General features: G+C 38.7%; 1 long non-coding RNA gene across 1 annotated transcript; it reads left to right on the plus strand.

The window, feature by feature from the left end:
* Window positions 1-3,926: 3,926 nt before the first annotated feature.
* LOC137242163 (uncharacterized) lies at window positions 3,927-33,414 on the plus strand. The gene is made up of 3 exons (XR_010950104.1): window positions 3,927-4,041; window positions 6,958-7,131; window positions 33,300-33,414. It is a non-coding gene; the product is annotated as an uncharacterized lncRNA (long non-coding RNA).
* Window positions 33,415-57,996: the final 24,582 nt, after the last annotated feature.

The raw sequence follows: 57,996 nt of genomic DNA on the forward strand, positions 1-57,996 counted from the left end.
GTTACATTCTGACCAAGGCAGGAATTTCAAATCAGCTGTGTTCCAGGAAATGTGTAAGTCATTGGGCATTCGAAAAACACGGACAACTGCATTGCATTCTCAATCCGATGGTATGGTAGAACGATTCAATAGGACATTGGAGGAGCACTTAAGGAAAGTAGTAGACAAGTACCATAAAGAATGGGATACCCGCATACCATTATTCTTGATGGCTTACCGATCAGCAGTGCATGAGACAACGGGCCAAACCCCTGCAAAAGTAATTTTTGGCAATGACCTTAGACTGCCAGCTGATTTGAAGTTTGGGATAGATGCCAATGCGGAGAGAAATGTCAGGAAATCCACTAGTGATTTGGAAGAAGAGCTAAGAGAAATACATGATCTGATAAGACAACGATCAAAGATTATGAGTGACAAGATGAAAGCCAGATATGATAAAGCAATTAATTCAGAAGGTTTTCAGGAAGGAGATTTGGTGCTGTTATACAACCCACAACGTAAAAAAGGTTTGTCCCCGAAATTGGAGTGTAATTGGGAAGGCCCATACAAAGTTGTAAAACGGATCAACGATGTAGTGTACCGCATACAAACCATCGGTAAACCACAAACCAAAATGAAAGTGGTCCATTTGGAAAGGCTGGCAACGTTTAGACCGAGAGATTTGTCTGATCGGAGGGCAGTGTCACGGATATTAGCATCACTAAGTTATCCCATCACTAAGGCGATGCTAAGGCCATGCCAAGCAGTATTTACGTTAATAATCAAATCAAGTATACACATATATAAGGCAGCCCAGAGAGATGTCACACACAGATGCATTTACTTATACGCCTATGTGCGCGCGAGAGACTGTAAACTACAAACATTCACATCAATAGTTCAATCTTTATGTATCTACATAAACGAATAAATAAGTGCGCCTACACATATGTACCATGTACGAATACGAGCAGCGGAGAGTCAATGCGCAAACACATGCATATATCTGAGAAGTTTGAGAGCTACTGGACTAGTAGATTCTGGAAGCGCCTAAAAGATGTATAAAATTGTGCAATTTTAGTTACAGCTGAGAAGTTTGAGAGCTCATGGACAATGCTAGTACATTCTGGAAAAATGCGAACGAGGAAACCAAAGGGTATAAAAGGCAACAGATGAAGAGGCGCTGTAATTCAGTTTGAGTTGAGCAATCAATAAGTTATTGATTAAGCACGCGATCTGGCGGCCAATAGTGGAGTTTCATTTGAGCTATCAGTTTGGTTATTAAGCTATTCGTTGCACAGTTTGAGTGTTATTGTGAAGTATTTTAATAAAGGCCATTTTGCCATTATTCAATATTGGAGTTATTTATTCAACAGTTTAGCGATACGAACCTAGCAAAATGGCAAATAAGAGGAATTTCCAGCAAATTCGTTACACTATATATGTATACAACCGATCTCTATAATTTTTTCAGACAACAATATATGCTATATACGTAAGCATTCGGTGAAATTTGAGGCTTCCAGCTGTTAAAATGGGCCTAAAATTGCGAAAATATATATATATATACTATATATACCACCGATCTTTATGATTTTTTCAGACAACAATATATGCTATATACGTAAGCATTCGTTGAAATTTGAAGCCTCTAGATCTTAAAATAGGGCAGTAATTACGAAAAGTTTCTTATCTGAATAATCGGTTGTGGGGGATATATACTATATACACGACCCATCTCATAAATTTTTTCAGACAACAATATGTGCAATATACGAAAGTATATGGTGAAGTTTGGAGCTTCAATCTGTTAAATTGAGGAAGATATGACAAAAATCCTCTTTTTCTGAAAAATCGGTTGTATGGAGGATATATGCTATAGTGGTCCGATCCGGCCGGTTCCGACAAATGTCTAATCGGACACCCAAATACACCCGCTCACCTAATTTGATCAAGATATCTCAAAAATTGAGGGACTAGTTTGCATACAAACAGACACACGGACATGGCTAAATCAACTCAGCCCTTCATCCTGGTTATTTCGGTATACTTAATGGTGGGTCTATCTATTTTCCTTTAAGGACTTACAATTTTGGGTTTCGTGACGAAATTAATATACCATTTCATTTTCATGAAAGGTATAACAAGTGAGGAAAAGTTGGGTGAAATCGCAGTTACTCAGTAGCAAATCATTATCTTCAACAGATGCCAAACCGTCCAAGCGATTTTTGTAGCCTTTTATCGAAACTCACCAGTAATCCCGTCTTAGCAATAACTTTGAGAAATGGGAAACCTCAAGAGAGGCTAAATTAGAGCTGCATAACTATGGATAGTGCCGCCATTGGATAGTTTAAAAAATAACCTTATATAATCGTATTGTAAATTCAACTCCGAAAAAAGGGTGTTTTATATACACAATAGGGTGGTTCACGAACTTCTCTAGTTACCGCTTGAATGGTAAGAACAGGGCCAAATGTATCGCATATATATTTGAGTTCCGGTTGGAGACAGTTTAGCGATGCCTATGGAGATAAACAAATTAATATTATTTTTTTATGTCTAAAACCCAAAATCGACACTTCTATAGTGCGTGATGTTATACATAAATTTTAGTTCCGTACCTTCATATTACCGTTTGAAAGGGTGAAACTAGAAAAAATAGTTTATTGTAGTTTTACGGACCACCCTAATATAAATACATAGTCCATATCTACGCCTCAAAATTATATCAGATAAGCGAAGTGAGGTGAGGTTAAACAAATCAATCCCGTGGATACCGAGCTCGTACCCGAATCATATCCAACACCTTCGCGGAATGTTTTTGCGGTTACAGCAGGAACAAAAATCCGAGATAATACGATTTTAAATTGGAAAGTATAGCTAATGCTGTCAAAATTTTGGTCTAAGCAAATAAAAATTAGATGAAAAAAGACGCTTCGAGAAATTCAAGAATGATGAATGAACTATTGAAAGTGCTCTCTATAGTTTTGCAGCTCTGGGTCAAACAATTCTCCGACTCCACACCACTATAGGGAATACGTTTTCCTGAACCTCCGCTTGGCTTCAAGTGCCACACGGAAGAGCTAGCTGGCAAGTAGAGCTAAGGCTGAAGAATACCCTTTTTGCACAATTTTGCATTTAGGACGACAAAGAGATCATGCGGATCATATCATGAGCTATTTCCAGAACTGTATCCTGAAGATCTAGTAAATGTTTAGGGCCCATCACTCACGCAATATAAACAAGATTAATTTCGCGAATTTTAGCATAGTTTACAGGATTGGTTCTGGTCCCACCATAATTTTCATAAGAGTTGATTATGGGATGTTTGGTATTCACATACTCTTGTTCATCTTTGAAGTTGTTGCGCTGTTTTTGCTGCACAGAGATAAATGCCTATATTGGCTACCACGACGTGCCTGGGGGTGATCAAACTGGTTTCGAATTCTGGTTTCTAGCCAGGTGGATATTTTTTGTGCAAATTCCAGTACAACGAGATATTGAAGACCATCGATTTAATGCGAATCGTAGCGAGTCGTTGTTCACTGGTGTGCCCGATATTCTTTGACGGTGCAATGTCTTTCCCACCACAAATGCAACACCACAACATCGATTTTCCGGTTTCTCTATACATGGGCATTGTAGTTGACCCAACCAATTAAACATGGCGACTAATATTGAGCTACATTGAACCATACGCGCACCTGGGTATAAAAACTAAAATGTGCATATCAAAATTTAAAATAAATAAATTCTCATCTTGCTTCGTTATCTCCATAGAATCATACAGATATACCACATTTGATTACGTACGGCTGTCTTTGGCAGCGGCGTGCTGGCGTTGATGTGATTGCTGTGGTGTCACTGCACACAATTCTTCGGTCGGTCAGTACAAGTGAAGCGGTCAACCTTCGAACATGAAATGATAAGCGCTAACCAATAGCAATTCCTAAAGTTTTTCCAAGGCTTGAAACCGGACCAAAACACCTTTGCGGTTCTGTTTTGTATTCGTTCTTTAAATTAAATTGCATTCTCCAGTTGCAGAAGATGAGCTTTGAGAACGTAAGTGAATGTGTGTCTCATTTAATTAAAATGAAACTTGTGAGAATAGTTTATAGCAAGTTTTTCTTTATCCTGGATCTCGATGAAGGTGGCGGAATCGATATTCTTCTATAAAATATTGGTATTAAATCACCACGTAAAACATTCAGTGGAGTGATTTTCGAACCACATTTGCCATGGCTTGTATGCTACTTGGAGATTTGAGTCTACTTAGCGCTTAAAAGTTTAAACGGTTTTGACCGTCCAAGAAGTCGTTCCAGTCGCACCTCCCTGGACTAACTGGCGCCAATTGGTAATACCTAGAGAATTTTAAACGTTTTGCACCTGGTCCTTCCAGGGGAGTGTGACCGCCCTCTTCCTCTGCAAGCGGGATCCGATTAGAATATTGAAGCCAAGAGCTGTTTTATTATGGGTTATGGCAAGACTCCAAGCTCTGGCATACAAACCTTTTAGTATTTACTCATTCATCTAATGGGAGTGGAAGGAGATTCTTTTTAGAAGGTGGAAGGATTTGGTGATCTATTCTATCAAAAATTCTAAATAGGTGATATGATCAGGTAAAGTACTCATACCTGACACTAACAAAATTCTGTTTTTGAACAGTTGGAGCGCGGTAAGGAGCAAGGTCTCATGAATGTGCAGATTTTTCCGACTAAAAAGCCGTCAACCGTTCACTCGAACTTCTTATATATTGCGATGTTTATGTTTCAAAGGGATATAGGACTATATATATAAAAATACGTGCATTTGCGCTTCAATATACTAGGCAACATTACTTCCCATCATGGTGAAATGCTTGCATCGAAATTCTGGCTATTAAAATGTTTTCAATCTTCTGCCACTCAAAAATTAATAGCAAGCGCTCTTTTTTTGCAGTTCTTTGCCTTGGCAAGTAGGCCACATCGAAGATCCTGGGTTCAATTAGCGGAAATAGCAACATCGAAATACTGAAGAAAATGTTTGGCAAATACTGGGAGTATATTTCTGCCATCTTGGATCTGCCCGATGTTGGAACCGTTCGTTCCCTGTCGAATTTTCGGTAGACTTTCCACATGCTATATCTATTAGTCCGCAGAAGAAGCACCTCGCAATGATAATAATGCTGCCATTTACCACGCGTTGTTGCGTCAGTACGACCCGATGACCCGATAGGCAAAGTTTTTGTTTACAATATACTGCGACTGTTCTTATCGTACTAAAAGTTTCGAAAACTCGTTCTCGACCGCAAACTTTCTTCGCTGCCTGGTCTTGGTGCGTGTCTATGCTGAAACCAGATATTGGACCGAGTCGATATTTGGACCTCTTAGCGTGAGCACATCCATGACACTGGTTCTATGTCTGTGATTTTGATGTATTAACAATAAAGACACTTCCCGAAGGTTCTGGGGAGTGTTATCGACGTTGATAGCCCTTTCCCGGATATAGATCCAACAAGTTACAACTCGTTTGGCGCAATGTTTATGCTGAGGTTAATGAACCACCACCCTTTTGGAGATGTTGTATTGTGAAGTCTTAATTTTCCCAGACAAGCAGCAATTATGCAACAACCTTGCATAGCATAGCACCTAAAAGTTTGTTGGAGTCTAAGCAATCCCTGGAAAGAGTCGGGATAGGGAGAAGCATACATCTATATTAGGTACCAGAGCATATGGGAATAGATGGGAGTAAAAAAGCGGATAAAGTAGCTAAAAAGGGCGCATCCCTCGAGCTTGCTCCGTAGACATCTCAATTAGATAGGGCGAGATTGAAGTAAGGCGAGAGTTTCACATGAGCGACCAAGCAAGAAGGCGTGGACAAAAGCGCGGGGCTGCAAAGTGTCGAATATCAGGTTTAGGTCTTACAACCTTGGACTAGCAAAGTTACTTCTATCATTAAAAAGAGAGGACTGTAGACTCATCACAGGGATTGCGGATGTAGGAAGTAGGAAGTGCGTGCTGAAGGAGGAAACGATCGATCACGTTTTGTATGAATGCTAGGCTAAGACTATAGCTATTAGGAATGATATTGCTAATCGATTAATCCAAAGTGAATTAATGCCAATTGACGCTTGTTCCATTGACACTAGTAAGCACGTTTTCGGTTAAAAACCGAATAATCGACCAACGAATTAACCGGATACTCGAGTATTTTTCCGACACCTACTATGTTTCGATCTATGTGAGATTTTCATTGACCGGACAGTTCCATGTAACGGTTACGTATACCGTTTTGAAAAAGAAACGGTAATGGTTTCGGTTTTAAGCAATAACACACTTTTACGAAGTTAGACGGTCGATTTATACGGTTTTCCGGTGTTGAAAAGAGAAACGGGTTTGAACGGAAACGGTTTGGCTTTTAGAGAATAGAACCGTTTCACAAGAGTAACGGTTACGAAATCGGTTTCATTTTTTGATTTGTTGCTGTTATTGCCAATTTTATCGCTGGCCAATATATGTATAAATATGGTAGCAGGAATGTTTTTGAATGCATATGCACACATATGTATGTATGTAACTACTGGTTATGTGTAATTGAAATTGCTGCTGTCATTGTGTATCCAATTTTTTTCACCTTTCTGTTTGTTGTCACATTGTTTATATTTGATTCACATTGACTTTGGCTCTAATGTAACTATGCCTTGTTGTTGTTGCTATTATTATTCTACTGTAAACACGCCAACAACTACACATATTGGAATGTTTACAATTAAACATTTCATGTTTACATGTGTCCAAATAACAGACACGCCATGCATTTACGCTGCCATACACAGTTGGACACCCCCTCCGGTGACATATTCTATAAGCCTTTCAATTATGTTTGGGTTTAAGGCTGAGTATTTGTGGGTTTCTACCACTTGAATTCCTGTATATATAAAGTAATGTAAATATAACCGACATTTTTTTTACATTCGTTAAATTCTTGTTCTAATTCCAGCAATTCTAAAGGAAATTTGGCAATTCGTGCATGCCATTCTAATGTTAACAGTTATCTAACTATTTCATGCAAACTATGTATATGAGCGGCAAGTCTTAAGTTCGCGTGGAATAATTTGGATATGAAGACATATGAAACCGTCTGAAGCTTAATACGAGTATGCAGGATTAAAAGGTAATGATTGCTACACATCAGCAGTTGAACAGGAGTGGCACTCAGTCATTTCAGAGTTGAGAAGGCACCTATTTCTAAATGAATACATGCGACTTTGTTGATGGTGTCTGACAGAGATGCACACCGCCGCGGATAGCTGTACCTAGTTTTGATATTGAAGGGGAACTCTAACCAACCAGCGGACTTCGTCCCGCTAACTGTTGAATAGGAGGACAGGCGGCGGAAAACGAGTGAACGATGTGTCGGTTCACGAACACTACGGTTGCTGGTGTAATCGGTGAACAGTGCATTGTATAGGTTTAACAGTAAGATATGTATCAGCTGTTCATTCACAGCCGTGTTCAGCTGGATCAAAATGCTTGTTCTTGTTAGGCTTTTGTGGAGAATATTCGGCAGATTTATACTACTTTGGTACAAAATAGTGTGGTAGTGTGTGTAGTAGCTGTAGTATTGTTTTTCGCGGATAGCTTTTGAATGAATGGAAAAACTTTACTTCCGTGTTTGCATTATTAATGTGGATATACCTAACCACGCTTTTTTTGATACCCCATTCTATGACTTTTGTAAAATTTTCGAAAGGTCCCATATTATGCACCATATATTTCATACTAAATTTGTCCAAAAGTGAAGAGGGTAACAATGGTGAGAAAACAAAGTGTTTATGGTATAGATTCCCCTTATCGTACTTACTTAATTTGCGCTTAAGCGCTTTTGGATGTCCAGTAAGTCACGCCAGTCGCTTATTTTTGGGGCTACAATGCGCAAATCGGTAACATCAAGGGAATTTAAATCGTTCTGTCGCTTTCGTCCTTCCAGCGAGTGGGGGCGTCTCTCTCTCTCTGTTTCCGTAGGCATGCTCCGAGAAGAATATCGTCTTGGCCGGAGCATCATCTGCATAAAGCTCTTCTAGCTCATTATTTAATATCTTTCGGTAGTTGACGTCGCTAACGCGTAGAGGCCTGTAAATCTTTCGAAGAACTTTTCTTTTGAACACTTCCAGAGTCGCCTCATTAGAGTCAGTGTCCATGCTTCTGCACCATAAGGCATAATGGGTACGATGACTGACTTGTGGAGTAGGCTTGTCGAGGCAGTACTTAGATATGTATACAAAGGAGGAAAAGTGTTTGACTCTTTAGGGGTTTTTCATCGGGACAGCCTAAGTGTACCCCTCTGTTATACTGTGGGCAGCCACTATAACCTAATCTTATCAACCTAAGTGGTTTATGCTACATGATGTTGCATGCTCCCGCTGACTACATCCTCTCTTCGTCTAGAATTCAGCAAAGTTGCATATACTTAATCATCAATGTTCACATCTGAAAGAAACGCTCGTGCATAGCGAATTCTTGGTTTTTTTTGTTTGTACAACAAAACCAACTCAACGAAAATGATAACTAGCAATGGCAGTACATTAGCGAATAAAATGAGTTAACTTAGGTGGCACTGGTTTTAGTTTTCACACGAATTCTTTCATTTGGTTATGATGCGGTTTAATTAAAAAAGTATATTTCTAAGCATTGAAAATCTTTTATGCAAGGTTAATCAACGTGAAAAAGCCGCATGATGTATCTTTATGAATATAGTAATTACATATATACTTACATACATATAGAAACAGTCATACATGTATATACATATGTACTATGTAGCTTTATGCACATGTTCCGCCTAACCTGCAAGTCGCACATGTACGCCATGAACCATTGGTGTGAGTTCCAGCTGAGACCACACTAACCTTAGATAATTTCCATGACCCCCAATGCACTAAAATTTAGTACAATTGTGCATACATACATACCCATAAATATTCTCGTAATACATAAAAACAACGCTGAACGATTTAGTTAAGCGGGTACCCGCAGCGTTTGCTTTGGCTATGCCAGTGGCGGATCCAGGCTGCTTTTTGAGGGGGGGGAGGGGCGATTTCAGACAGTAATTGTTTCACCCAATAGCTTATGTGTTTTGAACAAAGTTCACATCAAGATACTTTATACGTGAAAATGTAAGACAAAACAACAAGGGAAACGTATAGCAGACCGTTATTTTTTAGGGGTAAATTTATTATGTTGATATTATCGGCCTAAACACCCGCGCTGTTAGTTCTGCTTACTCCAAACTGGGAAAAGAAGCGGTAAAGATGGGTTTGATGGTGAATGAGGACAAAACGAAGTACCTGCTGTCATCGAGCAAAGAGTCAGCGCATACGCACCTTTGCAACCACGCTACTGTTGGCAGCCATAATTTCGAAATAGTAAAAGACTTCGTTTATTTGGGAACCAGCATCAACACTAGCAACAACATCAGCACTGAAATCCAGCGAAGAATCAATCTTGCCAATAAATGCTACTTTGGACTAGGTAGGCAATTGAAAAGTAAAGTCCTCTCTCGGCGAACGAAAATCATACTCTACAAGTCACTTATCGTACCCGTCCTGTTATATGGGGCAGAAGCATGGATCATGACAACAGCAGATGAAGCGGCTTTGGGAGTGTTCGAGAGAAAGGTTCTTCGAAAGATTTATGGAGCTCTACGCGTTGGCGAATGCCAGTACCGAAGAAGATTTAATGATGAGCTATACGAGCTATACGCAGACATCAACATAGCCCAGCGAATTAAAACGCAGCGGCTGCGCTGGCTGGGCCATGTTATGCGAATGAATGATGATGCTCCGGCCAAGAAAGTGTTTCTATCGGAACCCGCCTATGGAAGCAGAGGTAGAGGGCGGCCCCCACTCCGTTGGAAGGACCAGGTGGAAAACGATTTAAACTCCCTTGGTGTGACCAATTGGCGCCGGTTGGCGGAGCGAGTGGCGCGCCTTGTTGGACGGTCATAACCGTTTAGACGGTTAAGCGCCAATAAAGTAAGTAAAGAGTTAAGTAAATTTATTAGTATTTTTTTACATTGTTTAATAATTTCATACACATATTTGGTTTCATTTAGTTATTCAAATTAACAATAGTACATCCAATTTTTTGACATCATTTTCATCTTCTGCATAGTTCATATTCACACAGTAAATTTAACTCTATGCTTCCCTTTTTATACTTAGTTGAGCAGAGCTCACAGAGTATAATAACTTTGATTGGATAACGGTTGGTTGTACATATATAAAGGAATCGAGATCAAAATAATCAGGATCGAAAAAAAATTGATTGAGCCATGTCCGTCCGTCCGTTAACACGATAACTTGAGTAAATTTTGAGGTATCTTGATGAAATTTGGTATGTGGGTTCCTGAGCACTCATCTCAGATCGCTATTTAAAATGAACGATATCGGACTATAACCACGCCCACTTTTTCGATATCGAAAATTTCGAAAAACCGAAAAAGTGCGATAATTCATTACAAAAGACAGATAAAGCGACGAAACTTGGTAAATGAGTTGAACTTATGACGCAGAATAGAAAATTAGTAAAATTTTGGACAATGGGCGTGGCACCGCCCACTTTTAAAAGAAGGTAATTTAAAAATTTTGCAAGCTGTAATTTGGCAGTCGTTGATGATATCATGATGAAGTTTTGCAGGAACGTTACTCCTATTACTATATGTACGCTTAATAAAAATTAGCAAAATCGGAGAAGGACCACGCCCACTTTTATAAAAAAAAAGTTTTTTAAAGTTAAATTTTAACAAAAAATTTAATATCTTTACAGTATATAAGTAAATTATGTCAACATTCAACTCCAGTAATGATATGGTGCAACAAAATACAAAAATAAAAGAAAATTTCAAAATGGGCTTGGCTCCACCCTTTTTCATTTAATTTGTCTAGGATACTTTTAACGCCATAAGTCGAACAAAAATTAACCAATCCTTTTGAAATTTGGTAGGGGCATAGATTTTATGACGTTAACTGTTTGCTGTGAAAATGGGCGAAATCGGTTGATGCCACGCCCATTTTTTATACAAAGTTATCCGTCTGTCCTTCCGCATGGCCGTTAACACGATAACTTGAGCAAAAATCGACATATCTTTAATGAACTTAGTTCACGTGCTTACTTGAACTCACTTTATCTTGGTATGAAAAATGAACGAAATCCGACTATGACCACACCCACTTTTTCGATATCGAAAATTACGAAAAATGAAGAAAAATGCCATAATTTTATACCAAATACGAAAAAAGGGGTGAAACATGGTAAGGTAATTGGATTGTTTTATTGACGCGAAATATAACTTTAGAAAAGTAGAAGAAAATGAAAAAGTTCTGCAGAGCGAAACAAAAAACCCTTAAAATCTTGGCAGGTATTATATATATAAATAAATTAGCGGTATCCAACAGATGATGTTCTGGGTCACCCTGATCCACATTTTGGTCGATATCTGGAAAACGCCTTCACATATACAACTACAACCACTCCCTTTTAAAACTCTCATTAGTACCTTTAATTTGATACCCATATCGTACCAACTCATTCTAGAGTCACCCCTGGTCCACCTTTATGGCGATATCTCGAAAAGGCGTCCACCTATAGAACGAAGGCCCACTCCCTTTTAAAAATACTCATTAACACCTTTCTTTTGATACCCATATTGTACAAACAAATTTTGGGGTCACCCCTGGTCCACCTTTATGGCGATATCTCGAAAATGCGACCACCTATACAACAACCACCACTCCCTTTTAAAACCCTCATTAATACCTTTAATTTGATACCCATATAGTACAAACACATTCTAGAGTCACCCCTGGTCCACCTTTATGGCGATATTTCGAAACGCCGTCCACCTATAGAACTAAGGCCCACTCCATTTCAAAATACTCATTAACACCATTCGTTTGATGCCAATATTGTACAAACGCATTCTAGAGTCAACCCTGATCCACCTTTATGGCTATATCCCTAAATGGCGTCCACCTATAGAACTATGGCCCATTCCCTCATAAAATACTCTTTAATGCCTTTCATTTGATACACATGTCATACAAACACATTCCACCGTCGGTTCATTTTCCTACATGGTTATTTTCCCTTATGTTGTCACCATAGCTCTCAACTGAGTATGTAATGTTCGGTTACACCCGAACTTAATCTTCCTTACTTGTTTTACATATCTCTCAATTATATGATCAATATCAATCTCAATATCGAAATGGGTATTTAAATGTGCAAGACCAGTGAGTCTCGTCTGGGACATTGTGGACCGTAACCACGTTTTCAACCGGCAAAGTGTCGAAAAACTCCTTTCAGGACAAGCATTGCAACCTGAAAGCGTGGCCAGAATTTTGATAAGAGCATTTATTGATGGAAACGCATATTCATGGCAATCATTTAAAACTTTTTCAGCTGACAGTGGAATTGATTTTTTGTGTTGCTTATCAGACCAGCGTTCTGACCACACTTCGTACTCTCCACCTAGATTAATTTTATTTCTTCCAATAAGAGATGCGTATCCTTTACCAAGATCTTGGACAAGCTCTTTAGACAAATTTTTTTTGCAGCGTATTATCTTTTTTGCAGCGTATTATCTTTGATGATTCGCGATGGGAGTAGCAAATTAAGATTAAAAACTTGCAATGTATCTTCAGGTAATCTACCTTGTAAATAAAGAATGATATGATCAAGAAGAGGTATATAAATTGCTTTTCGATAATACTCTCTGATGAAGTGTAATTCGCTCGATGTATTTGCTTTTTAACAATTCGTGGGAGGACAATATCAAACTTCAACTCATCTGCTAAAGCGATTTTTTTTGTAAAGTTCCGAAAAACGACTTCCTGCTTCAAGTCTATGGGTTTTTAATGTTCGCAAAGTGTCACTCAATGCTTCAAAAGCTTGATTCAAATCTATTGACGTTGTTTGCAAAAGTAAGCTTAGTGGTCGTGTAACAGAAGGTACATTGCTCAAACAAATCACTGAAATCACGAACTCTGTCTCGCAAATAGATTTCAACATAGAACGGGCCTCAGAACTTGTTGTTGAAACTTACCAACTAGAAATTTCTTCAAACGAAGCAACAATTTCTGTGATGTTTTCTTCAAACTGCATTATAAATAAAAAAAAAAAAAATAAATGTAAGGCGCGATAACCTCCGAAGAGATCTAAGGCCGAGCTTCTCTTCCAATTTGTGTCGTGCTCCTCTTGATTTGTCCCTACAAATTGGCCGGACGGGACCTACATGTTTTATGCCGACTCCGAACGGCATCTGCAAGGCAGATGAGTTTTCACTGAGAGCTTTTCATGGCAGAAATACAATCGGAGCGCTTGCCAGACACTGCCGAGGGACGACCCCGCTTAGAAAAATTTTCTTCTAATTGAAAAATCTTATTTCTAAAATTTTTGATGTTGCTTTGCCCGGGAGTTGAACCCAGGGCATACGGTGTGATAGGCGGAGCACGCTACCATCACACCACGGTGGCCGCCAAACTGCATTATACCATCATGTTTTTCAGACCAGCGCGTTTCACATAGTCCACTGAATGATTCCTGGAGATGTTTTTTGAAAAATATGGTACGTTTCGGAGACTGATTTGGAAAACTGATAATTTTTTTCATGAACGCAATACAATCCTCTGTTTGAAGAAATTTCGACGTTTTCGCAAGCGAGTTATTAAGGCAATAGTTGAAACACGGACAATGATTAGCATTGGTACATATTTTACGAAGTTCCTGCACAGCTCCTTTAACTTCTGATGTCATTACAGAACATCCATCCGTTCCAATTCCAACGCAATCTTCGAAGGGTAGTCATAAATTATTAAAAATATCGATCACTATGTGTGCCAAGGCTACACCTGTCAATTTTTCTCCATTTATAACATTTTCTTCTCGGATCGAATCGTACGCATCAAGGAAAGTAACAAAATCTTCTCTTATAGTTTCATCGAAAATAATTGCAAAAAATATAGCTTTTTTAACCCTCTCTATCAAAATAGATTGAATTTCATCTTTGCAACATTGAATAAGATCGTTTTGAGTCGTTTTGCTTGACTAAAAAGGGCTCACTTAGAGTGATATTTGTTAATAGCGTGGTTATTTAGTACACCTTTACCGGACAACTTTGCAAACGATGTCAGAGGAACTTTGACAAGTGTATTGAGAGGAACATTCGATCTCGAGTCACCAGTATCACTTGCAAATAAGAAACAATATTTACAAAAACATCCCTTTTTTGTTCAGAATAAACAAGCCACTCATATATAGTTAAAAAATGATGTTTAAAGTATCGCTTTTCTATTTTTCCTTGTTTACTATGACTCAAAAAAGGGAAGATATAGTCCTTCGGTGGTACCCAAGGATATTTTAGTAAGTTGTACTTCGTATAATCATCTAATAAATGTTTTTTTCTCACAAAATTACCTATGTCGTATTTTTCAACAATAGAATTTTGTGAAAGTGATATGGGTACATTCGAACCCGATTCAGTATTCATAGATGTTGAATGCAACATTATCTTATTATTATTATCAACCAACAATGTATTAGCGTCGCGATCAGTATGAGTTAAGGGTGGAACAGTACTTCCGTTTTCTACATTTGTATCATCGCAGACCTGTTCTTGAAGTCTTGGCAGCTTGCAAAAATATTCTTTTATGCTCTTGACAGCTCGTCGCTTCTTATTATCTTTTCCATCAGAGTTTCCGTCGTGTAAATATTTATTTCACGTTAATCAAGAATTCTCTTTGATTCACGTAGAAGCAGTGAGCAATATTTGCATGTTATGAAGTTTATCTAGTCGAATTCTTTTTGATGCTGATTGATGTAGCGAATTAGAAATACGTAGACACAATACCCCCCTTTTGATATTGAAAAAAGCTATAAAAACAAGCTATATGCACTTGTTTTCTTGCCGTGACTTCAGTGTATGCATAAACATACTATATCCGAGTGATCTCACGAAAAAAAGCTGGTGCAAATATATTGCTCGCTTCTGTTATTTAAACTCGAATGTTAAAAAGCAGTCTGATTCATGAAATTTTATTAAATGTTTAACGATTATATGAAAATAGCAATGTATGCTCGATGGAAAAACCCGAATCACACTTTAATGGAAAATTCGTACTTACCTTTTTCGAGTTCCTCCGCCCTCGGTCTTTTAGTTTGCTGGTTATCTGTCACTCGAACTTCCAATTGTCGATTAATTAAACACATTTAATAGTTCACTGTGCCGAACGAGTCGGTAAATCGAATGAATTAGGTAAATTTTTTAATATTCTAAGGTTAATACAGTAGAATCGCGAAAAAGTTAACCAAAATACAAGCTTTAACACAAGTTAACACAAGTACACAACTCACAAGTTTAAATGCCCATGACTAATTACATTTGCGCCACGCGACACCGACAATAATTTTTCACACAGGAATTCGGGGAATACCCGCACTTTTTTATTGCCAAACAAACGGTTAGATTTGAAAAAATTGATGAGCTCAGAAAAGTTACCCAATACGTAGTTAACTTTTTAGAGCGGGACGTGGACACTCATACTCGGTCAACTTAGCCGAGCGATTAACAGTGTGTGGACTTTAAAATTTTGTTTAGTAGCATTGGGTTATATTTGAAATATTTTTAAGTAGTGAATATTACTCACTTCTTTTCCTATATATAGATAGGTAGGTGGAAGTGGCAGTTATGTACTAAAAACCTAAACGAAAAGAGATTAAATGGTGATCAAAGCATTGCTAGGTGTTATTTTGAGTTCTATAAAACTACTCTTCTCAAAAAATTCTGGAAAAGCAAAGGTTTCTTCAAAAAACTTCTATAAAAAAACTACCACCTTTCTTCGAGCTTGCGTGGTGGAAGTGGTAGAACTTCAAATAACAGAAAAATAGTGGTAGACGTCCGAACACTGGCGATTAACTTCCTCGCGATTCTACTGTAATTGAATATGTGCACTGCAGTTTCTACAGAGATGCCCAGTAGAAAGTGGTGAAAACTGTGTAGAGTGAGAGTGAAGATTCTGAATAAACTTTATTCAATTAAGTAAGGTTTGATTCAGTATGTTATCAACAGCGCAAATATTTCTGAGCATTGGACTGATTTGCATTTGCATTCTTATATTATTTGAAAATTGATACTCGATTAAAGCATGCATACAAAAATTGCATTATGAAAAGTAACGATCAAATATCCATCATTATATTTATACAAATACTGCATATAAATAGTGGGTTTCTGGGACTTCGTCCGGCCCCCCTCAAACCCGCTACTGGGCTGTGCGGCTATAAGCTTAGAGTCAATCAGTTTGTAAGCCAAGTTTACAACAAAGCTTATAGCACATACATACATACATACCAACAGAACTTTAACATTAAATTAATGTATTACTTAACAAAAGAAAAAAAAAATAGGTAAATGAAAATCACAATTGAACAACTAATCGAATGAAATATGTAAGTGAGCAAATGCAATGAAGTGGAAAATGAAATGCTGTAGAAACTTTTAAAAACTTCGTGAGTAGTCCATGGTGGGTGGCAAGACGTTATTGAATGTATTTTATTAAAGAATTTGAAATAGTAAATTGATGAAATTTCGGGTTATAGGGCTTAGCAGATATAATATGTCTCCGTCATAACGTACGTGGATTGCCAGTGGATGAGGAGGTGACACAATGGACACAATCAGTCTATATAAGTATTCATGTGCCGACCAATTCAACCTAGCCTAGGGGGCTTAGAATATAACCGCATCAGCTATGCCTATCATAAGAGGCGACTAAAGTATCCAAATTATTCAAGAAGTAGTGTAGCTCAACACTTACAAGGGGATACCAGCGTAATGTATAGCATCTCCAAGCCGATTGCCAGTCTCACCTACACGTGGGCAATCTTGTTTCTTTACCAGCTGAGGCTTTGGCGACCCCAAGCTCCTAATGGAACTAAGGGGTGGGGCGGGATGGCTTAAATGTTCAATGTGCTCAATATTTATTCGTTCTCGAGATGGTCAGGCTTGTACCTTAAGGGTGCCTGTTAACGGAACGTAACGGATCTATATCTGGCAAAGGACCACCAACATCGATAACACTCTCCAAAATCTTCGGGAAGTGTCTTTATGCTACAACAACAAAAGAAGATAAATACAAAATGCCTTTTTTGGAAATAAAATCGTAGATTCTAATTTATCAACTTTTATCAATACCAAAGTAGAAAATTGACAAAGTGTGACGGAGACAACTGATACGTTCCATATATGGCATAGTATTATATCTATTTAGCCCATACGGATTGAAGGCGATCTTTGTATCAAACTTACATATATTTTGCCTTGGCCTTAGTATATATGCTTTATCATACAGAGGAGACCCCTCCGCAAAAGATGGTGGAGAGTATGGTGGACGATAGCAACAAGGGCTACCTAGCCATCGGACGGACGCAAATGTACGTTACGTCCAATGAGAAAATTCTGATATGAACATTGGATATGAACATTGGTGGTTTGCGAACTTCATAATGAGTTGTTAGGCAGAGACTTATCGAAACTTCTCTTGTAAAGCCTTTTATCGACGGAGGAGCTGGCGGATCAGGCAGCGACATTCATATCATCACTCCAAAATGCCGCAGAATGGGCTTGTCTAGTACCAAAACTACACGGTAAGCGCAAACTTCACTGGTAGTCCCATGGTTTGGACTCACTTCGTAAATTCTGAAAGGAACAGTTCAATAGAGCCAAAAGTCTCGGAAGCGAGCTACAATGTCTAGAATGCACTAAATTAAAGAACATCAAAAAAGGCCTGAGACAAGCGCAGAGAACTATGGTATCATCTTCGGTCGGAAAGGATTATCGTCTTGTGGAAACACTGAATGAAGGTTCAATCATATAAGCCGAAACGCCATTAACAACGCCATAAGGAGTCTGGTTGTAAAAAGGTCCCTAGTTGGACTGATTGATCAATTACACAATCTTCCCCAACTAATAAAACAGGCTATGTCAAGTAGAGCACATTTCAGGGTGAATTTCTTTCCCCGCTTCTATGGAACCTAATAACCTAAACTCGCTATAAAGATTTAAACAAGAAATATCAGCTATCATGGAAACAGCAGTTTTGATAAGAAAACACACTATCGGCAAGGCTTTAACTAATATAACTCCCATCTAACACTTAACTAAAAGAGTACATAAACCGAATATAGATCGCTACAAATCCCAGGGTGTCCAACATCTAAGAAATCCTAGCCAAACTGCGTTTTGAGGGATCATGCAGAAAGGCTGGTGGTGCCCTGTCATCGACGCACGGTGGGGTATTTGATCAATCTAGCTGGTCAAAATTAAAACAGCAGTTATTTCTATTAAAAAAGTAGTTGTCTCACTTCATTGTTATGAAAGGGAATATTTGACAGTAAATTCACGGTGTTCCGCGCAGATTTGCTATGGATAGGGTCCCCGGTTTCGGATGGACCTGGGGTAATTTTTTGGCATTACATATTACATATGTCAATATGGGTATCAAACGAAATGTATTTTAATCCGTATTTCTATTGACAGTTTTAAGAAGGGTTGCCACTTAGGGTTGTCACCTCACCTTTTTTATATTTCTTTGTATATCCACTACCATCTGTGAAATGGCTTAAACGAATTGAATAAAATTTGGTACATCGATATAGTATTACATTTTAAGGCGTTTCACCGAGGTGTTGCCACTGAGGTTGTTTTAACTAGGTTGCCACCTTTTGCCAATATGGGTATCAGTCTCTTACAAAATCGATCACCCCTCAAAAAGTCGCGGGTATGCGCAACCGTTTTTGTTATTAAACTTTGAAACAAACACAAACGTATGTATTGCCAAAAATTAGTGACATGATATGCCATGAAAAAAGATACATATATCTTTTTTGGATTATTCCGGTCAGTTTTAATAAATTTTAATATTTTGTTGTTAGGCTTCGCCCCTGAAGAAGCTAGGATGGCTAGCGAAACGTAGGGCCGCAACAGTGGAATAATCACCACCTTTTTATTTCCTACTGGAACCTACAATAGGTGAAATAGCCTAACAACAAAATACTAAAAGATATATCTATTTGTTTGCAAGGTTTCTAAAAAAATTTATATTGAAAAGTAGTAGTATTACAATTAGTATAACTCAGTTAAAACATGCGGTATAAAAAATCTTACATATTGTAACGAAATTCCGCTTATTTGCAATCTTCTACTAACGTTCAAATCACTAAACTGTTGAATAAATAACTCCACTATTCAATAATGCAAAATGCCCTTTATTATAGTACTTCACAATAACACTTCTACTTCTCGACAGATAGCGTGCTTAAATCAAACTCATTCTGATTCTCAGCTTTACCTCCTTTTATACTCTGTGATTTCTTCGTTCGCATACTTCTAGGCGTTTCTATTTCTAGAATTTACTACTCGTTTACCAGCTATAAATTTCTCAGCTATAACTACAGATGCACTATGATTATAGCTTCTTGCATAGTCCATGCGCGTGTATATGTGAGTGATACTTCCACAGATGATTGCCTGCTTTTGGGAGTATCTCAGATATAGATATATGCATGTGTTTGTGCGTTTCTCCCTGCTGAGTGTACGTATATATATGTAGACATAATGATTGATTCGTTTATGTAGATAAAAGTGACTGATTGTTTTATTGTTGTTGTGGCTTTATTTAATTAGTATCAGATTAGGGATGTCACATTCATCACTTAGTGTCACTAATATTGTCACTAATATTCGTCACACTGCCCTCGACCTAAGTCTGATCGTCCCGATCAGACAAATCTGTAGATCTAACCGCTGCTAACCTCTCCAAATGAACCACCCTTCTATTTCGTGGTTTCCCAATTGTTTGTATGCGGTAGATGACATCACTGATACTCTTCACAACTCTGCACGGGCCTTCCCAACTGCACGAAAATTTGGATGGAACACCTTTCCGCCGGTGATGGTTGTATAGCAGTACCAAATCTCCCTCCAAGAAACCTTCCGAATTATAGTTCTTGTCGTACCTGTTTTACATCCTACTACTCATTACCCTGGGCCGTTCCCTCACACTCTGTTCTTTGGCAAATGAACTACTTCGCAGAGCTTGCGCTTGACTGATTGGCTTCACATAATCAGTATCGTTCCGACGTTTCCCAACAGTAGTGCGTCCTGGCTTGAAATCACCCTTGCATTCTTTCTGGGAAATTCTTTCGTTCTTTTTAGTGCGTCCATTAGGGGTTTTCAATACCAGGGTTTTTCTCTCAGGTTGCTTAGATTTTGATTTGTTTGGCCCATTCGTTCCATCAACCTTTGCCCGATCTACTTTCCTTGACTTTTGTTGCCTCTGTCGAATCTCCTCCACCAGCACTCCCTTACTGCTATACCCTTTCTCCAAACTGAAGTTAAGTGGCACATCCTTGTTCTTATAGCGCATAGTCTTTTTCCGCATATCGATCCTGATGTCATGGTCAAATAAGACGTCCACTCCTAATATGACTTCATCAACGATCTCCGCCACAACGAATTTGTGTAGAACCGTGACATTCCCAATTAAGACTTCACAGATCACTTCTCCCTGGACTTGGTTATAATCGCCAGTTACCGTACGCAACCTTGCTCCAGGTAATGGCTTTACTCTCCTATTGACCAAATCAGGGCCCGTATTACGTGTTACGATCCGTGATCGAAACTCATTTTTTAAATCACAATAGCTATGGAATGGTGGATCGGATTAATGGCATATGCGAACTAGCGCCAAATAGTACTCGTTAGAACCATAACTTATTTTAATTTTAAGAAATAGTTTGACAGTTGCATAGTTATCGCTTCAGCTAAAATGGTTTTCAGTCACTGATCGTAACACGTAATACGGGCCCAAATCGGAACAAGGAAAGAGATGCGCCCGTATCTGCAGGGAGTATCTCAGATATAGATATGTGCATGTGTTTGTGCGTTTCTCCCTGCTGCGTGTACGTACATATGTGTAGACATAATGATTGATTCGTTTATGTAGATACAAGAGACTGCTTGTTTTATTGTTGTTGTGGCTTTATTTACTTAGTATCAGATTAGTGATGTGAGTATCACTTAGTGTCACTGATATTCGTCACAATATGAATTAAAAACACATTTACCTGTCCTAAAATAAAATGTAACTAGATTTGATTAAGGCTAAATAAGTGAACAAGTATTTAGCTTAGAAGGGTATATTGCTATTTAATCCAAAAATGCATCGAACTGCACACAATTTGTACACAACTTTAGATGTGCGCGGTTAGCTCCGTTGACGTTGCAGATTGATTTTGGGGTATGTATACTATCAGCGGACATCTAGTAATGCCAGTGAGTTTATTTAAAAAAAATTTTAGAATATTTTGAAAAATCGACTTTTGGACAGCTAGATTGATCACCGCGCGGCGCTGTAGGAGTAGTAAAGACGACAAAGAAGAAGAAACGGTCGATCACCTCATCTGCAACTGCCCAGCGTTAAGTAGCACAAAACAGCGATAACAGGGATCTACATTTCTGGGTGGTCCCCGACAGGTCGTGGAGTATGACATCAAGGATTGTGTAGCCTTTGCTAGGTCAAAAAATTGCTTCGAAGAGGAGAGGTAAGCGGGTATTTTGTGGTATCACACTGATACTGGCCTAAGTGTGCCTCCGCGGCAGCCACTTTAACAATTTCTAATCTATACTATATTTGGAATTGCTGATAGTATACAAGCAATTTTCCACAGCAGAGTAACAACTCGCAGTAAGAAGCTAGGAAAGCGGTGACAAACAATAATGTCAGTATCTTTAAGGTCAATTGAAATTAATTCTCTTTTAAAAGCGAATTGGTTTTAAAAATCGTTGGCATTGATTCATGCCGGCCGAAAGAAAGACTTAATAGCGCGAAAATTTTCAAATCACATACAAAATACAAAATCAACATCGACAACACTCTACAAATTTCCCGCCTCCTATTGTTTCTACGGCACCAACAGAAACTTCCAAGACTCTTTGATTCCGATTTATTTCGCTTGCACCGTAAGTTGCTTGGTAAGAATCGCTGCGCCGCTACCGATGTTCTTCCTTGATCCGTCGGTGTAACTTGAATCTAGGATCTTTGGTAAGGTAGGCGAGCACATTATTTCTATGCCAAGGCGCTGCCAGACTGTGGCCTTGCATGATTTCGAAGAAGACGGACCACAGAAGCGTGCTCGTTTACTGAGTTAACGAAAAAGTTTCCATTGTCCTGTTATGAAAACAATCCCACCATTTCCTAAAAGGCAGAATAGTTAGACCGATAAACACCACCCCTTCAGGTTTAACGATCGGATTTGAATTTTGGTAGGATGAACCATGGTGGCTCCATCACACAAGCCACCGAGAACAGGGCTTGTCCGAGAAGCCTCGAAAATTTTAACAAAGCAACACAGTCCCTTTCTCGCAACGAAAATAGTTGTGTCCCATTTGAGTGTTCAGAAAGAAGGCAAATATCGCCCGGAAGCCCAATCAACTCAATATCTAGAGCCAAATTTCAAAGGGCACCGAAGCCACTGTGAGACGACTTATATCGCGGACCCTGAAAAAGATCGCAAACTCACAAACACAGTACAAGGTAAAAAAACGAAGCTGACGGAAAACGCGAATTCTTGCCAAGAAAACTCTGAAACTATGAGCGGGGTGAGTACCGTAGCAGAGCACCGTATAAACGTAACAGACGACCGGTCCATAAAGCAGCAGTATTTCCTCCGCAATTTGGCTATGCAAGCCAGCATCAATAAAAAGATCTACGAGCTCTTCCTGAGGGGACGCATTGAGCCAGATTGTAGCTCTCACAGCGCAGCAATCGTAATAAGCCGGAAGAAGAATGGCAAGTGCTTCGAAGAGGAGAGGTATGCGATGATTATCGGCAGCTTAACTCCCGATCAGTTCCTGCTACATAGTCGTTTCCACGGATACAGCATTTACTAGATATACTACGGCGATCAAAATACATCAGAAGTCTTGATCGTAAAAACGGCTATTGCCAGATACCACTGGAAACGAACAACCGAGCATACACGGCTTTCAGCTTACCAGGACACAGCCTATTTCAATGGCAATTTATGCTTTTGGGCTTACACTCCGCACCTACTTGATCAGGTCATCGGAGCAGAGATGGAATCAGACGCTTTTGCTCATCTAAACAACATAATCGTAAAAGGCTCCATCTGCGAAACTTGCGAGAAGTATTGCGACGGCTGCAGTGCCCCAATCTTCAGATAAACCTTGAGAACTGTAACTTCTTTAAGACTGACCCCCAGAGAAAGTTGCCGCTATCCTGGAACTAAGGCCGCCGACCAACGTGAAAGAGGTACGTCAATATCTTGGGGTAGTCTCCTCGTACCGCCAATTTCTAATTGATTTCGCCACGTTGACCCAAACATACTTAATAAACATCGATATCGTTTCCCGTTTTGTAAGTAGCATACAACCGGGAAACTTGATGACTTTTTGAGTTATTAGGCCTGGTTTTTCACATGACCATACCTTCCGCTCCCAAAGGGTGTATCAGTCGCATTTTAATGATGGTTATTATAGCGCCGAAACTGAGGTTTCCAACTGGAAAGCCTCCTACTCGCACTGTTTAAGGCCTTCACTTTGACGCTGATCGTGCTGTGACACTCGTCATATACATACTTAAGAAATTATCTAGTTATCTCCAAGCAGATTTAAATTAGCTGCTTGATTGGAAACACAACTATGAAAGATAACGTGCTTAAGTGAGCTTAGACATTCTCATTAGAACATAAAGCAAATAAAGTGCGAACATGAACTTGAGAATTAATGAACATATTTTTACCAGCGAGTTGAGTTGGGGGTGAGACCAGTCGAGCTTATAATCATAAAAAGTAATATGATCATATGTATTTAATTAGCGAGCTTTGCTCATATTGCTTTATACAATGGTTTTTGTAATTGATATTAGAGAAAAATTGTAAGTTTACAAACGGCGATGGTTACTAGGACATGTTTCTGAATTTCACTTCTTCATCAGCTAGCTTTTCGGGAGCTGAGCGTTGAACTCGAGTCTCCAACATTCACATCAGTGCAAGCCTTTTTTAGCTGCTACGCCATATGAATGTTCCGTTGTTCGCTGTACAATTGGTCTCTAAGAGTTGCCTTTTTTGTTTATATTCCTTTTGATCACCATGTAGGCACATACACTCTGTATGTAGTTTATTCCTAATGGTGTGGATATGATTTTTAGGCGTGCTTTTGAAAGCTTAGTAACATTTGTTCGGATTTTTACAGTATTTGTTTTTAATACTTCCGCTGTTACTATTATATCAATATGATCATATGTATTTAATTAGCGAGCTTTGCAACTCTTAGAGACCAATTGTACAGCGAACAACGGAACATTCATATGGCGTAGCAGCTAAAAAAGGCTTGCACTGATGTGAATGTTGGAGACTCGAGTTCAACGCTCAGCTCCCGAAAAGCTAGCTGATGAAGAAGTGAAATTCAGAAACATGTCCTAGTAACCATCGCCGTTTGTAAACTTACAATTTTTCTCTAATATCAATTACAAAAACCATTGTATAAAGCAATATGAGCAAAGCTCGCTAATTAAATACATATGATCATATTGATATAATAGTAACAGCGGAAGTATTAAAAACAAATACTGTAAAAATCCGAACAAATGTTACTAAGCTTTCAATAGCACGCCTAAAAATCATATCCACACCATTAGGAATAAACTACATACAGAGTGTATGTGCCTACATGGTGATCAAAAGGAATATAAACAAAAAAGGCAACTCTTAGAGACCAATTGTACAGCGAACAACGGAACATTCATATGGCGTAGCAGCTAAAAAAGGCTTGCACTGATGTGAATGTTGGAGACTCGAGTTCAACGCTCAGCTCCCGAAAAGCTAGCTGATGAAGAAGTGAAATTCAGAAACATGTCCTAGTAACCATCCCCGTTTGTAAACTTACAATTTTTCTCTAATATCAATTATAAAAAGTAATATATATGATAAATAACAAAGTCATTGGAACGTGTCGGTAATCGCATGAGGTGCATCAAATCTATGCAGGTAAGTATATATGTATGTATGTGCCTGTGTATTGTATGCATTTTATAATTTTTCCGAGGACGGTCAATGGACTTTATGCGAAAAATCGAAACTTAGAGTACAAAGCACAAAATTAAGTTCAGCAACGTTTACAAAAAATACCTTAATTGGTAAGATCAATAGTGCCGCACAGTGGGGCAACACTGGCTTGAAAATCAATTTAATGAATGAAAACTAAGCATACAAGCTTTAATGGCGTGTGGTAATAAAAAGAGCCGATAAAGTGGCGTACAAAAAATAAATGGCCAACATGGAGTGCAGTTTCAAATCACACTCCCCGGAGCAATGCCTCGATGCGACATTGATCTATAAATCTTATAAAATAAAATAGTTGTACGCCCATCACTTCATACAGAATGCTTTGATTTTAAAACGGTTTCTTGCTTTTGAAAGCTTTTCTACGTGAGATGGATATTTTTAATATAATTTGAAGGTATATACATTAGACTGGGTCGATTTAATAACCGATATCGCGCCATCGATTTTTCGATAGGATTTGGGCTCAGGAAAAGAAGTTCCACTACGCATACCCAAAAAAATAATTTTCGAGCCTGCGAAATTGAATTTTTTTTACCTTTTTTCGACTTTGAGTTTTAAGGTTTTTTTTCATGACCTACTAAAAAAATTTTCATTTGATTGTAAAATTTTCATGTATACCCTGTTCGACCCAAAAATGTCCGCCAAAAACGTTTTTTTTTTTCAAAAAACTGTTATCGCCAACGTTTTTAGCGGACATTTTTGGGTCGGACAGGGTATACATATGAAAATTTTTTCCTATCGAAAAATCGATGGCGCGATATCGGTTAACTTTCGTCCATACAAATCGACCCATCCTAATATACATATCATAGGGGCCTGGCATATTGCCAAAAAGTAGTAAAAAATCATAAAATTTTTGCATACACATAAATCAAAAACGGATGCATCGATTTTAATATTTCATCTTTGCAGTAAAAGTTTGCACTATTTACCTTGCTTGATTTCTTACTTATGTATATGGGCAGCATTTTTTAAATTAAAGATTACATTTTTTTCAAAAAAATGCAGTGTGTGTGTTTATTTGCTATGAACTGTGCGAACAAACTTGCTTTGAGTGGGACTTTCACAACATCAGAAGGCCTCTCATACATACATAGAATTCGCTAGCGTTATTTAACTTTGGGTGTACATTTATAGGTTTGTATGGATGTATGTATGAATTTTCATTTCATATCAGCTTGACATATGTATTTATGTATTGACAAAAACTTTCGTTTAAAAACTTTAAACATTTCGTTTATTTTAATTTCTTTTTTTTGAACACGCTTTTATTAGCTTGGCCTGTATGTAACGGAATCTTTGAGCTTAATTTTCACCGGTTCTAGAAGTCTGATTAATTTGAAACTTTGCATACGTATCAAGGACCGATGACAATGCATTAGTGTGGTGACATAAAGTCAACGGCCATAAGGTCAATTGGCCTTATTATCACTTTGAATGGCCATAAGTTTGATTGCAATTTTGCACACGTATTAAGGCTCGATGACAATGCATTAATGTGATGGTGCGGTGACATAAGGTCAACGGCCATAAGGTCAATTGACCTTATTACCACTTTGAATGGCCATAAGTTTGATTGAAACTTTGCAGACGTATCAAGGCTCGATGACAATGCATTAATGTGATGGTGTGGTGACATAAGGTCAACGGGCATACGGTCAAGTGGCCTTATTATCAATTTGAATGGCCATAAGTTTGATTTAAACTTTGCAGACGTATCAAGGCTCGATGACAATGCATTAACGTGATGGTGCGGTGACATAAGGTCAACGGCCATAAGGTCAATTGGCCTTATTGCTACTTTGAATGACCATAAGTTTGATTGAAACTTTGCACACGTACCAAGGCTGGATGACCATGCATTAATGTGATAGTGTGGTGACACAAGGTCAACGGCCATAAGGTCAATTGGCCTTATTATCACTTTGAATGGCCATAAGTTTGATTGCAATAATCGGATTAATGTGATGGTGCGGTGACATAAGGTCACTTTGTACCACTTTGAATGGCCAAAAGTTTGATTGAAATTTTACACACGTATCAAGAATCGATGACAATGCATTAATGTGATGGCGTGGTGACAAAGGATCAACGGCAATAAGGTCAATTTGCGTTATTACCACTTTGAATGACCATAAGTTTGATTGAAACTTTGCACACGTATCAGGGCTCGATGATAATGCATTAATGTGATGGTGTGGTGACATAAGGTCAACGGCCATAAGGTCAATTGGCCTTATTAGAACTTTGAATGGCCATAAGTTTGATTGAAATTTTGCACACGTATCAAGGCTCGATGACAATGCAATACTGTGATGGTGGGGTGACATAAGGTTAACGGACATAAGGTCAATTGAACTTATGACCACCCCAAATTTGAAACATTGCACATAGTGCGAAGAACGCATTCCTTTATTAATGATAGAAGGGGATGCATGACACATCTACGAAAGAGCATACTGGAGCCCTTTTTAACACGCTTTTATTAGCTTGGCCTGTATCTATCTATGTATCTATGTATCCATGTATGTATGTAACGGAATCTGAAGTGGAGCCGAGAGCCCCGGTAATACAGAGCTCCGAACTCCGTTGCACCTTTTGAAGCATTTTAAGTTATGTGCAGGCCACCAGGCCAAGGCACCATAAAGAAGAATCGGGCGCACAATGGCTGTATAAATCCAGCAGGTCACTTTAGGGGAGAATCCCCAGGAGGTGCCAATTGCCCTCTTGCAGGTGAACAGCTCTGCTGCTGCCTTCTTGGATCGCTCCACTATATGGTCACTCCATAATAGCTTCCTATCCAGAATGACTCCCAAATACTTGACTTGATCGCTAAACGCTAAGAACGTACCCCCAATCCTTGGCGGTGTAAGATTTGGTACTTTGTACCTCCTCGTGAAGAGGACAAACTCGGTTTTATCCGGGTTGACTTCCAATCCTGTGGCGGGTTGTACTCCTGGAGCAGCTCCAGGATGTCAGCTGGGTCCGTTGGCGTCACTGGAACCCAGGCTCTAGCCCTTGGTCGTGAGGGGATATGGCCCTTTTCGGTGCCGTGGGGTTGGATTCATCCATGGACCGCTGGCGTTTCGAGGTTTCATCACTCTCGACTAAAACTTTTAAAATTACTTGAACTAAAAAATTAAAAATAAATAATAGTTTAAAAAAAACTAAAAAAACACGCTTTTATAGCAAACCGAACTAAAAAATAGAAAATAATTTTAAATTAAAAAGAGTTTATATAACAGAAGTAGAAGGTCAAACAATCATTTATAGTTAATCACCTCAAAATAAAATTATAATAAAATTTAAGTTATTAACAGAATAATTTAATTCAGATTAAAAAGCGTGATTGTTTGACGTTCTACTACTGTTATATAAACTCTTTTTAATTTAAAATTATTTTCTATTTTTTAGTTTGGTTAGCTATAAAAGCGTGTTTTTTCAGTTTTTTTAAACTATTATTTATGTGTTTTTTATTTATATATAAAAAAGGATGTTTGTTTGTATGCAGCTTATCGAATGCGATACCTCCCCGCCGATTTTATTCAAATTTGTAGGATAGCTTCACAGCAACGCGGAGAGTGCTTCTTTCGGGGAAGTGGACCAGGACCGATCTAATCGAACAAATTCTATTCATGGTACGTTTGTCTGAAATTTGGTATATAGTTAACCATTTGCCTAGATTGGTATTTAGGATACTTCTTTTCCGGGAAATGGACCCGTTATCACCTGGTGCTGGGATTGGGACTACGACTGGGGCTGGACCTGGGACTGGGACTTGGGCTAGGACTGGGACAAGAAATACGGGATTGAGAGGAATAAGAACTATAGAGAAGAGGAAAGGAGAAAGAGACGGTGAAAGAGATAGAGTTAGAAAAAGATAGATAGATATGGTTAGATGAAGCGGAAAAAAGTGAGGGGAAATACGGAGAGGGAGAAAGAGAAAGGCAGAGGGACGAGTGAATAAGGAACAGGGATAGGGAGAGTAAGCGGTAAAAAATACAAAAGTAAGGGCGGAACTACGTCTGCCGGGTCTGCTAGTATGTAAATACATGAGTGCAGGGCCATAGCCACGTTTTAAAACTTAAAGCAACTTTCTTAAAAAAATTCTGCATTTTTTAAACGAAATTTGTGTGGTACCACGCCCATTTTCTAAAATTCTACGACATTTCTGTTTTGCGTTTGCCAAGTTACATCACTTTATCAACCAACCTATTTCGCCCATTTTGGCAAGAAACAGTTTTTGTCATAGAACAATCCTTATACCAAATTTCGTTGGGATTGGTCTATGTTTGGTCAACTTATGTCATTAAAATTGTTATAGAGATATTACCTAAAAACGGGCGGGGCACGCCTATTTCCAAAATTTCTTTTATTTTGTTACTTCGCTACACCATATCACTATTGAGGTTAAATATCAGCATAACTTAATTGTATACCACAAAGATATCGCAATCGGCTGGTCAATTGCTTTATGTTTGTCTTTTTCTTGACCCAAGTGCGAGGAAGTTGAGGATTTTGTTACGGCCGTGAACTTTAGGGACAATTGGGTTTGGTCGGTGGCAGTGCCAAATTAAGCGAGGTATAACAACTGGAAAGACTAGACAGTTAGGCGTTAGGGGCACAGCAAAGATCATCAGAGGAAGGGCCAGAAACCATGCAGTCATCGGCGTGGGAAACAATGGTTACTTCTTCCGATGCGGGAGTGAGCTTCGATACATCTTCTAGGTTTTGGTGGCACGTTGCTGAACTGGACCGATGCCTACCTTACAGATAATCTGAGGTCCACCTTTTGCGACTAAGGGGAAGGGTAGTACCTTCTAACTCGTGCAGTAACGTGCTGTGATCGACTGTGTTAAAGGCTTTTAATAAAGCGCAATTTGTGTGTGATGGTGTTTAGCTCGCTGGCGGTGGTGCTATGTAGTTTTCGAAAGGTATGTTGATGATTGTAAAGTCACAGGTTTGCGTTTCTCAAGTTTTAGTAGCGGTACTATCCTCGTCACTCCATTTTTTAGTGGTGACGAAGTGGGCAGAGATAATTCATTAACACCGGCAGAGAGGTTACAATTCTTTCTAGATGTTCGATCAACATTCAGAAGAGAACATTTGGAAGTTTAACAAGCCGTAAATCAAAAGTAGTTAAAAATATTACATTGAAATTTGACAGCGACACTATTCTTGCCAAACCATATAGAATGAGCGATGATAATAAAAATCGGTTAAAGACCACGCCCACTTTTCCTAAAGGTTTAACATTAACAAAGTTTGCAGTAAATCTATGGTATTTAACTACATTTGACTGATATACTACCTCAGTAGTGGTATGGTTGAGCTAAGAACAAAACTTAGATACATTTTGCAAATGGCCGTAGATCCCCCATTACTCTAAATAGAACCATATATGTATTACTGCGCAGCCCTAAAACACTATTAAGCGCACAAAGCAAACAATAACAGCGTTTCAAGTGCACAGCTGGGTATGTTATGTTCGGTTTCACCCGAACTTAGACTTTCTTACTTGTTAGGAATTTTTTTGAGTGTGTTTTTATTTGGCACGCACCACTGTGCGCCATCACTACAAATGAGATAATTGCGGTTGCCCTGTTGCTTACTTATATTCCAATTTTACTGTCATTCAAATCTAAGCGAAAATGTCCATAACTACACACATTCAAGTGCACACATTTACACACAAGTAGTCTTTAAACATTAGCCGTGATACTCCTATAAGCTGTAATTATCGTATTTGTTTGCTACTGCGAGATATTTAATTCTGATTTGTTTGTTATACTCAGTTGAGCAGAGCTCACAGAGTATATTAAGTTTGATTGGATAACGGTTGGTTGTACATATATAAAGGAATCGAGATAGATATAGACTTCTATATATCAAAATAATCAGGATCGAAAAAAAATTTGATTGAGCCATGTCCGTCCGTCCGTTCGTCCGTCCGTCCGTCCGTCCGTCCGTTAACACGATAACTTGAGTAAATTTTGAGGTATCTTGATGAAATTTGGTATGCAGGTTCCTGAGTACACATCTCAGATCGCTATTTAAAATGAACGATATCGGACTATAACCACGCCCACTTTTTCGATATCGAAAATTTCGAAAAACCGAAAAAGTGCGATAATTCATTACAAAAGACAGCTAAAGCGACGAAACTTGGTAGATGAGTTGAACTTATGACGCAGAATAGAAAATTAGTAAAATTTTGGACAATGGGCGTGGCACCGCCCACTTTTAAAAGAAGGTAATTTAAAAGTTTTGCAAGCTGTAATTTGGCAGTCGTTGAAGATATCTTGATGAAATTTGGCAGGAACGTTACTTCTATTACTATATGTACGCCTAATAAAAATTAGCAAAATCGGAGAAGGACCACGCCCACTTTTAAAAAAAAAATTTTTTTTAAGTAAAGTTTTAACAAAAAATTTAATATCTTTACAGTATATAAGTAAATTATGTCAACATTCAACTCCAGTAATGATATGGTGCAACAAAATACAAAAATAAAATAAAATTTCAAAATGGGCGTGGCTCCGCCCTTTTTCATTTAATTTGTCTAGGATACTTTTAACGCCATAAGTCGAACAAAAATTAACCAATCCTTTTGAAATTTGGTAGGGGCATAGATTTTATGACATTAACTGTTTTCTGTGAAAATGGGCGAAATCGGTTGATGCCACGCCCAGTTTTTATACACAGGCGTCCGTCTGTCCTTCCGCATGGCCGTTAACACGATAACTTGGGCAAAAATCGACATATCTTTAATGAACTTAGTTCACGTGCTTACTTGAACTCACTTTATCTTGGTATGAAAAATGAACGAAATCCGACTATGACCACGCCCACTTTTTCGATATCGAAAATTACGAAAAATGAAAAAATGCCATAATTTTATACCAAATACGAAAAAAAGCATGAAACATGGTAAGGTAATTGGATTGTTTTATTGACGCGAAATATAACTTTAGAAAAAACTTTATAAAATGGTTGTGACACCTACCATATTAAGTAGAAGAAAATGAAAAAGTTCTACAGGGCGAAATAAAAAACCCTTAAAATCTTGGCAGGTATTACATATATAAATAAATTAGCTGTATCCAACAGATGATGTTCTGGGTCACCCTGGCCCACATTTTGGTCGATATCTGGAAAACGCCTTCACACCACTCCCTTTTAAAACTCTCATTAATACCTTTAATTTGATACCCATATCGTACAAACTCATTCTAGAGTCACCCCTGGTCCACCTTTATGGCGATATCTCGAAAAGGCGTCCACCTATAGAACTAAGCCCCACGCCCTTTTCAAATACTCATTAACACCTTTCATTTGATACCCATATCGTAAAAACATATTCTAAAGTCACCCCTGGTCCACCTTTATGGCGATATCTCGAAAAGGCGAACACCTATAGAACGAAGGCCCACTCCCTTTTAAAATACTCATTAACACCTTTCTTTTGATACCCATATTGTACAAACAAATTCTAGGGTTACCCCTGGTCCACCTTTATGGCGATATATCGAAACCGCGTCCACCTATGGAACTAAGGATTACTCCCTTTTAAAATACTCATTAGCACCTTTAATTTGATACCCATATCGTACAAACATATTCTAGAGTCACCCCTGGTCCACCTTTAGGGCGATATTTCGAAACGGCGTCCACCTATAGAACTAAAGCCCACTCCCTTTTAAAATACTCATTAACACCTTTCGTTTGATGCCCATATTGTACAAACAAATTCTAGGGTCACCCCTGGTCCACCTTATGGCGATATCTCGAAACGGCGTCCACCTATGGAACTAAGGATTACTCCCTTTTAAAACTTTCATTAATACCTTTAATTTGAAACCCATATCGTACAAACGCATTCTAGAGTCAACCCTGATCCACCTTTATGGTTATATCCCTAAATGGCATCCACCTATAGAACTATGGCCCACTCCCTCATAAAATACTCTTTAACGCCTTTCATTTGATACACATTCCAGGGTTTCCCTCGGTTCATTTTCCTACATGGTTATTTTCCCTTATGTTGTCACCATAGCTCTCAACTGAGTATGTAATGTTCGGTTACACCCGAACTTAACCTTCCTTACTTGTTTTTTATTTATTTTTGTGGTTTTTTAGTTTGCTTTGTACCGGCCTTAAACATGCCAAGCACATACACTTCGATTTAATAGCAAAAAGAATATTGTGACTTATAAATACAAACATATAAGAGAGTCTAATAAATCGTCATATTCAAGCTTCTTTTTGTTTTTCGAGCGAAGTCATATGCACACCATCACGCGCAACGTGAATAACAACTACAACAACCACCACATCACAAACTACAAATTTTCTTATTTATTACTGCTGACAATTATAGTTGGCAGTTTCCTGTGCGCATGCTCAGCGGTTGAAAAAAAAGATATTGATAAAAACATTATATATATTTATAAGAATGACTTCTGACTCAATAAAGATTTGAAAATATTGTACAATACTTATTTTTGCAATGATTTATTTCATATATGTAATATGCTTTTTTATTCAGATTTCTTGTGGGTATTTCCTATCTAAGTGAAACAATATTCAAAAATGGGAGCGTAAAGTTTGCCTGTTTTAGAAAATTCTACCTCGCAAAATCCTGCAAAATGTTAAAAAATCCTGCATAAGTAAAATCCTGGTTTTCTAAAATTTTGCTTTTCCAAAATCTTGGTTTTCCAAAATTCTGCTTTTGCTAAATCCGTCTTGACAAATTCTGCTTTTAGTGTACTTACCCTTTAGATAAACTTTCTGAACAACGAAATGAACCGACATACGTAGCGAAAGTATTCAAACTCATACACAGCGATTTTAGAAATCAAATAAACTTTATTCGTAATATGTTCTTATATATGTATGTGTGTGCGTATGTAAATATTTTAGTCTAGTAAATTGAAATATTTTTTGCAACTCTCTTCAAATAACTTGGTTGATTTAATTCATTCCTTTTTATAATAACTCTTCGTAGTTGCTTGTTTTTTATACTCAGTTGAGCTGAGCTCACAGAGTATATTAAGTTTGATTGGATAACGGTTGGTTGTACAGGTATAAAGGAATCGAGATAGATATAGACTTCCATATATCAAAATCATCAGGATGGAAAAAAAATTTGATTGAGCCATGTCCGTCCGTCCGTCCGCCCGTTAACACGATAACTTGAGTAAATTTTGAGGTATCTTTAAAATGAACGATATCGGACTATAACCACGCCCACTTTTTCGATATCGAAAATTTCGAAAAACCGAAAAAGTGCGATAATTCATTACCAAAGACAGATAAAGCGATGAAACTTGGTAGGTGAGTTGAACTTATGACGCAGAATAGAAAATTAGTAAAATTTTGGACAATGGGCGTGGCACCGTCCACTTTTAAAAGAAGGTAATTTAAAAGTTTTGCAAGCTGTAATTTGGCAGTCGTTGAAGATATCATGATGAAATTTGGCAGGAACGTTACTCCTATTACTATATGTATGCTTAATAAAAATTACCAAAATCGGAGAACGACCGAAAGTCAAATTAAAAAAAAAGTTAATATCTTTACAGTATATGAGCAAATTATGTCAACATTCAACTCCAGTAATGATATGGTGCAACCAAATACAAAAATAAAAGAAAATTTCAAAATGGGGGTGGCTCCGCCCTTTTTCATTTAATTTGTCTAGGATACTTTTAATGCCATAAGTCGAACAAAAATTAACCAATCCTTTTGAAATTTGGTAGGGGCATAGATTTTATGACGCTAACTCGTTTCTGTGAAAATGGGCGAAATCGGTTGCAGCCACGCCCAGTTTTTATACACAGTCGTCCGTCTGTCCTTCCGCATGGCCCTTAACACGATAACTTGAGCAAAAATCGACATATCTTTACTGAACTTAGTTCACGTACTTATCTGAACTCACTTTATCTCGGTATGAAAAATGAACGAAAGCCGACTATGACCACGCTCACTTTTCCGATATCGAAAATTACGAAAAATGCCATAATTCTATACCAAATACGAAGAAAAGGATGAAACATGGTAATTGGATTGGTTTATTGACGCGAAATATAACTTTAGAAAAAACTTTGTAAAATGGTTGTGACACCTACCATATTAAGTAGAAGAAAATGAAAAAGTTCTGCAGTGCGAAATAAAAAACCCTTGAAATCTTGGCAGGTATTACATATATAAATAAATTAGCGGTATCCAACAGATGATGTTCTGGGTCACCCTGGTCCACATTTTGGTCGATATCTGGAAAACGCCTTCACATATACAACAACCACCACTCCCTTTTAAAACTTTCATTAATACCTTTAATTTGATACCAATATCGTACAAACACATTCTAGAGTCACCCCTGGTCCACCTTTATGGCGATATTTCGAAACGGCTTCCACCTATAGAACTAAGGCCCACTCCCTTTTAAAAGACTCATTAACACCTTTCGTTTGATACCCATATTGTACAAACGCATTCTAGAGTCACCCCTGGTTCACCTTTATGGCGATATCTCTGAAAAGGCGACAACCTATACAACTACCACCACTCCCTTTTAAAACCCTCATTAATACCTTTAATTTGATACCCATATCGTGCAAACAAATTCTAGAGTCAACCCTGATCCACCTTTATGGCGATATCCCTAAATTGCGTCCAGCTATAGAACTATGGCCCACTCCCTCATAAAATACTCATTAACACCTTTCATTTGATACCCATATTGTACAAACGCATTCTAGAGTCACCCCTGGTCCACCTTTATGGCGATATCTCTGAAAAGGCGACCACCTATACAACTACCACCACTCCCTTTTAAAACCCTCATTAATACCTTTAATTTGATACCCATATCGTGCAAACAAATTCTAGAGTCAACCCTGATCCACCTTTATGGCGATATCCCTAAATGGCGTCCACCTATAGAACTATGGCCCACTCCCTCATAAAATACTCTTTAGTGCCTTTCATTTGATAGACATGTCATACAAACACATTCCAGGGTTTCCCTCGGTTCATTTTCCTGCATGGTTATTTTCCCTTATGTTGTCACCATAGCTCTCAACTGAGTATGTAATGGTCGGTTACACCCGAACTTAACCTTCCTTACTTGTTTTTAATTATGTTTCTTTTCTTTCTTATTATTGCTCCATTTTCCCTTCTTTGTATTTGAGTTTTCGCGTAAATAAGCTCCTTTTGTAAATTTTATACGAGTTTATAAAATTGTAAGGTACTTTCACCTACAATGACTTTTAGTCTACGATGTATAACGGTATTTCTAGTTCCAGAAAGTCGTCAATGAACATGTGTACATACATACATATGTATGTTCATATGGGTGGAATAATAAAGTAAAAAATTATGTGTACACAGTGTTGTATTTAAATGTAAAATAAAAAATGTTAAAGTGGACATGTCATTACTTGGAAAAGTGCGCACTTTTCAAGTAATGACATGTACACTTTAACATTTTTTATATTACATTTAAATACAGAACTTTCTAATTCGGGATTCTGAGAAGCAGAATTTTAAAAAAGCAGGATTTTGCTTTGGGATTTTGCAAAAACAATATTTCGTTACCAACCCTTCAAAAATATTCATTCTCTGCAGTATTGCAAGAGCTTAAGCTGTCCAACCCGACCCCTAGCAAAACAGATTACTGCCCCTTTTGCTGGCTATAAAGGCTCGGTAGATAAAATATGTGAGAAATGTATGAGAGGCATTACTTATATTGTCGGATTGATTAAATCTGGTTAAGAAGTGGAGTACTCTGTCAGAAGCACGAGATAAGCCACATATTAAGTTGAATGATCACTACAGTATCTTCCAAGTAGAGCCATCCACTATTAAGGATGCCGCAGATAGGCTTTAGGGTATTTTAAGTTCACTCTGATAGCCCAAATATAATTAATACTACGAGCCTGACCATCGAGGCTAGACGAATAATTTTGAGATTAATAAGATCTGTTCCCTGGGGCATAGAAGTACTCAAAATATCAAATAGCTTCCCCTTCTGTGGCGGCATAGAATTTGACTAAATCCTTTACTGGCGAGCTCCTCGGATATCCAGAGCTCTCATTTAAGGTCAATGTTTGTCGGAAAACATATCGTTGCAATGTATTATCTAAGCCATTAAAGATAATGTTAACCACTTGGCAAATGAAGATTAAACTTACTCCCACGACTATCCCACCTGGTGTTGTTTCCATTCATGGTGCCGTTCGTGGTATTTGATTGTCAAAAAAGGATGTCAGTTCTAATTTGTATACGTAATCTCAAGCACCATAATTTGGCAAGAGAGAAATCCCACAGCAGCAATTTTGAGACTGTTAGCAGTGTCATGCGTTCCAAGTCGCCAATTGCGCTAAGTCTATGTTTGAAGACGGGAAAGTGCTCCGTTCTTGGGTTGACTTCTGCGATACTTAATTGGCTCTGTAAAAAAGCGTCGCAGTGATGTTGGGCTCGAAACCAGGATGGACAGGAAAACAGTATCTGACAATGAGAAGAGCGTAGATACCTTGGTCGTGGACCTAAATATTGTCATAAATATAGTCAAATTCGTGAAATTCTCCAAAATCGATCATGTCGTCATCGACAACCACCTTGTGTCAAGCAAGCGAAAGTTTGTTCCCGAAAAGTCACTTATACAACAGAGAGTTGAGGAATTTTCTTAACTGCTTGCATACCCTGGGAGCAATCTTCAATAGACCGATGTACGTAAAACGTGGAAATATATTTCCCACACAGTATATATCTGCGCTGAAGACAAAATTAGAGTATGCCCGGAGAGCAACTGGTATGTGAAGGAATAGTGTGTGCTATCATGAGGAGAGGCGAGAAAGAAGACACTTTTTTTGAAAACTAATGAGGCAGTGTACGAAAAGTTTAATATAATGAAAAGGGTGCGGTAGGAATGCTTGTAACAAGCGGCAACTAAATCTTACGTAATGGTTCTAGGTTTGTGCAATCCTTTAATTTGCTGACTGTGCAATTTATAGCTTCTCCAACCCCATAATCAACCTACTTGCCAGTGTTGCATCCTTTTTATTTAGCAGGCTGTGGCGATGCTAAGCTCCTCTTAATCTCGTTATTCTGTTGTGTGGCTGGGCCGGAACCCGCCACGTCAAAACCAACTCCAATGGATATCCTCGGTTAACAACTTTTTTTGTGATGACGACTACGCAATATTTGGACTCTATCAGAGGGTGGCATCGATGCCCGGCTTTACGCATTGCATGCTTCTGCCATGACATATAAATAACGCTTGGCGACTTACCAGCAGGGTAGGTAACGAATAAGTCTTTGGTCTCACAAAAAAAAAAAAAGGACGTGTGGCACTCGGGGACTGCCGCGGTAAAGCTATTGCATATTATCAACTTATGCAATTATAATATTTATGCAACATTTTGTTTTCTTTGATATTAATTCAAGTTTTGTCTTTGATATTAATTGAAGTTAACCTTTTTAAGCGTGGTGACAGATAAGAAAACAAATTTTTTACTTTTATTGAATAAATGAGAAGTTAATATTTAACTTTCACTTTAACTTTAACTTTAACTTTATTTTTAACTTTAACTTTAACTTTCACTTTAACTTTATTTTTAACTTTAACTTTAACATTAAATTTAACTTTAACATTAACTTTAACCTTAACTTTAACTTTAACTTTAACCTTAACTTTAACTTTAACTTTGACTTTAACTTTAACTTTAACTTTCATTTTAACTTTAACTTTAACTTCAACTTTAACTATAACTTTATTTTTAACTTTAACTTTAACTTTCGCTTTAACTGTAACTTTCACTTTAACTTTAACTTTAAATTTAACTTTAACTTTAACTTTTACTTTAACTTTAACTTTAACCTTAAATTTAACTTTAACTTTAACTTTATTTTTAACTTTAACTTTAACTTTAACTTTAACCTTAACTTTAACTTTCACTTTAACTTTAACTTTAACTTTGACTTTGACTTTAACTTTAACTTTAACTTTAACCTTAACTTTCACTTTAACTTTAACTTTAACTCTAGCTTTAACTTTAACTTTAACTTCAACTTTAACTTTAACTTTAACCTTAACTTTCACTTTAACTTTAACTTTAACTTTGACTTTGACTTTAACTTTAACTTTAACTTTAACTTTAACTTTAACTTTAACTATAACTTTATTTTTAACTTTAACTTTCGCTTTAAATTTAACATTCGCTTTAACTTTTACTTTAACTTTAATTTTAACTTTAACTTCAACTTTAACTTTAACTTTATTTTTAACTTTAACTTTAACTTTCGCTTTAACTTTAACATTCACTTTAAATTTAACTTTAACTTTAACTTTAACTTTAACTTTAACTTTAAATTTAACTTTAACTTTTTCTTTAACTTTAACCTTAAATTTAACTTTAACTTTATTTTTAACTTTAACTTTAACTTTCGCTTTAACTTTAACATTCACTTTAACTTTAACTTTAACTCTAGCTTTAAAAAAAAAAACTTTAACTTTAACTTTAAGTTTAACTTCAACTTTAACTTTAACTTTAACTTTAACCTTAACTTTAACTTTCACTTTAACTTTAACTTTAACTTTGACTTTGACTTTAACTTTAACTTTAACTTCCAATTTAACTTTAACTTTAACTATAACTTTATTTTTAACTTTAACTTTAGCTTTAACTTTAACATTCGCTTTAACTTTTACTTTAACTTTAACTTTAATTTTAACTTTAACTTTAACGATAACTTTAACTTTAACCTTGACTTTAACTTTAACTTTGACTTTAACTTTAACTTTAACCTTAACTTTAACTTTAACTTTAACATTAACTTTAACCTTAACTTTAACTTTGACTTTAACTTTAACTTTAACCTTAACATTAACTTTAACTTTAACTTTAACTTTATTTTTAACTTTAACTTTCGCTTTAACTTTAACATTCACTTTAACTTTAACTTTAACTTTAACTCTAGCTTTAACTTGAACTTTAACTTTAAGTTTAACTTCAACTTTAACTTTAACTTTAACCTCAACTTTAACTTTCACTTTAACTTTAACTTTAACTTTATTTTTAACTTTAACTTTCGCTTTAACTTTAACATTCAGAGCGAGAAAGAAAGGGGCGATGGAGCGGTGTTCAAGAAGAGCACTAAAGTGCTGAGATCGCCGGTTTTAACAACCCCCGCTAAAGCGACCTTGTCGGTAATGCCCCCACAAGGCACCGAATCGGCGGAAAAGACAAAGGCGGCGAAAGCACAGCTGCAGAATAACCCCAGCCAGTCAACACCTGCTACTGCAAGGGGAAAAGCGTCGGTCAGCTCACCCAGTGTCGTTGCACAGCGCGCTGTTGGGAAGGAGAAACGTGCGACTCCGCCAAGAGGCTCACTCTCATACACAAGCCTCGAAGGGAAGAGCCAAGACGAACTGCTGGATTACGCGGTATCAGTTCTGCGCGAGATGCAGGAAACCGCTCTCAAGCAGAAGACCGTGTCCAAGGACATAAAAACCGGTATGGCTCTTCTCGAGGAAGCGTTAAGCTGCATGGGATCGTTAAGGGCCCAAAAGGTAGATGAGAGCAGAGAATCGGGCCGAAAAAGAAAGAGGGCACGAACGAGCTCAGATTCCCACTCGGAGGACTTGGAAGCCAAAAAGAAACGAGATGAAAGAACAAATACGCTTTCACAAGGTGAGTCTTGGTCCAATGTAGCGCGCCGGAGGCTGAAACCGCGGGCCCAGCCAGCCAAGCAGGCAACCCCCGTCCAAGCTCCTAAAGCTCAAAAACGGGCGAGAAAGAGGAGACAAGCAGCAACTTTTGTGGTAAAACCTGTGGAAGGCAAAAGCTATGCCCAGGTACTAGGGGCCAGACGCGGCCAGCTCCGCCCTAATGACACAGGTACGGTGGTACGGTCAGTACGAAAAACCAAATCTGGTAACGTACTGATTGAAACGGCGCGCTGCAGTGACCAGACGGCCTTCAGAGCAGCTATAGGTAGTGCAGTAGGAGAGGTCGGTGAAGCACAACAGCTCTCCAAGCGGATGAAGTTGGAAGTACTTGGCATGGACTGTCTCACAACTGAAACAGAAATCCAAGACGCAATAAGGAGGGAGGTCGGAAAAGAAGAAATCACTAGACCTCTCCGTGTCTCTGTGTTCGCAGCAAACCAAAGAGAACAGAAAATGGCGGTCGTCGAAGTGGACGAGAATATTGGCAACGCCCTACTCAAAAAAGGTAAAATTCCTATCGGATGGATACAGTGCCGAATCAGACAGCGAGCAGAAGTACAACGCTGCTTTAGGTGTCTCGGCTACGGACACCGGAAGGCAGAATGCAAGGGTACAGACAGGAGTACCGCCTGCTGGAAGTGTGGGCAAAGCGGCCACAAAGCTTCGGCCTGTACCGCAGCTCCAAAATGTTACCTGTGTAATACACAGAAGCTCGATCATGTCCCTGGATCTGGAGCATGCAGCATTTTCAGAGCGGCACTCGCTATTGCAAAGGCCAAAGTCTCAATTCAATAGTGATTAGTTTTATCCAAGGCAACCTAAACCGGAGCAGACTTGCTGATGAGCTACTACAACAGTTGGTCTTAGACCATAAAGCTAACAGCGTTATCATCAGCGAACCATATAGAGCCCGAAATGATTGGCATATAGACAACACCGGCACCGCCGCAATCTGGATGACAGATGCAAACGCCAATATTGTGAACCGTGTTGCCGGACAAGGCTACGTCGCCTAACTACGAATAATACCACAATAGTAAGCTGCTACTTGTCCCCGAATGATCCCATTCAAACGTTCAGGGACAAGCTTGAACTTATTGAAGACGACCTGAGGGACTTAACTAGTAACCTGGTTGTGGCGGGAGACTTTAACGCAAAAGCCGTCGAATGGGGAATGCCGCAGACTAACACCCGTGGAAGGTTAGTTCTTGAGATGGCAGCCAGGCTCGGTTTGAACGTGCTTAACACTGGTACGACCCCTACATACCGACGGCCAGGCTTTGGATACTCGATCCCCGATGTAACACTAGTGTCAGAAAGCCTGCTGCTGACCGCTGATGGATGGAGAGTCATAGAGGATCTGACTGGCAGCGATCACAACTACATCACTTTCCACCTAAACGATCCCGGTCAGAGGCAGATTCCGAACGGGCCACGCAGAACAAAAGCATGGGACGCATCCAAGGTCGACTCTGCCACGTTCTCCGCATCAGTACTGGGGGATGCCCGACGGATAATCAACAACTCCAGTCCGACGGAAGAGACGGTTGAAAAGACAATGAGCTGTCTTCGCCACGCTTGCAACCTCTCTATGCCACGGAGGGGAGTGTGGAGGGGTAAAAAGCAGGTATACTGGTGGAATAGCGAAATCCCGGAGCTGCGGAAAATATGCTACAGGATGCGAAGGCTAGCAACTCGCGCGCGCGGCAGGCCTGAGGCTCTAGAAAAGTCGGAAGCGTACAAAGGAGCGAAGAAAGCTCTTAGTGCTGCCATTAAGCAAAGCAAGCTTAAGTGCTGGAAAGCGCTTTGCGAGGAAGTGGATCGAGACCCATGGGGGCAGGGATATAAGATAGTAATGAAGAAGTTCCGTCCGCCAAACCAGCTGATGGATGAGAACCAAATAAGGAACATTGTGGATGGCCTGTTTCCCACCCAACTGCCTAGGGAGGGCGGGTACGTTACCCATGAAGATCGCAACGTGGAACCATTCCAAGAAGAAGAGCTTAAAACTGCCGTGCGAACTATGAAACCTAGGAAAGCATCTGGGCCCGACGGAATACCCGCGGAGGCAATTAGACTAGCTGCAAACGACTGCCCAGAACTTATGTTGCACATGTACAACAAATGTCTCGAAGAAAGAATTTTCCCCACCATATGGAAGACAGCACGACTGGTTCTCATTCCAAAAGGGAAAGGAGATCCCAAGTCTCCATCATCCTACCGTCCCCTATGTATGTTGGACACAGCAGGGAAATTGATGGAGAGTCTCCTTAAGCAACGCCTCACCAGAGCGTTACAGGACGCCGGAGGACTGTCGCCCAGACAGCATGGTTTTCGGAGGGGGCACTCCACAATCGATGCCATAGCAGAAGTTATAGACGCAGTCAAGAAAGCCGAGACAGCGTGCCACAGAGCAAGACCTATAGTGTTGCTGGTCACGCTGGACGTCAAAAACGCTTTTAACTCAGCTAGGTGGGAGGACATGCTTGAGGCACTAGAAAGCACTTTCAAAGTACCGCAATATTTGTTAGAAATTTTAAGGGACTACCTAAGAGAGAGGTACTTAATATATGAAAGTACTCACGGTCAAAAAAAGGTAAAAATAACAGGTGGAGCAGCCCAGGGTTCGGTACTAGGTCCCGATTTCTGGAATATAACTTACGACAGTCTTCTTCGATTAGACATGCCAGAAAGCACCTTCCTCGTTGCATTTGCAGACGACGTGGCAGCTGTGATAACAGCACCAAGCTGCGAGCTGGCACAGCTAAAATTAAGCCAGGTCATGCGTAATGTAAATAGGTGGATGGCTGAGCACGGTCTCCAGTTAGCAACAGCCAAAACGGAGATCGTCATCCTCACAAAGAGACGTATTCCCACTACCAGGAACATGATGGTTGGGGACCAGCCAATAGAAACACTCGCTTCAACGAAATATCTGGGAGTGAGGTTAGACAGCAAACTCAACTTCTCGGATCACATACGAGGGGCCTGCGAAAGAGCTGCGCGCATAATAGCGCAGTTGAGTAGATTAATGGCAAACACAGGTGGCCCAAAGCCATGCACAAGGAAGTTGCTTGCATCAGCCTCGGATTCTATACTCTTATATGGTGCAGAAATCTGGGCGGACGCAATGAAATACCGGAAGAACCGAGTCGCCCTCACCTCGGTCCAACGCAGAGAGGCGCTGCGAATATCTTCGGCTTACCGCACTGGATCAGCTGAAGCTGTCCTGGTCGTTGCGGGAACCATACCGATATATCTTCTCGTTGAGGAAAGAAAAACAATATATGACAACGGATCGCAAGCAAGTAGAGCTGCTGTTGCCATGCAGGCGCGTGAAGAATCGATCCGATGTTGGCAAGATCAGTGGAGCAACAGCATCGTAGGAAAGTGGACTAGGGAACTAATCCCTGAACTGAATCCATGGTTGAAGCGACCGCACGGAGAGGTAGACTTTTACCTGACCCAGTTTCTAACGGGACATGGTTACTTCCGCAAATACCTAGACAGAATGGGTAAAGTTGATAGCCCGAGCTGCCTGTACTGTGGGGAAATAGACGATGTACGCCACACCTTCTTCGAATGCAGGCACTTCTCCCATCAACGAAGGAGGGTAGAAGAGGTACTTGGCGACCTATCCCCGGGCAGTGTCATTAATAACATGACCTGTCGAAGAGACAAATGGGATACGGTCAGCACATATGTGAGGCATATACTTACCAGTAAACGAGAAGACGGATGCCTAGCCCATTAGCGTGAGAGTAGCCATAGAGCTCACGTAGCGCGCACCCGTACCCGAAGTAATGCTAAACGCGGTCCCAAGTACGGGGATTTGCGCGGGCCGTGGGAGGTTAGGTTTTAGTGGGTAGGCCTTCATGGAAGAAGGGAGTCCTACACTCGGAGAGTCTCGCAGTGAGGCTTAAATATCCCGGTCAGTGCATAATGCACTTCCTCCTTCCACGAAACACAAAAAAAAAAAAAAAAAAAAAAAAAAAAAAAAACATTCACTTTAACTTTATGATCCGGGGTGGGCGTGAGCTTAGCACCTGCTAATATAAACGCACGCAAGTCATTTTCTGTCAAAATGCACATACAACTTGTATGAGAGCAACTCAAATTGAATTTGCTGCGTGAAAACCTAACTCGATTTCCAATTTTTGTTCTGCGTGACATTTAGGTTTGACGTTTGCACACATGCTTTACATTGTCGCAACGCATGCATATTTGGGTTAGGGCAAAAAACGCCGGTTGTTTGCGTGCACTAAAAAAACGTAGTGCGGTTTTATTAGGTTGGCTTGTTAGCGACCATATATGTATACGATAAGCGATAGCACAATGGCTACTTCGTGAAAATCAACGACAGCTCTTTTAGTTTGATTTCGATGGTCGTACGGTGAGGAAGTGTCGCACGCGCGCTTAATACAGAGTACCAAAGAGTGCGTGTGACACATGTTCACCGTTCAAGCATTGAAATCAAACTAAATAAATGATTGATTTTGCTTTCGTGCTCGCTACGCGTTCGTGTTTACTAACACATTCTCAATTTGGTAACCTGCCCACCGCTGATTATGATAGAGATCCAATATTATGTATTTGGCCTGTTGCTAACACCGAACCTTTAAGGACGTTTTCGAATCTTTTCGAGCCTTTTCGGATCTTTTTTGACAAATATCCGTTACGGTTTTTTTTGATTTAGTCGCCAAGCCCGTGATAAAATCTAAACAATAGCTTAAAAACAAAGAAATAAAAACTTGACCCGAAATACCTCCGGAGGAGGGAGCCCATTTCTCGCTCACCACCTACCAATGTTGCGAGCACCATAGAACTCCAGAAATACAACTAATACGATAAGCAATGTCGCGACGACATGGAAAAAGATGCTGGTTACACTGCCACGCTGCGAGCATCAACGCGTTTTGTGTGTGACTGTAATCTTCACGGGCAGAGGAAAGAGAGGAAGAAACAAAGCATGAGAAGCTACATATGCTGGCTGATAATGCCCCAAAATATTACCAGAACATCTGGAGGTTGTCGGAAGGTTTCATGACAGATGCAAATTCAAGCAAATTCAGGAACGACAGTGGTGTAAGTAATTGTGCTCGATGTAAAGAGCGTGCTTAAGTTAAGGAGGGAACATTTATTCTCCTGATATTTCAATCGCTAATGACGGAATATACGATATGTTACGAGACTATGACGAAGTGAGAATAGCAATATCCCGATTTACAGATAATAGAGCGCAAGCAAATGATAGACTAACTTTTCAAATGCGGAGACAAATATGTTGTATGCCAGCCGAAAGGCGATCTCACATACCTATCTCGTGAATTGCGTGAAGAATTGAAACCAAAGTAAAAGAGATTGGATTTTCGCACTTTAAATCTATTATCGACCGGAGTTTCACGATACGCAAAATTCTGGGGAGGACCCACCTTAAGAGAACCAAGGGATACCATCCTTTTGTCTACTTCAAAGTTACTGCTAACATCGCTAAAGCGAAAAGAGGGTGCTTGTTAACTGTTATTTCTAAAGTTGAGTATCCTCCAAAGGTTATATGCATAGCCAAATGACGTTGAGCAACGCCAATAGGTTAAGCTCATAGAACTTTAATTTATTCTCTAAGAGGTTCATAAAATTACCATAAAATATACATTTTGCTTAGCTTGTCAAAGATGAAATGCCAACTGAAATTATTTTGATGAGGGAGATTTATCAGAGTTAAAAAGGATACACCCTACATTTATGTCTATGGTCACAAGCAATAACCGCCTAAGTCGTGTGCTTTTACATGGCACATACGCGACTATTGCTTATGACGACAGCTATGTCTTTGTTATTTCCTTGCAGCCAAGTAATGGCAAATAAAAATATGGTAAATTATTGCTTGAATGGTAACAAAATGCCTGCGGTGGGACATTGTTTGCAATTTGTGTAGCATAAGTCAGCCTTAATCTATTCCTTACAGGTATTTAATTCATAAATGTTAATAACTTTTAAACGCCATGAATATTAACATAAAAAATACATTAAGAATACATAAAAACGCATTACTTATTTGTAAATTTTAAATTATATCCAATTTATTAATACCAAGAGTGCCTACCCATGAATAGCCGAGAGCTAAATAATTGAATTGAAGGAAACTTAAAACAGCAGAAGCAAACACTGGACATGATGGAAATGGGTTAAATGAAGAGAAGCAGCAAAAAGAATAGAGAGATATAAGTAGATGGACATTGTCGAATTGACGGTAGGTAACACTTGTCATTTGTCATCAAACTGTTTAGGGTTTTCGATAATTTTTTCACTAAAAAATTCTTCATAAAATTCAGGCCTACTTTTATGCATATTACTCTCTTAATAACTGCATGTAGGCGTATTCAGCAAACCATGCATGTTCGAAATAAAATTATATTAAACTCATAATATTCATATATTTAAGTTAAAGCGAAATATATCGTCTACTCCATCTACTATACTATTCTAAACACAGTATAATTATTACTGCCTGAAAGTGTGCTACATAAATCGCTTTTGTTCGTAACGAACAAGAACGAAGAGTATGTATTGTTACGAGTTTTAAGAATTCTTCATTATTCTGCATCTGCTGTTATAGTTCAAATCGATGTATTCAGTATAGCAAAATGTTCTCTATTTACAACACTACTATGGTAGTAGTACTTCAAAATTAAATTACTCGCTTACTCCACTTACAACGTTTTAAAATCAACTGACTCATTATAACTAGGACTGCGCTGCTTTTATACTCTCTGCTCGTCTATTTCGCTCAGGATCAAACATTTCGCCAACAACCGTCTCGAACATTTCCTTATTTATTTCTCATTTCTGTCTTCTATATAAATGTGTATCTGAGTAATATGTGCTCTTTATTGCTGTTTACATCTCTGCATCTCGTATTCACTGTTGGCGTCCGTGGATGTGTGAGTAGTATGCGTTGTACATCCCTGCATCTCATTTTCTCCATTGCTTTTATGTGTATGTGTGTGGCTGTTTTCGATTTCATCCGCTTGCTCTGCTGCTGTTGTCGTCCAGTATTTATTACTAGTGACGTATCGAAACTGCTAATATTCGCTGCAATATCAACTTAACACAAGTAGGTACGTATGTAACAATAAAAATCATTTGTGAGGCAAATGATTGTGCTTACAAATGGTATACCTAGATTTATAACGAAAATTAGGTTTTGTTTTCAAATAACGCGTTGAATGCTTCACTGGCTAGGTCATGTTATGACGATACGGCCAAGAAAGTATTTCAGTTGACACCGCAGTTTGGAGGCAGAGGAAGGGGGAGACCTCCGCTGAGTTGGGAGTGGCAGGTGGAGGCAGACTTGTGCTCTCTTGGTGCTCCCAATTTACGTCAGTTACGGAGAAACAGGGATAGACGGCACGAATCGCGAAGCGGTCAAAATCGCTGCTCAGGCGGTTATGTGCCAATTAATTATGATGGTGATAAAAAAAGTACGAGGTACGGTACAACTCTGCTTTATGACTTGGCCTAAAATGACCCAAGGCTCATACGGTCGCTGAGTATTTCCTATATTAATGTCTCGCTCTCGATGCGATGAGGTATAGTTTGAGAATTTGAGTCGGATATGTAAGTAATCGATTTTCTGTTCTCTGTTGGCTTGGCGAGTGCAGACAAAAACAGCTGAAGGAAGACTTGATCGCCCTTGGTAACAGATCGGCATTAGTTACCCCCAAGAGGAAATCACTAGCATACTTTTATATAACATTGGCAAAAGTGGCAAGTCATTTGATTGCTAAATACTGATCAAGGTGATTGTGGTATTGATGAATCCTTCTGGTGGAAAAGATATGTTGATGGCCAAAATATCCTTGGTCGTTGTAGTTCTTTTTGATTTGCTGGACTTCGTGGTACTGCTTTTTTGCGATTTCAAGCAAAATAAACGTTAATAAGAACAGGTAGAGCTCTTTTGTTCAGAATTTTCCTTTTAGGGTCCAGCGTCCCCTTAGTGTTTTTACTTATGATGACTCCTTTAACTACTGTGGTGGTTTCAGCAAGGGCTGCGCTGTTTTCCTTTTTAGGCATCTGCCTTTAGGAAAAAATAATGGTTCAGCTGTCCAGCTAGTTGAGGTGCTCGAGAAAGCAAAAGTTTAAATCACAGCTATACAAGGTAACGAACGAAACATGAAAATAAGACCATTAAAGCAGTGATATTTACTAGAGGGCTTGTTGTTAAGCGCACTTTGGAGGAACATATCGGGATAAAGTCAATGTCCTTTTATGTATCATACATCCCTGAATATGCACGGGACGAACATTAGTACACACACATATATATCAAATACTGCTACAACGAAAAATCTTTTGAATTTTTTTTTAAATTTTGTGCTTTTTGCTGTTTATTTTAATGACACATTTTAATATCAACTTCTGTTGAACTCATTTATATACTTTATCGGTCCTAATTATGTAGATAAGTATGTGTGTATATGTGTAACTAAGTGAGGTTAAATAATAACAACGAAATGACTTTGTTATTAAAATAATTGCAACTGAAATAAAATTTTGAACAAGAGTACTCATTAAATAATGTGGTTTTTGATAAAAAAAAGAGGAAGTAAATTCTATTGCTAAATGGTAGTAATTAAGGTACTAAAATACCACAAATTATCATCCGGGTTCATTGTACTTACATAATCATATTTACGGCTTGCAATACAAATAATATTTAAAATATTTAACGATACCACATATGTTCATTTTAGGGATACCGCGAAATATTTACATTCAATGGCATTTTTATTTATTTCTTTAATCAAGAAATGGATTAGCCTAAATGTGTAATTATATTAAACGATAATCTGTGTACTGTTATGATTTTGTGAACTCAATAGACATTCCGTTATAGTTCGAATCTCTGAACTGTCGAATAAATAACTCAAATATTCAGTATAGCAAAATGTTCTTTATTTACACTACTTTAGTAGTAGGATTTCACAAGTACAATACTCGCGTACTTCACTAATAGCGTGTTAAAATCAAACCGACTCGCTGTCGCTTGTACTGTGCTGTTTTTATACTCTCAATTCGCCCCGTTCACCTATTTCCCCCACGGTCTAGACTTTTCGCGAACAGTCGTCTCGAATATTTGCTTATTTATTTTCATTTATGTATCTCTTATTCACTTTGGCTACATATATGTATATCTGCCATATGCGCACTTTATTGCCACGTACATGTGTGTGAAATATTCTCTTCGCTGTTAGCTGCTGGCTACATGTGTGTTTGAAATAATCTCTTCGCTCTTAGCTTCATTGTTTACATGTATATGTTGCTTACTTTGCAGTTGTTGTGCATTTATTTACTAACAGCATAGTTTATATTCTCCACAGTACAAAGTTTATAAAGCTAGCTAGTTAAAATATTTGCATACTACTTTCATAGTTCATATATTATAAAAGCGGACCTACGAACTCTCACTGGGTACAATACGCGATACAAATATCTGTTTACATTCTCTGCGAGTGCCTCGCTCTGACAAGGCAGAGACTCTCCTCATCTAGGTGTCGTAACGTCTAATCCCTACGTGATGTGGAGTAAAAAGTCTGGAGAGCTTTTTAAGTACATTCAAAGCTTCCACAAACAGTAATAGACTGATACCACAGTGCGGTTTGCGGGATCGCCTTGTTTGTGGTTGACTCTAGGCAGTAATTTGGCAAGTACATCCCCAGTGTGCCTTGCAGATGCCGTTCGGAGCACGACTTACATTGGAATAGAAACTTGGCCTAAAATTTCTTCGGAGGATCGCTCCTTTTATTTATTTTTATGTGGGTAAGGGACGAAGAAAAATTATGTTTTATAAGTACCTAATCATACCTATTTTGATGTGTCGCTCGTAATCTTGGAGGTGTCGTTAGAGGATAGGACCTCTCATGGGAAGATTTAGGGTCCTTCGTCTGCTGTAAATTGCGAATAAATACGAACACAGGCTTCCCTGGCAGTTATGCGGGCCAGGAAGCTCCGATACAGAGAGAACTTTTATATACACCCGGATTTCTAAGCGGAGGTATGAGGAGAGTTTACTGAGTTGTGAGAAACAGGTGTAGGAAGAGCTGATATCCCTTGGTTCTCATAAATTGCGTCAATTAGAGCGAAGCAGATATGTCTGACTCAACTAATAATGCAGTGCCCGCCAAGGCGGTTAAGCACCAATCAAGGGGTTTGAGGTCCGAATGAAATAGAGGGAGTGAGTGCAAATATTAATTTATTTTGTTGATTAAGTGTGAATTGCGCTTAAAAGCGCAATTGATTTTTTCATTGGAATTTGTTTAAATGTCATAAAAATTTAATTGCGAATTTCATTGTCAATGTCTATTTCGACATATTTATTGTTTGTTTGTACGTTTTCTCTAAAAGTTACGCTGTAGAGCAACCCAAAACTATTCAGTTAATGGACTAGTTTGTCATTTGCACTGATAGATACTGAACATTTGCAAGAAAGCGGAAACATACAAATGCCATCACGTCATTACGGTTTTGGAGCCCGCTGCGAAATTTGTCATCATCTTACCTTCATCGTCACGGGTTTTGGTCTCAATAATGGAAACATCATCATCATTAGTTGACGCTTAACCATCTAAGCGATTTTGGCCGTTTAGTTACAAGCTACCTAGGCTTTCCCTGTTTTGCGGCAACTGACGCCAATTGCGAGTACAAAGAGAGGTCAAGACGTTCTTTTGTTTGGCAGGAGCGTCCTCATCATGATCTAGCCAGCGATGCCTTTGGCCTATCTTTATACCTACATAAAGCTCATAGAGTCAACAATATATGCTGTGTGGTAGAGTCTAGAATGTATGCCAGATGTAAAGTGTGGGAATGGTGTGCTGTATGGGGTACAAGAGATTTGAAGTACAGGCTTAGTGGTGGCGTAGCGTATGGGAGGGAAGGAAACATACAGAAAATAGGAAAAGCGGAATAAGAAAGGAAAGATGAGAAACCAAATTCGAAACCACGCGGGGTGTTATCGAGTTGTTATTAGATTGTTATCAATAGGTTGTAGGCGTGTTATCTATTTCTTTTCAACGAGTTATCGGTTTGTTATCAGTATGTTATCGAAGAGTTACTAATTTTTTATGTATAACAAACTTTGTGGAAGAGTTATCCGTTTTTTATCAACGGGTTATCGATTTATTATTAGGGTAGCCCAAAAATCCGCTTTTTTTAATTAATTTTTAAATTAAAAAAATATCTTTCCTTGTACAAAAAAAATTTCATGTTACAAAAAAAAAATTTAGTTCTATATCTTATTTTCGCCAAATTCCATTAAAATTAAAAGTTCCAACTTATTTTTGTTGAAAGTTAAATTTTCTACAAAAAAGTGCCTGCAATAAAATAATGTTAAGTTGAGGGTTACTGAGATAATTCCAATTTCGTTCTAAAAAGGAAAACTTTCGATATGAGACTTTGTCAGGGTAAAAAATGCATTTTATTATAAAAACTTTGTTCTTCTACAAAACAAAGCAGATAAAAACGTGAAATATCTCGAAAACTAAAATTTTTTAGAAATAAATTGGAATGACATATCTCAGTAATTCTCAACTTAACATTATTTTATTGCAGGCACTTCTTTGTAGAAAATTGAACTTTAAAAATAATAAGTTGAAAAAAAAAAAAACAGTTATAAATGATGTATAATGGGATTTGGCGATTCAAAAACATAGACCAAATATTTTTTGGTTTTCCGATTTTTTTTGTAGGAGAAAAAATATTTTTCTTATTAATAATGAAAATTCACAAAAAGCGGATATACGACCCAATCTATTTGTTAACGACAAGTTTTCGGCACATTATCGAAGAGTTATCGGTTTGTTAAAGATAACAAAGTTTTGGTTTTCTCATCGGTTTGCAATCAAAAGGTTACTGATTAAACTTTAGTATCCATCTAACATTGTGATAATATCCAATACGAATTCCGAAGAGGAGCAATAAATAATGCCGGAAACCTATACTATTCCTTGTTGTTGTTGTAGAAGTGCTTCGCCCCATCCAATAGGTTCGACCAATCAAAAATTGTTATCAACGTCCTCTAAAGGGAGTCCAAGGAAACTTGCAGTTTCAACGGGGGTGTACCATAGAGAGAGGGGTGTTAGAGGCGTTGGTTCCACATTACAATTGAAGAGATGGTGGGTGTAATGTGGGGACACATTGCAAGCAGGACATACATTTTGTATGTCGGGGTTGATTCTGGATGGGTAAAAGTTTAACCTGTTACAGTATCCAGATCGAAATTGAGCTAAAGGGACATGCTTTTCCCTAGGGTAAGTGCTTTCCTATTCTGCAAATTCTGGGCATTTTTATTTAAGAACTGGATTCGCCGGGCAATTCCTGGCGTAGAGGTCAGACGCCTGTTTGTGGATATCACTGAGGACCTACTTGTGTTTTTTTGCTTCATACGTCTGTGTTCTCAGAGTCCGTATTTCCTCATAATACTTACGGAGATCCCTTCTTAAGCCCCTTGGAGGTGTGTCCTCATCAATCAGATGTCTGTTGGGATGCCTAGGTTTCTAGGTACTCAACATAAACTTTTTATTCAGCATCTCATTTCTCTCCCTAATTGGAAGTACTCTCGCCTCATACATAAGAAGACAGCCCGTAGCGGTTCTGAGGGCAGTGTTTTGGAAGACCTGTATCTTCTTCCAGTGAGTAATTTTTAGGCTTGGCGACCATATCGGGGACGCGTAGCATGCAATCGGCCAGCCAATTGCTTTGTGAGTAATGAGCATTTCTTTGTCTTTACCCCAAGTGCTGTCGGCAAGAGATTTGAGGATTTTATTACGCTGGATTTTAGGAACAATTGCGGTTGCATGCTCCCAAAAATGTAGATCCTGATCGAACGTCACACCCAATAATTTGGGGTGCAAGACAGTCGGTAGCGTATTGCCATAGACGTCGATATTCAATATGGTCGACATTTGGTGGGTCCATGTGTATACTATCCTTCATTTCGTTGCGCGCTTCGCATATTTCAAAATACCATTCAAATTTAGAACGGGTTCCTACAATGTAATAAAAAAATACAATATACAAAGCAATACGCCAAAATATTTTTTTATTGATGATGTATGTATATAGGAAAATAACCAGTTGTGGCGTTGAGCCATCTTCAGTGTAATTTTTCGTTCATTTTGATTACTGTGTATTCGGTTTTGTATCATGGATTGTACTAAACAGTACATATTAACTGTTTCGTTTTGTTTGAATGCATATTCTGATTGTACTTCTGGAATAGTTCCTTCTGTTAACTTTAACCCCTGTTGTTGTTATTGTAGTGGTGCTTCGCCCCACCCAATAGGTGCGACCGATCACAAATTGTCATCAATAACTTTAACCCCTGGTTGTGCTAAATTAGTTAATTTAAAAACATTTTCTTAAAGACGTTCACAGCGAACTTCGCATTCACTTGATGCTCATGCCTTTTTCCAACTGGGCACACTTTGGTACTCTGTATCATAGGGATTTGTAATTGTTTTATCTCTTTGCAACTAGTTCGAACACAGTCAGTAAATTCTGTTTGTAGTGCTGACTAGTTCGGTGTTTGTGTGCAATGTAAATATATATGTTGAACCGTTGATATTTTGATTAATTATTGCGAATAATTGTGAAATTGTATTTTGACGCAAGTTCAAACAACTTTTTGTTAAACTTAATCACACTAAATTCGAAAGAGATTATTCTAACATGATTGCGTTTTTGTAGTGCACACCTGTCATTTACACTCGAACATGACAAAAAACGTGCCTTTCGGAAATATTCATTAGAACTTAAATTCTTGCATAAACAAAACGTTTACGTTTATTTAAATTTATCGGAAGGATATTAGAAAGATATATTATCATTCCTTAATAGAAAATAGTGACAAACAATGGTAAATTTTCAAATCAATTGATTAGCGGTAACATAGAAAGTATTATTGAATAACTAAGGACGGGACTGTATGTGGCTTTTCATGATTGGAGCTAAACAATAATCTGGTCGAATTTCAAAAATTTGTAATATATTCACAATCAGTTTTATAAGTTAAAAATAAATAAATGTAAGGCGTCATAACCGGGAAAAGAAAAAAAGGAAGGTGAAGAAAAAAACACTTAAGGGTGAAAGTGCTTAATTGCTAGAGCATGAAGAAGTGAGAGAAAGATGATGGTAATGGCGATGATATAAATCCCATTTACCTATAAACAGCAAATAACGTAAGCTCTTTAAGCCTTGGTGGCCACCATTGTGTAGAGTGTAACATGATTGCCTTGCTTACAGGAGACCTTGAGGTCGATTACCGGGAAATATTTCAGAAATAATTTTTTGAAACAGGACCGGCTCTCGATAGTATTCTTTTAAACCCTCCAAACAAAAAGCATCTCCGTTTCTTTGTGGATCAAATTCCCTGTTATTGTTGCTGTTGTTGTAGCAGTGCTTCGCCCCATCCAATAGGTGCGACCAATCACAAATTGTCATCAATATCCTCTAACAGGAGTCCAAGGAAACTTGCAGTTTCAAAAGGGGTGGACCATAGTGGGAGTGTTGTTAGAGGCGTTGGTTCCACATTACAATTGAAGAGATGTTTGGTGTCATGTGGGGACACTATGCAAGCAGGACATACATTTTGTATGTCGGGGTTGATTCTGGATTGGTAAGAGTTTAACCTGTTACAGTACCCAGATCGCAGTTGAGCTAGAGTAACGCGCGTTTCTCTGGGGAGAGTGCGTTCCTCTTCTGGCAGTTCAGGGTATTTTTCTTTAAGAACCCGCCGTGAAATGCCTGGCATAGAGGTCAGATGCCTGTTTGTAGAAATCACTGAGAGCCTGCTTGTGTTACCTACCTACCATCGGTGTGTGCTCCTGGGCCTGTGGCCGTTATTGCGCAGTCATCGGCGTAGGAAATGATAGCGACTCCTTCTGGTGGTGAAGGTAGCTTCGATATGTAGAAGTTAAACAAAAGCGGGAATAGGACACCATCTTGTGGTACCTCTTGTTTAATTATCGACCAGACAGATAATTTGGGGTACAACTTTTGAGGTTTGGAGGAAGGTAGAACCCTTTCAAATCTTGCAGTAGCTTGCCGTGGTTGACCGTATCAAAAGCTTTTGATAGGCCTAGAGCAACGAGTACTGTCCTATGGTGGGGGTTTTGATTTAATCCGCAATTTATCTGACTGCTAATGGTATTTAGCGTGGTGGTAGTGCTTCGTAGTTTTCGAAAGCTATGCTGATTATTGGCAAGACGCAAATTTGAAGTAAAATTGGGAAGCAGAATGGCCTCGAGTGTCTTGGCTACTGTAAATGTCCCTAATAAACTTATGTACCCACTTTCGGTTACGTATGTACATACATATATATAGTAAATGTACTACTTAATACATATAAATAAATAAATAAATAAATGTAAGGCGTGATAACCTCCGAAGAGATCTAAGGCCGAGCTTCTCTTCCAATTTGCGTCGTGCTCCTCTTGATTTTCCCTACAAATTGGCCGGACGTGACCTACATGTTTTATGCCGACTCCGAACGGCATCTGCAAGGCAGATGAGTTTTCACTGAGAGCTTTTCATGGCAGAAATACACCCGCAGAGCTTGCCAAACACTGCCGAGGGGCGACCCCGCCTAGAAAAAATTTCTTCTAATGAAAAACTTTATTTCTAAAATTTTGATGTTGCTTTGTCCGGGGTGCGAACTTAGGGCATACGGTATGGTAGGCGGAGCACGCTACCATCACACCACGGCGGCCGCTTAATACATATAAATAAATTAATTAATATGCTCGAATGTTACATTGACATAATGATTCCGCTTTCCTTGTTTGGCTGTGGTTCAAGTTCAAGTTTTCAATAAATTGTTACGCATGTTACACATACTTATTTATATAAAACTACATTTGTATGTATTTTCTTTATATGTATACGTGTTTTAAAATATGTGCATACCAATCCAATTCATAGCTGGTTTTACAATTTCGAATAATTGAAGCAAAAATTATCATCTGATACAGAGCGTCCGAATACGAGTGTCGTGTGTTAGCATGGTTTTATTTAGCTCGATCGTAAAATGAATGCTGATTTTGAAGTATGTATGACTCAGTCATGTGCGTGCTTTGTTTTTCACATAGTTGAAAAAAAAAACCCAGCGCTGACGTCAGATTTTCGGTTAGTCTGAAAATCTCTTCCGATTTGACTTGTGGTCCTTTAATTTTTCCTACAAATTGGCGGGACTCTACCTACATATTTTATAACGACTATGAACAGCAGTTGTGAGGCAGATACATTTTCACTACGAATGTTTCAATGGCAGAAATACACTAGAAGTGTTTGCCAAATGACTGCCGAGGGGCGACCTCGCCTAGAAAAACTTTTTTCTAAATTTTTGATATTGATTTGCCTGGGACTTGAACACTGTAACACCACGGCGGCCACCAGTATAATAAAAAAAAAATGTAAGGAGCGATAACCTCCGAAGAGATCTAAGGCCGAGCTTCTCTTCCAATTTGCGTCGTGCTCCTCTTGATTTTCCCTACAAATTGGCCGGATGGGACCTACATGTTTTATGCCGACTCCGAACGGCATCTCCAAGGCAGATGAGTTTTCACTGAGAGCTTTTCTTGGCAGAAATACACGCGGACTGCTTGCCAAACACTGCCGAGGGGCGACTCCGCTTAGAAAAAATTTCTTCTAATTGAAAAACCTTATTTCTAAAATTTTGATGCTGATTTGCCCGGGGTGTGAACCCAGGGCATACGGTGTGGTAAGCGGAGCACGCTACCATCACACCACGGTGGCCGCCACCAGTATAATATTGGGCATTAATTCTCTCCGCGAGCACCTCACGCCCTTCGGAATCTCATTCCTGTTCCCGTTTTTTATGTTCTTGTTGTTGTTGTAGCGATAAGAACACTCCCCGAAGGTTTTGGAGGTTGTTATCGTTTGCTGGATATAGATCCGATACGTTCTGGTAACAAACACCATTAAGGTACACGCCCGACCATCTCGAGCGCGATTTAATGTGACCATATTGAACTTTCTAGGCCATCTCACCCTTACTCACTACTTCCATGAGGAGCTTGAGGTCGCCAG

The sequence above is a fragment of the Eurosta solidaginis genome, chromosome 2 (assembly GCF_040869045.1).
Source record: "Eurosta solidaginis isolate ZX-2024a chromosome 2, ASM4086904v1, whole genome shotgun sequence".
In the NCBI taxonomy this organism is placed as follows: domain Eukaryota; kingdom Metazoa; phylum Arthropoda; class Insecta; order Diptera; family Tephritidae; genus Eurosta; species Eurosta solidaginis.